Source organism: Gastrolobium bilobum, unplaced genomic scaffold, assembly GCF_033153095.1.
Source record: "Gastrolobium bilobum isolate Gb01-03AN ecotype WA unplaced genomic scaffold, APGP_CSIRO_Gbil_v1 utg18832, whole genome shotgun sequence".
Classification (NCBI taxonomy): domain Eukaryota; kingdom Viridiplantae; phylum Streptophyta; class Magnoliopsida; order Fabales; family Fabaceae; genus Gastrolobium; species Gastrolobium bilobum.
In genome coordinates this window covers 373,378-445,292 of record NW_026898189.1, presented here as the reverse complement: position 1 = coordinate 445,292, position 71,915 = coordinate 373,378, and the positions used below count along the sequence as shown (strand labels likewise).

Below are 71,915 nucleotides of genomic sequence, written 5' to 3'. Positions count from 1 at the left end.
AAAAAGCCTTGCAAAGATACCTTGAACTTGGTTGCATTGGTATTTTCCTTTCACAATTCATAGTCAAATTTAGTTATTATATATGCCTCTTAACTCCTTGTTGTGCAATGTATGCCATATGACATGTTTTATTGGATTAAGAGTACCTTTCTGGTTTATTTTTGTATCTGTCTGGATATATCCGAATATTTATTTTTGAATATCTGAATATCAATATCCGGATATGATATCCGGATACCATATCCTGATATCAATATCCGGATACAATATCTAGATATGGTGATACAAATATCCGGATATTTGTCGCGCTGGAGGCTTTAAAAGTCAGGTGGCCGTTCATTTGCCTTCATTTCTGTTTTATTTCTTCAACCCTAAACGATTCTCTCCCTCTACCACACCCATCTCTATCACTCCATTCCCTCTCCATACACCGTGACTCTCTCTCCTTTTCATTTTCTCATACCTATCACTATCATCTCTCATCTGCTGAAGTCTCTCATCTGCTATCTACTTGGGCAAAATTCTTTGCGGGTCACTCTTCAAAAAAATCCAGCACTCTCTTCCTCAGTGCTAAAGGTGAGTCTCTGTTCTCTCTTCCTCCGTTCATCCACATTAGAGTAGGTCCTAGCTTTGTTAAACCGAGACTGAATTTCTTTTTGGAAACAGAGAGTAAATTTTTTTTTATTTCATCCCATGTTCTAAGTCTCTCTTATTTCCCAGCCTCTTTCCCTCCATGCTATGGCTGATGGTGAACGTGAGCGCCGCTCCAAGAGGAGGGCTGACACCGCTGCCTCTTCCCATGCCGCTGCCAATGTTGACCGTTCCGATTTCGGTCGCCTCTTTGACGGGAATGCCGACGAGAACAGTACATTCGTTCAGAGGTTCTCTTCTCGTCCCATTTTGGAGCCGAAATATTTGGACGTTGCCTTCTTTGCCGCTCAGGGATTTGATATTTGCCAAATTCTTCACGATGTCAACCTGCGTCAGTTTGCTGCCCTTCAGTGTTCACACTCTGAGTTGCTTGTTAGAGCATTCTACAAGAACCTCGAGTACTCTCATGGCACTTTATGATCTCGCGTAAAGGGAGTCAAAATTGTTGTCACTCATGATGATTGGGAGGAGCTCATTGGTTACACCTTTCAGTTGGATGATGAGGATGATGATATTGTGACCGCTGATGAGTCACTTACATTTGATGGGATCCATTTCTCAGACTTTCAGTCCTACGACCGTGCGGCTTTTGTGACTTCCATCCTCCGTCCTAGGACTGCACGGACCAACTTGGTCCGACTCTCAGCCAAGAAGATGAGAATCTCCGCTCGCATCCTGTTGTATGAGATATCTCATATCATTCTCCCTAGGCATTCCAATCATGCCATTGTTCGAGAGAATGATCTATTCACCATGTGGACCATTCGTACTCAGCTCCCCATTGACTGGCGCCACACTTTCTGCTGTCAGATGCGAGATGCATCGTATGATTCCACTACTCATCTGCTATAGCCTATGCTCATTCAGCGTATTATGAAGCTTAAGGGTGTGTCCATGGATGGTGAAGTGAAGAAGAAGTTCATGACTAGTCATAACTGCTTTGGCGAGAAGTTGCTAATGAAGACGCACATTATTCGTGCACATGGTCAGTGGCAATGGGATGATGAGGCCCTGTATGGTGATGCCTCAGCTGACGATATGGATGAAGATTTGGACACTCTGCAGGCTGCTGATATGCCAGCAGATTCCTCTGCTGCTGTGGTTTTGCTTCCTCCGCTGCCTCCCCCACTCACTCCTCGAGACTACTCTTCTCATGACATCATGCTTTATCTTCAGCGGCAAGAAGCTGCTCATATTTCCTTCTGTCATGATATCTCCACTCGTCTCACTCGTATTGAGTCCTCTCTTGACCTCGCTTCTCCTGCCAGTGGCGATGGTGGTTCTCGTGATGATCATGATGAGGGAGATGAGGATGCTTCAGATGAGAACACTTCGAGTGATGAGCATGTTCTTTCAGCTTCTGACTCCAACGATGACTCTTAGTCTATAGGATTATTTGTTGTTATTCAGATAGACTATGCTTTTTGAGATGCTTGTACTCCTTTTTGGTTGATGTAATATTTGATTACTAAGCGTATCTTTTCATGTATGTGTCGTTTTTGCTTAATGTTATGCATCGTGTTTTCCTTGAGCTTTGATCGCACTATTATATTTATTGCATACTCCTTTATATTTTCTTTATTGGATTACTAGCTTCTTTTTTATGTTGCCAAAGGGGGAGAAAGATATACTAAATTGAGAAACATTCAATTAGTCAAGTTGCAAGGTAAATAGGAGGAGATATTAAAAATTAATCATTGAAATAACCTATACCATGATCTAAGGGGGAGTACTGTATTTCAAATGAATAAATTTATGCAACATTAACCCTCTTTCTCAATTTAAAGTTTGTCATCATCAAAAAGGGGGAGATTGATGAATCAAAGTGATGATGTGGTTGCCACGTACTCAAAGTTAATATCTTGATGATTCCACGTCAACATAGTTTTAACGATAACAAACAAACTCAAAGAGAAATGCTCAAAGACGAAGCAACATCCAAAAGAAATCAAGCAAATGTGAAAGCAAGTAAATCAAGCATCAAGCCAAGTCCAAGATCTCAATGGTATATTCATTTAGGACTTAGAATAAATATGTAAAGGTGTATAGATTCTAGCATTGCATGAGCTTAAGTCATACATCTAATTACCTAATCATAAAGTGCTTAAAGAACCTTGATCTAACAAGTCAAATATGCATTACAAGGTCTTTGATATAACTTAAGCACGAAGCAGCCTTTACACAGTTCAATCACACTTATTCATGATCCTAATTTGCTCCTTTACTTTTAAAAGAATGCATTTTCAAAGAAATGACAAAATAAATGGTTTGATATGCCCAAAATTGGTTTGGAAAGAACCTACATGATATAAACACTTCTAGACATATTCCATAACCAATTACATGCTTTCCATGTTGTAAAAACCATTTTTGAATGAAAAGAAACTCAGAATTCGTGCAAAAAGTGAGCTGCCATGAAATATCCGGATATTGTACTGAGAATATCCGGATATCAATATCCGAATATCCATATCCGAATACCATATCGGATATCCATATCCGGATATGAGCCCAATAAATATCTGGATATGTACAGATCACAACGGCTATAAACGGCTAGCTTTCAAATGAGGTGTCATTATAAATACCCACATCAACAGTAATGAATAGTGGACGACCATAAACCATTTATTGAACCTTTATTACTCATTCTAGCCTATTATTGCTTATTGATTACTTACTTTACTCATTGCATACACTTGAGCTCATCTTTCCTTTGAAGCTATACATCTATTAGTTCCTCAATTTGTGTAATCTGTACTTTGAGAGTACTTAGCCATTTTCAATCACCTCAATCTTACTTCTTGAATTGAGAGGGGAGTGAACCCTATACTAGAGAGGTCACCAAATTCCTAAGAAAATTTGGAGTGAAAAATTGTGAGGCATTAAGAGCCCGAAGTCTTGAAAGGTTGTAGAGGTTTGTCAAGCACCCTCAAGCTTGATAGTTAGTGAAAAGAATTGATCGAGCGGCTTCAGTCTGGACGTAGGTCACGGTGGTAGTGACCGAACCAGGATACATCTAGTTTGCAATTTCCCTAACCTTTATCTCTTTACTTAAGTATTGAAATTGCATTTTTAGATTGTCTTTATCTATTCGCTTGCTTACTTTGTTGTTCTCTACACTTGCTCTCACACTTAGATTTTTCCTTATTAAATCACTTTATTGAAGAAATACTCTTTAAAATATCAAAGGAGGCACTTTGCGAAAATAATTTGTAAAACTCAATTCACCCCCCTCTTGAGTATTAAAGCCACTTGTCCAACAGACATAGATCCTACGGGAAATAGAGGCTATGAATGAGATTTCTAACATTGAGGGAACAAGTTTCAATGATGATAACTTATCAAGGTTATATGATGAAGGTGCAACTGAAATGACAGCATACAGTAATCATATATCAAATTGGATGTGAGCGCAACATAACAACTCTGCAGTTTAGATTATCTGATTCGATGTCAAAAATATATCTAAATTTTTACTTATAATTAAAGAAATTATTTTAAAGTAAGTTAAAAAAAATAATCAATCAAACAACTTTTTATTTATTTATTTTGTTTTAAAAACATGTTCTTAGAACAAATTTACCAAACAGGTTTTTCTTTAATTTTTAAAATTATTTTCAAAACAAGTTTACCAAACAGATTTTTTTCTTCTTTTATTCTGAAAATCAGTTGTTAAAAATTATTTTACAAAACAGTTTTAAGAATAAAAAAAAAAACATTCAAACAGGCCCTAAATTATCCTCGGTTTTGATGCAATTTATTAACTTGTGGAAATTGATCGAACATATATATGTAAGGGGGTGGTCCAACTATATCCAAATAAGCTATGATAAACAATTACAAAAGTAAAAGTTGTTCAATACTAGCACAAATAGAAAACCTAAGTGCTAACTTTGAACAAAATTAAGTCACTTATATCCAAGCAAAGTTTTGTCTGGTTCAAAAAGTGATACAACTAAGGTGGGGGAAAATAAACCTAGTATGAATTTGTTAGAAAAGATGTCTCTTCCTCACTAGATGCAGTTCTTTGGTAACATCCACCATATTCCTTCTTTCAATAGACTATTCGACTGAACAAACAAGTACAATCTTTAAGCAACTTGGGAAAGCGGTTAGAATATGCCAAATGGATCAATATTTTGTGAGGTTAGTTGGCTATTGATTATCTAATTATATTTGACTTGAGCAACTCCAAACAAGCACGTGGACAAAATTTTCATACATGACAGCTAAAGGTTTCATTTTCTTTGAAGAAGAGAAAACAAGAGTGTATATGCTTTCCTAATCGAGATTCTAAAATGATGATGCCGATATGAGAACCCAATGTTGAATTAATATTCTGCATTTGAACCACTATGCCCTGTGATTGAAAATTCTTCAATTAAAGTAAAAGGCAACAAATTAAGAAAACGTACATTCAAACAATGATAGGTGGCTTGAAAGTGGATTTGATCTCTACACTTTCAAATAGTTCAACATTTTTAGCCTACTCTTAATTAAATTGTCTGATGCTTGTATAATTCTTATAATAGTTGTTATTGAATTCATTTATTGCTTTTACAAGTTCTTGCCCATTGGGTGTGCATGATAACCATTTTGTTCCTTGGCACTGTTTCTGAAAAGAAACAGTTATTTTCTATTTATGTGTCTCGGGAACAGTTTCTGGAAAAAAAATTGTGTTTGATAACATATTCTATTTTTATTCCGAGTGTGTTTAATAATACAACAAATAATAGAATAAAAAATATTCCTATTAAGTACACAAAAACTTGGATCACCACTTTCCTTTTCATATGGTGTGGTGGTGGTAGTAATGGTGGTGAAGGTGATGACATGGTGATAGTAGTGGTGGTGGTGGCAATGACATGGTAATGGTAATGGTGGCGATGGCGGTGGTGACGGCAATGGCTGCGGCGGCGGTGGTGGTAATGGTGGCGATAGTAGTGGTAGTGGTGGCGATGGTTGTGGCGGTGGCGATGACGTGGAGATGGTAATGGTGATGATGATGATGATGATGACGGAAGTGGCTGCGACGATGATAGTGATAATGGTGGCGATGGTGGTGGCGGTGGCGATGGTGGTGATGATGGTGGTGGCATCATGGTGATGGCGGTGGTGATGGTGACGACAAAGATGGTAGCAGTGGTTGTGTCGGGACGGTGGTGGTGGTGATAATGATGGTAGTGGTGGAGAGTGGTTGAGAAAGACACGTGTTTCTCATTTTGTGCTCTGAAAGATATAAATTTTTTGATTTTCTTTTTCCCGCATATAAATTGAACCGGTTCATTCTTGAGAACAAAAAAATAAACCGATTTTGTCAAACATCGTTTCTATCCATTTCTGTTAACAAAAATTGAAAAAAAAAAATGAATTTTGGGAAGGTTAGTAGACTTAATCAAGGGTCCACGTTTGATTACGGCCTATGTATTATGGATTAGTTTGAGAGCTCTTTAACGGCTTTGGTGTAAAATTTTGATAACCGAACATGAGAGATAACTCCACTCCTTAGATGGAGCATATGAGAGATGTTACATGAAGTAAGGATCAATGGATTCAGATGTGTAAAAAGCTGGAAGGAAATATACACGATGCTTCCGAGTTTTTGATTAACCTGAGGTTTATCTCCTTTTTGTATTTGATAAAATGTGATTTAAATTAAAATTTTCATGTATCAGATATATTTATAAATTATAAATTATTTTCTTATTTTGTAAGGATTTTTGGATAATTTACTCGTATTTCATTTTATTTTCATATCAAGAATTTTTTTGGGATAATGAACGTTGAATCGTAAGGAGAAGGGAGTGTTCTTATTAGGATAACAAAGAAAATATATTACAATAACACAGAGATTGTAGAGATTTGACGCTGAGTTAGTGGGGTTGGACATGCGTTCTATTCCTGCTGAATGCATTCTTGGGGAGGGGGCTGAACCTTTAGCCATCACTGCTCCCCGCACTCCGGATTAGTCCCATAGCCGGCTCAAAGAGTCGAAGTTCGTGGGGATACCGGAGGGAGCCAACTCGCCTCAAAGAGGTAATTAGGGTTGGGTAACTCCAAAAAAAAAAAAAAAAGATTGTAGAGATAAAACGGGAGCATTTTGAAATTTAAAGAAAAGATTTCATGATTAACAAAGAGAATATTTTGAGGAGATAACATCCCCTAATTTGTTGAGAGTACATAATACGAATAAGATTAGATAATCAATTTAAATTAGGAATTCAAATACTAATTGAATAGGGATTTCATAATAATCATAATAACCTGTGGATGATGAAATTAATATATGATTAAGAGTTTAATCATGATTTAAATAGATTAATTAGATTGTAATCTAATTAAATGAAATAAAGTTGCTTTTGAAAAAAAAATGTAAATAGTATAAGTTTTGTGATATTACCGGAAATTTTGATGTAAATTAATAAAAATCTAAATTATGAGATTTAAGAATTAATCACACTAGTTAAGTACTAATCATTAGGGGTGAAACTGGGCCGGGCCGGCCTACAGGGGCCCACGGCTCAGCCTATATTAGGCCATACTTGACCTAGTATAATTTGTATAATAAGCCGGGCTTGGACCATAGAAAAGCCTGTTTAATAAAAAGGTCGTAGGCCCACTTTCAAAAGGTCAGGCCTATAAGCCTACAAGTCGGCCTATATTGTACTATTTATTTTAAATAAAATAAAATAGAATAAGTATGCTTTGAAGAAAAAATATAAAATATAAAATTTAATCAATTGCAATTATTTATAACTTAGTTATATTCGATTATATTTTAATAGAAATCTTACTTTATTTCTTATATAGGAGGAATCAACATCTCAACATGTTTGATTGTGTATATGAATATATTAAAAGATTATTTAGAAATGTTATACTTACTACAAGCATCATGATGTGTTTGTTGAATTCATGTAGTTATTTTAATTTACATAGTATGGATTTGTTTGTTGGATCTGATGAAATATATATTATTTAGTTTGAGCATTTTGTTTTTGAAAATGAATTAAATGCATATTGTATGAGTTTTGTTATGATTCATGATTTTGTTTGGACGTTGAAATTAGGATTTTTGGTGTAGCAACAGAATTTGAGTACTTTGTAAAGTTGATTCATGGTTCTGCATGGAAGTTAAAAATTAACAGGCTAACGGGCCAAGCCAGGCCATTTATTTTTTTATAAACGGGTCAAGCCAGGCTAACAGTTAGACTCATACTAAGCTTGGGCCAAGTCAAATTGAAATTTTTTGACGTAGGCTTGGGCTTTTCGGGACAAAGCTTGGCCCAGCCCAGCCCACTTTCACCCCTACTAGTCATGGCTATTGGAACAATTTATAAGAAGAAAGTACCTAGAAGGAATTAAGAAGAATTGTTGATCAAAGGTTAATAAAGCATAAAGCAACTTTAATTAGTTGAAATTAATCATAAAGCTTACGTTACAATCCTTCTTCTTCGTTATTTTCAGCCTCTAAACCGCAACTCCATAGAAGTGACTAAGAAAACCTGAAGTGACTAAGAAAACCTAACTTCTTCATTTGTCCATGAAACATGTTAAAATATATTGTATTTCATTTTTTTATTTCTAGTAGATAATATTTTAGTGCTAGGTCATTTTTAGTTTGTTGCAACTGTTTTCTGTTTTAGCCTTGTTGTATCCATTTTTCTGTTTTGGCCTTACTGCATCATGTGGTTAGTCTGGCATTTTTTTATTTAGGCTCTGTATATAAGTCAGCACTATTCATTGCTGATGCCACTCAGAAATGAATGAATATTTTCCATCCTTAGATTCTCTGTATCAGTTCTAATATGGTATCAGATGAATTTTGATTTTTTCCATGGCTCGAGGCTCCACCACAAATTCTTCTTCTTCTAATTCCTCACCTTCTCCCATGGATGACTCAGCAAGCCCTTATTTTCTACGTATCGGTGATCATCCTAGACTTGTTCTAGTTACTTATACCCTTACTGGAGCAAATTTTAACTCATGGAGCCGAGCCATGACCATTGCCCTCACTGCTAAAAAAAACTTTGTTTTGTTGATTCCTCCATTCTTCATCCTAATTCCTCTACTCTTCTTTTTTCTTCCTAGACTCGCTGTAATTCCATGGTAATTTCATGGCTGTTAAACTCGGTACGCAAGTCTTGCATATATCATAAGTATTGGAAAGTATCCAAAGATATAGCAAATAGTCTCATGTATTTTTCCAATACTTATGATATATGCAAGACTTGCGTACCCGTTTTTTGGAAGCCAATGGTCCTCGTCTTTTTCAATTGAAGCTTCAAATTTCCTCTCTGAATCAGGGTTCCATGGACATCAATGCTTATTATACCAAATTAAAGATTCTCTGGGATGAACTCAGTGACTATTCCCCGCCAGCTGCTTGCACCTGTGGTGCCTTATGCACACTACTTGATTAGATTCAACAGGATAAGACCATGAAATTCTTGATGGGACTCAATGACTCCTTCGCCTCTATCCATGCTCAGATCTTTCTAATGACCCCTCTTCCGACACTTTTGCGGGTATTCTCTTTGGTTCTCCAAGAAGAACGTCAACGTCAAATCTCAACTTCATTACCTATTGCACCTGATACTCCATTGTTGGGCTTCGTTGCTGTTTATCCCGATTCTATTTCCATGCCATCACCACTAGCTTCTGTGGTTGCCGTCTCCACCATCCCTCGTTGTGCACGTCCCTTTTTGCACCTATTGCCAAATCCTTGGCCACACTAAGGAAAAATGTTTTAAGCTACATGGCTTCCCCCTTGCTATAAACCCAAGACCCTCAGGCCCCACCCTACTTATTCGGCCTAAACCCATGCGGCCCATTTTCACATACCAAACAATGAACCCAACCTCACCTCTATCTCACCTACCCAATATTCTTAGTTACTCAATCTCCTGAAGAACACTCCTTCTTCTTCATCTCCTACGCCATCTCTTCCTCCTCCGTCTACAGATCCAACTTCGCCGACTATTGCGAGCTTCAGTGGTGAGTCACATTCATCTCTCTCTTCATCGTGTTGGGTCCTTGATACAGGTGCCACGCACCATGTATCTTACTTCTCCAATCTTTTTTCTTCTAAATCTACCTCTCTTTCTTCTTTTGTAAATCTTTCCAATGGTTATTCTGTTCCCGTTTCTTTTATGGGTTTCGTGTCCCTTTTTCCTTCTATTGTCCTAATGCATGTATTATTTGTTTCTTCCTTCTCTTTTAATCTTCCTTCTGTTGGTGCCCTAACTCGCGATTCTCCCATTGTTGCTCACTTTTCTCAATTTTTTTGTCATCATCAGGATCGTATCACGGGTAAGATGATTGGGATTGCTAGTCGATCCGAGAATCTCTATATTTTCAATACTGCTGTCCCATTCTCCTCAAAATATGTTCCCCCACCCCATTTACTTGTTGCTTCTGTTGTTAATTGTGAACTTTGGCATTCCCGTTTGAGGCACTTGTCTCCTTCTATTTTAAATTCAATGAAAAACACTTTACATTTTACTGATTGTTCTTTTGTTAATTCTCCTTGTGTTATCTGTCCTGTAGCTAAACAAAGACGTTTACCTTTTATTTTGAACCCGAAAATGTCTCCTCATGCTTTTGATTTGATACATTATGACATTTAGGGACCATTCCTCCCTGCATCTGTTACTGGTGCCAAATATTTATTGACCCTTGTTGATGACACAACTCGATTCGGTATATCTTCTTCAACAGAAATCAGATTTTTCCACTTTGTTTTCCTAATTTTTCACACTCATGCTCAACCAATACCAGTCTTCCATTAAAGCCATTCGCTGCGATAATGCTCCAGGGCTGAATCTTACATCTTTTTTTCTCTTCCAAAGGTATTCAGGTTTCTCATTCCTATGTTGATCGCCCACAACAGAACTCTGTTCTTGAGCAAAATCATCAACATATTTTAAATGTTGCTCATGCTTTGCATTTCCAGTCCAATATCCCCATTGTTTACTGGTCTGAATGTGTTCTTACTGCAATTTATTTAATCAACAGAACCTATTCTCCTCTTTATGTGGTAAGACTCCTTTTGAGCTTCTCTCTCACAAATCTCCTAACTACTCTCATTTACGTCTATTTCAGTTCTACTCTTCCTAAGCAGCATCATAAATTTTCCCCCCGTGCTATTCCTTGTGTATTCCTTGGCTATCCTCTTAGTTATAAGGCCTACAAGCTTCTTGACATTGAGTCCAATCAAATTTTTAATTCTCGTCATGTTATTTTTCATGAAACAATGTTTCCTTTTACTAAATCCCCCGTGCATTATCTCCTCTGAATTCTATTCCAAATAAGTCACTCACCACTGCTGCTCCCTCGTTACCAACTCAATCTTCCCGCATCAGATAACCCCCTCCTCACTTAAAGGATTATGTTTGCCAAACCTCTACAAAACACCCAATCTCCTCTCATATTTCTTCTGACAGACTTTCCCCAACCCACAAAGCCTTCATTAATACCATATCCACACATTATCAACCTTCTTCATTCTCTGATGCTTCCTAACTTCCTGAATGGCATGCTGCCATGGCTACTGAAATTGATGCTTTGGAACAGAACTGCACTTGGAGAGTTGTTTCCCTACCCACCGGTAAGCACCTTGTTGGCTGTAAATGGGTCTACCACATTAAACTTTGTTCAGATGGTTCCCTTCAACGATACAAGGCACGCTTAGTTGCCCAAGGCTATACACAGCAAGAAGGTATCGATTTTAATGAAACATTTTCTCCTGTAGCCAAAATAACCATTGTCCGTACATTGCTTGCTTTTGCTGCAATCTCCAACTGGCATTTGATCTAATTGGATGTCAATAACGCATTTCTACATGGCGATTTGAATGAAGATGTATACATGCATCTTCCTTCCGGATATACTCCACAGGGGGAGTCTTTACCTCTCAATGTTGTATGTCACTTAACAAAGTCCATTTATTGATTGAAACAAGCTTCACGTCAATGGCTTTCCAAGTTCTCTTCAACTTTTCTTTCTCTTGGATTTTCTCAATCCCATGTTGATCGCTCTTTGTTTATCCGAAGCTCACCTGATTGCTTTATGGCTATTTTATTCTATGGTGACGATATTATTGTGGCTTCTAACAATTTTGCTCATGTGCAGCATCTGACTGATTCATTAAATAACACTTTTAAGCTAAAGAATCTTGGTTCTTCGAAATATTTTTTGGGTATTGAAGTTGCAAGATCATCTGCTGGTATTTCCTTATACCAACGCCAGTATACTCTTTCTCTCCTTCAAGATTCTGGCTATCTTGGCAGTAAGCCTCGTTCCAGACCTATGGAACCCAATCTCTATCTATCTGCTTCTGAAGGCCCTCTCTTGGACGATCCCACTTCCTGCCGTAGGTTAATTGGTCGCCTTCTTTAATTGACCATAACCAGACCTGACATCTGTTTTGCATTCAACCATTTAAGTCAATTTATGTCTGCTCCTCGCCAGCCACATCTCCAGGCTGCTCAGCGCATTCTTGGGTATCTAAAGTCCATTGTTGGACAGGGTATATTTTTTTCTTCAAAGTCTTCCCTTAGGCTGCATCCTTTTTGTGACTCAGATTGGGCTTCTTGCCCGAACAGCCGCAGATCTGTTTCTGGCTTCTGTGTGTTTCTTGGACAATCTCTCATTTCCTGGAAGTCCAAGAAACAAAGTACTATTGCTCGCTCCTTGTAACGCCTGGCAACTTGCAAGGATCAACGACTGTCCCCACACACTAACATGAGACTTTTCAGCGTGTTTTGTCCTCACTCGCACACTTCCCGGAAAAATTTCTCAGGAGGTCACCCATCCCAGAATTGCCCCAAGTCAAGCACGCTTAACTATGAAGTTCTTCCGTTCCAGGCTACCGAAAAAAAGATGCATCTCATACCAGCACAGTCTCTGGAATCCCTCTCTTTCGGGTGTTGATTCGATTCATTCATGTACCCCCGTCGCTGGAAGCCTGCCAGGAGCCGCTCCTTGTCCATGCCCTTTCGCACCGGCGATCACTCCTCGCTCTCGTCAGCGCCCAGGATGTTACACTCCTCAGTTGAGGCTGAGTATCGTTCCATGGCAAATGTCACATGTGAATTGTTATGGCTTTTCTCTCTGCTCACTGATTTGCAGGTTCCTAATTCAACTCTGGCACACCTTTTTTGTGACAACCAAGCTGCTCTTCATATTGTAGCCAATCCTGTTTTTCATGAACATACAAAGCGCATAGAAATTGATTGCCACATTGTTCGTGATCAGCTCACTCAAGGACGTTTACTTGTTTTCCCAGTACCTAGCTCTCAACAACTTGCAGATTTGATGACCAAGGCTCTTCACCCTGCTCCATTGGCTCATCTGTTGTTCAAGATGGGTGTTCTCAACATTCACTCTCCATCTTGAGGGGAGGTGTTAAAATATATTGTATTTAATTTTTTTTTATTTCTAGTAGATAATATTTTAGTGCCATGTCATTTTTACTTTGTTGCAACTGTTTTCTGTTTTAGCCTTGTTGTATCAATTTTTCTGTTTTGGCCTTACTGCATCAGGTGGTTAGTCTAGCACCTTGCATTTTTCGTTTTAGGCTCTGTATATAAGTCAGCACTATTCATTGCTGATGACACTCAGAAATGAATGAATATTTTCCATCCATAGATTCTCTGTATCATTTCTAATAAAACACTTGGTGGTTGGAAAGGAAAATGCTTAGAATCTTCATGTGTAAAACCCTCTTGTCATTTTGAGTTGGGGAGCCTTGGTGTTAGAGATATCTCCATGGAAAGTTTTGATTGATTTTGTGTTTTGGTGAAATAGAGGTGTTCTAACACCATAGCAGCTTGGAAAAGCATCACCACTCCACTCTAGGTTGATATATGGTGAGTTTGCACAACTTATTTCATGTTTTTGTGAAGATTCTTCAGAGTTGGGTTTTCATTAATAGTGCTAGGCAAAAATCATGAGTTGATGGTGTTTGAGTGTGGTTTAGACTTGGTTTATGTTGGAAAGTATGCTTGGGAACATAAATGAACGGTGAAAATGTGTAGAAATAGTCATTTGGACCATCTTCATTATTTTCGAAAATTTCATGTATCAAGTGTTGGATTACTTGTGTTTCAAGTAATGTGGCATGGATTAATGATGGGAATTGTGTTCATTTGTAATCTGGGATTGAATCAAGTTGACAAATGATGAGAAATCACTCATTGGATGAGCCAATGAATATTGACATTGAATCTTGAAGTATTCAAAAATTGGTGAGTATCAAACTTTGGTTTGATGAGATTGAATTCTTATATTGTTGACTTTACTTGATAAAGCAAGATTCATCATATGTTATAAAGCTGGGGCTACACATATATACGTGCTTTAAAGAAGATATAGCTGAATAGATTGTTATTTGATGTTGTTCTTCCTTTTTAACTTGTTCAATTGAGTTCACTTATTGTTGATACTCTTTGCTAGGTATTTGATCTCTTTGATGAAAAAAAAATGGTGTTGTAGAATTTGAGGAGTTTGTGCGTGCGGTAGGTGTCTTTCATTCTTGTGCTCCTCTGGAAACGGAAATTGATTGTAAGACGTCATTAAGTTTTTTGCAGTTGTACTTATTTTATCCATTTTAATGCTATTTATAGTAATAAAATATATATTGTCTTTCTTTTTTGGTTTGCTTGCAGATGCTTTTTGATTGTATGACTTGAGACAGAAAGGATATATTGAGCGGGAAGAGGTGAGTATCTTGGCATGTCCAGGTTTTGAAGATCTTATTGGCTTAACTTTTTTCTTTATCATAGAACAATAATGCATGATGACAATGTTGCCGAATATATAGAATTCTATCATTCAGTAACAGTTTGATTTGACAATTTCAAAAAGTAATGTGGTGGTGTTGATTTCTGTTTGTCAAATCCATGAAAGATCATATGCCATTGAATGATATATTAAACTCATAAAATAACCATGGGGCTGTCTGATATTTTATATAATTTATTTGCTTGCACACTTTTCGATTTATTAATGTTTGCAACTGTTTTGTCAACCTGCAAATTTTTCCAGGTTAGCCAAATGGTGGTTGCGATTTTGTCAGAGTCCGGCATTCATCTGGAAGATGAAGTTCTCAAAACCATTATTGATAAGGCAAATTTTTGCAGTAACATTTTTTTTTTTGGCTTCTGCTTTTATTTGATCTTGGATTCATACTTTTATCACAAATATAATTTTTGTTAGAGAAGACAAGGATGGCAAGATAAGTAAAGAAGAATTGAGGGCATGAAACTGGGTGATTTAAATGTGAATCGCTGTTTTTTCAGCTAGCCATATCTTTCTCTTTGTTTGGATCTTCATTCATTACCTCAATAACAATGAATGAAATCATCTTTTTACATTTCTTATCTTCATTAACATCTCTGTTGTGCATGAAATTTTATGAAGGGTCTTCGTCACTCAAGTTCAATTCATTAGGTTGTTATACAGAATTACTGTCTAGCAGTTTATATCCTCCTCCACCTTTCTTCTAACATGATATATAGTTAAAGATTACATCAACATATGCATATTTTGTTTGAACATGCAATTCAAACAGAAAAAAATTTTGTAAGCCAAGATTGAATCTTTGAACATGCAATTCCTCAACTTCTCCCAACGTATATGCCACTAAGTCTATGTTGCTGTCATTATAAAATAGCGCGTAGGTGCAGGATAATTGAATGCTTCAACGCGGGCATTTAACGTATTTATTTCTGTATTGCTATCTGTCTAATAATATAATGATTTAAGTGAAAAAAAATTGACATTTATCAATGGACTGAATGGAGAAAGTTGCCAAGACGGACCTGCTCTAAAAGAAAAGAAAAAACGGTGACATTAAATTTGGTAACCAGTTCATGCTAAACTGAAATTCCTTTGATGTATCAATATACTTCAATACTTCCATCAAAGCATTACTTGTGTACGGCTTTGGCTTAGTTTCAGACTGGCTTTGAATCTCAACATGAACATCCTTCAAGTAATGTCTCCAGCATCTGAAACCAGTTTCATCTTCACAGCAGGCAGGGTTTTCTTCTCTTTCAAGTAATTCATGACAAAGGAACTGCAAGTTCATAAAAATTAAACACAGTTACATCAGAAGCTACCGAAAACTGATGTATTTAATTGATTTCCCCTCTAGTATAATAAATTATTGTAACCTTCCTTTTAAAAAATCCTTCTGCACAATTCTATACATGCGAAAAACATATATATATATATATATATATATATATACATATATACATATATATATAGGGATAGATTATTCTATCTATCATTTTTTCTGCCTACCATTGTCTACCACCCTCCAACATCGTTAGATCAGAATCTCAAGAAGAGAGAGAAAGATAAATGTTAGTTAACTTTATCAATATACTCTTTCTTCTTCACATTTATCGCCACCCCATAACATAATGGAGAATAGCTAATAATAAGGACTCCCCTAAAAAAAATGGGTAATAAAAAACCGAACATTGTGGGGTTTTATCATGAATCCACTTGTTTTATATGACTTATTACTACCCCTTTCTTTCTTTGGTATTTGGGGGCATGGATCAAGTGTTCATTCGAATTGGCAGTGGATTCTTTCGCTTTCTTATTTTATTAGGTTTCTGTTTTCTTTCTAAATTAAAGATTATTATCATAAAGATTATTATCATATAGGGTTTGACGAAACGAATGATAATGAGGTGAAGCTGAGTTCAAACTTGGTAGTTAAACTCTACTGCGGTGACGATACTGTAGGGGTGGTCCTTTCTTATTCGTTTTTCAATATGAAAAACAAATAAGAATGAAAAAATTTATATATATATATATATATATATATATATATATATATATATATTATATATATATACACATGCAGAATGAGGTAACTAAATTTTCTTACAACTTCAAATCAAGCCAACGTAATTTTAAGTTTTAACAGATTTCAATTGAGGTCAACATATTTTGTTCAATATTTTAGTCTGTGTTTACTCTAAAAAATGAAATTGGTTTTCATATTACCTTTATGAATTCCCTGTTTCTGGGAAGTGTTTCTACACGTAGAATAGCTGGATGACAACTGCAAAGTGATCCATCTAAAAGGTATGGATAAGCATATGCAGGAGTTAATGAGCCAAGAGACCACTTCAGGAATTTAACTTTGGGAGGTGGAGAATCAAATTGTACTTGTTGTACTTGCCCTGGCCAGAGAATCTCCTGTGCTTTGAAACACTAGTTGAAAAACCAAAAAATTAAGAACACTCGAATATTCACAAACTTCAAATAAGACATCAACATAAATACATAATATATAATTTTGTGAAAGTATACCTGTCCATAAAGATAACTTAAATGCACCATTGGTTGGTTGAACATCTCAATACAACTCCTCACAGCAACATCAAGACCAGGGCGACCTCCAAGAAGTAGTTTGAGTGTGACAGATGGTTTTACAAGAGATTCCATACCATTAAAAGTTGGAATAACATAACCTTCATAATTGAGCTGCTCAAGTTTTTGGGCATCAACCTCAATCTCCAGTGGTCTTTCATGACCCTTGTTTGACAAGGACATATTTCTAAGATGAGAACACGCAACCTTTATCCTAGTACATATGTAGAAGCACAGGTCCAAAATCTCCAAACGGGGATGTTCAAAAACAAATTTTGATCCGTATTTACTAGACCATGTGACACAATCAGAAACATACACATTAACTGACCCATTTAATCGTAAGATGAGGGTACGAAGATTTGGTGCTTCAATCACAAGCCTTTCATCAAGTTTTTGTTCAACTTCAACATAAATAAGCCGGGGAAGGTTGCAAATTCTAAGGGATCCCATCCTACCAATTTCTTTGAAAACAACTTTCTCAAGTAACGGGGAGAAAGATAGGATCTTCTCAACAATATAACTACTTGCTTCAACCCTCAACAAAGCTAGCTCTTTAAGGCAATTAAATGGTGCATGATCAATAGGAAATGATGATTCTCTACGGATAGAACAGCCCTCTATATGTAATGTGAGTAAGTATTTTGAAGAAAAAATTACCAGAGGCAGAGTGTACATTATGTTTGAAAGAACTAGTTTCAAATGTTTGACACAGTTTTTCAGAACCAAATTGATCCAATCATTGATGAAATCAATAATAGTCATGCAGTGCATACCATTGTTGTAAAAGGGGTGTCTTACTTCAACCAAGTTCAAGTCCAATATGAAGCTATGAATGATTGCCTTTTCCTCTAGGGATCGTAGTGTGGACAATGAATCATCAACCCAAGACATGAACTCTTCGAGACTCTGACTCTGAGTATTCTCATTGAAGGAGAATTGCAACACAGAGAGTGAATTCCAAAGGTTACGCCAATTCTTTGAGACAGTGCTCATGCGGGCAGCATCAGCTGTTGGTAAGAATAGAAGGATGTGCTGCAAAATGGGGTCTGGCAACTTTGTTATCATATCACCATCACTCTCATTGATATCTTCATCATCCTTTTGACACCCCAATGACCCTTCCACCATTCTTTTCATTGGAATCACAATGTTGAGATCACAAGAAAAGGGTTCTCTCCCTTTATATCTTTGGTTGTTCCCACTAATTGGCAAGTTGGTTTCAATTAAGTAGATAAAGCTCACAAGAAAACGGAAAAAGGGGAAGACGAAACAAAAAAGTAAAATCGATCCTCAACACCCAAAACCATTATGGTGGTTATATTATAAGCAAGAAGAATACGAGAAATTAGAACAAGAGGACACACACACGGAGAAAACCGGCGGCGGAAGGAAATATATATTTTAATGGTTCAGTGTTTGTCAAGGAAGTAAGTTATGTCATTTTAAGAGAGAGATAGACACAAAAAAAGTGAGTAGTTTTTTTTAATTTAAAATTCAAATTTTTTGTATCTGTATCTGTATCTCTCTCAAAATAATATATTTTTCTGTTATTTAAAATGACAAACATTTTTCTCATATTTTAAACAAATAATGTTTATCTTTGTGCATTAGGGAAAATTATTTATGCTGTCAAATAGATATAAAATTGTCTATAATGAGTTTAAAATGAGTAGTTTTGGGTTATAAAATTATGAAATTATAATGATAAAGATTAATATAACTGTAATATATTAAAATTATAAAAATATTTTACTTTATATTCAAAATAATGTAATTTTGAATTTAAGCAAGATAAGTTGATAACTTATCTTTATCCTTAGTATTACTAGCAATTGCTATTAAATTAGAATCGCACCGCCCCAGCAACCGATTTAATTGGAAACTGTTGGGATATATACTTTAAAACTTTTATCTGCGGTTTTAAGTTTCAAATATTTACTCTGAAGCACAAATCTCATATTTAAATGCTTGATTTTTTTTTTCCGTTTCAAATTATTGTAAACTAAATTCTCCAGAACTGTTACGATTTTTTTAATGATTATTATCTTTTCTCTAATATAACTAATTTATCTCCACACTTAATTGGTACTGTTGGATTGGGAATTAATCTTATAAAAGTCTACTTAATGGCGAGTGTGACACTATGAAGAAATTTAGGTGGTACGAATATTGCATTTAATCCGGCCCCTTATGAATATAATTAACTGAAATAATAATTTACATATTAAAATAATTAAAATAATGAAGGATAGCTAACAAAGTTTAATTCTAATACATATTAATACAAAATTTGTTTATATTGTCATTCCTTCTTGTGTTAACATCTTATTTATGATTTTAACTAGGTTAACAAAACTAAATATTAACTTTATCAAATGATATGGCAACACATTATGCATAACACTTCATCTTTGATCTCAGAAAAGTCTCAGTGTTTTAATTATAAAAACCATAAAAAGGAAGAGCAAAGGAAGGACGATGGTTCATAATTTAGACACCTGGGCCAAAACCGACATGAATAGACAAAATAAATACGGTGTTATTTAATAAAATATAATTTTAACTGAGACAAACAAGTAATTTCAAATGGTATTACTATTTAAAAAAAGGCTTAGGAGTATTTCTTATTATAAAACAAATCTTAAAGTTTTTCCTATAGTTTCATGATTTAGATATTTACTAAAAGCTCAAGTCTCACCTTTAAATGCTTGAAAGGTTTTTTTTAAGATAAGATATTGAAAAAAATATTTCTGCAGTTACTGCATTTATTCCCAAAACGACATTTTGTTATTGAAATCTTAAAAAATTATAAATATAAAGACTATTATAACCCTGAAATAAATTAAAATTACAAAAATACCATGATTTTTACCCAAAACGATGTCGTATTAGGCTTATTGCATATAACTTATCTATAATAACTGCAGGAAAAACAAACCCATTAAAAAAATCCTCAAGTTGTTGCGAGACTAAATTCTCAAGAACTGTTACCATTAAAAAAATCCCTTTAATAATTTTTTTAATATTTGAACTTTAATCTTATTTTTTAAAAAAATTCATCCTAGATTAATTTGATTTGAATTAGGCACTACAAGAAGACTAACAAAACTCTCGCGATCAAATATTTAATACAACTATGTACCAAGACTCAAATTCGATACTACTACAACAAACTCCAGTTTATCACCACACTTGATTGTTTATGCCTGGGCTAGTTAATTCGCTGAATGGGGATTAATCTTACAAAAGTCTACTTCATAGCGCGCGTATGTACGTACATTTGACAAAATTTGGGTGGTACGAAGATTACATTTCATTCGGACCATTATGAATATAATTAATTGAAATAATAATTTATATAGTAAAATAATTAAAACGATGAAAGATAAGCTAACTAAGTTTAACACTAATACAATATTAATATAAAATTTGTTTATATTATCAGCCCATCTAGTCTAATAAATCTAACTATGTTAACAAATGTATAAATATTAACTTTATCGAATGATGTGACAACACATAATTATATATACGAATTTTATTTTATTTTTAACATTGATAAGCAACAAAATTAAATTATAGTAAAAATATGATTTCTTTTGGGAATAGGTTATTCTACCTATTATTTTTTCTGCCTACCTTTACCTACCGCCTTTTAATACCGTTAGATCATAATCTCAATAAGAAAGAGAAATGAAAAATGTAATTGAAATTCTAATCTAACGGTGTTATAAGATGATAGGCAAAAGTAGGCAGAAAAAATGATAAGTAAAATAACCTATCTCTTCTTTTTTGTATAATAAACGAATATCTAGCCCAATCACAACTAAATCACAATCACAAGATCAAAAGCAACACCAGTACAATCAATCATAAAGGAATCGGAAAATGTAAACATAAAGGGGAAGTGAATCTAAAATTAGAAACCAGTAGCAGAACCATGACCAACCCAGCTAAACCCTAAAAGTATGCTGGTAAATAGCCTCTCAACTCCTGCTGAGAAGCTCTTTGATCATAACCAAGATACGCCAAGGAGGACCACTCGAATGATGACCTCGAGTCCTTTGCCATATTAATTAAGGGAAATATTTTTCTCATGTTGCAACACATAAAAAAGTGAGTGAGACCCACTAAAATGAAGAGAGAGAAAAGAAAAAAGTGAGTCCTACTCACTTTTTGTATGTTGCATGAGACAAATGTTGCATGAGACAATTTGTTTCATGCAACATAAAAAAAACATATCCCATTAATTAATCGGTTATTTGAGTACTGTTGGATACATTCATTCCCAATTCAATGTGATGTGTATAGGGTTCACATCGATTTTATTCTACACATCTAAATATAATTTAATAACATCACAGACAATTAGAAGAAATAAAAGGCGTGCAAACAATTGTTAACACAACTATTTACAGGTTTAAAGCCAAAACCTGATGGTAAAAAAACGAGGGTAGAAGAGGCTTTGCCTGGCTCGGCTTTGAAAATTTGTAGTGTGTGCGAAGAAACAATATTAAGTTTGAGGACTGAACTGAACAATTCGTCAAGATATCTTACCGAGGCATCCCTTATTTCACAAAACGGCATGCAACATTTCAAGCAGGGATTCACGATCCATCTAGCAAACTAAAATTGTAGCCATTTGTAAGTCCGTAACAATCCATGCGTACCAACAATGCTTTCATTCCCGGTCTCTCAATAATATGATCCAACACAACAAAGGCAGACTAACATGTTTTCTTGATCCATCACAGCTAGGTAAAATTTATCCGTTCACATGCGATCAACCATTCTTAAGCCCACAATAAGCATCATTCCATTTTGCATTTTGAAATAACAAGGAACCTACTCGTGTTCCTCAAAATCTCACAACACTATGATCAAAAGACATATACGGGAATTTTTCCTTACTTTTCAGACCCGAACAAGATTCCCAGTCTTTCATCTGCAACCATAATAAATATAACGTTAGGTAGAAATATAAATATGTATACAAAGTTCAGCGGGAAAGAAATCCATGAAAAAAAATCATAATAAAAGACAAATGCAAGAACATTCTTCTAAATGCTATATTCTATAGAAATAGCAGTATCAAAACAAAATAAAATGACCGTTTGTATGATAAGTGAACAAATCTTGTTCAAAATTATGAGTACTAAGTATGCAACACACAAGACTGCTAGCATCCATCACCCTGATAGAGTATTACCAGAAACCTCAAGATTCATAAGGTTAATTGCTTATGTTCTTGTAAAAAAGAAATGAATTCTGGTATTTTTCTATCTAGGTGGAAACCAAATTATTATAGGTAACCCTAAGACCTTTATCTCACCAGGGAAACTAACCATTCATCTTTTCCACTTAATACTATTACAATCAAGCTTATTCCAGAGAGAGTTATGATTCCAAGTCATAAAATTCATGTTCAAATCAGCAATAATAACTAAAACACAACCTAAATAATCTAAACCCAGCTTAATGTCCTTCAGTAAGAACTCAACTTTAGCTACATATGCATCCAAGTTAACTAGGTGATCAGGCAAATCCAGAAGCAATTAACAATATGGGATGATTTAATTGTTATCCAGATTTTTTATGTATACAAATCAAGATCTCAATTTTCCTTTGCCATATTAGAAGTCTAATAACAATAGAAACCTATAGAAATAGCATGTACAGAAGGATTTCCACCCTACAACTTCAGACAGCTCCAAGTACTTGACGAATCATTTGGCCCATAGAAGATATTGGTTATTGTTAGAGATGAATATAAAATCATTCATGTATCCTCACCTAAGAGCTTAAGCTTTTGGGAAAGTTGGTTCATGACATGGTATCCAAATCCTGACGAGAGAAAACCCTATTTCGTGCCAACCAAGGGCACCCGTTGCCCACAGGTGACAAATTTTCCAAAACCCATGTCTTCACTTCAGTTTCTCATCGTTGTCCTTCCGGCAGTCAGCACGTAGTTTTCTAACCACCGTCCATCCATTTTCCAACCACTATATGTCACCGACAACAACTATTCCAGCCGGCAACCCCTGAATTTGATGTGCGTCCTCCAACCTCCGATCACACCCACGCGTGCATTTTCTTGTCTATGGCCCCCCGTCCCTTCACTTATTCCGCCACATGTGGCAGCACGTGGAGTCCTATTTCAAGCCGTGTTTGGTATACGTGAGTTCATCCAAATATATTCCCGGATCCGCCCTATTTTGTACTCGCCGCCCCCTTCAAAGTCCATTTGGAAGGGTCCCAGTCTTTGTCTCGCATTGTTTATTGCATGTCCAGCATGCACAGACCCTTCTCTTATCTAATCTGGTCCCGTCCAGCCTTCTTCTCCACTGCCTCATGTGACCCATATCTGAATCTTCTCCCCTTGTCTCTTCTATGGATGTTTTGAATACTAAGGCTCCTCTCTACTGACAAGTTGGATGGTACTATTTATGACACCTAGGCTTCCGACATTAAACTTTAGCTTATTGGACAAAACTACATAGATCACCTCACCACCAATGTTGGCTTTGTGCCTGCCACTGAGCGTCCTAGATGGACTAAGATTGATGCAAAAATGTGCATCATCATCAAACCCACTATTCACATATCTTCGAAGTAGATCTTTCGAGCTAATGCCACTTGCGAGTCTATTTGACAATAGGCCAAGGTCTTTTACACTAGTGATACTTAGCACCTTTATGGGGTTTGTCATAACCTTACGATGTCATAGCGGCAGTTTGATGGCCATATGTCTACTTATTCGGGGAAGATTCATGAGACTTTCATGACTTCAATAAGCTCCTACCCCAGAGATACCTAGACAGGTACTTTAGCAGTGAAGTATGTTTTTCATGTGATTGGCCCTTTATGGTTTGCTTCCGGAGTATCCTGTCAATCGCGATTTGATTTTGAGCTCACCCATTATCCTAGCTTTGAACACTACTTGGTACTCCTTCTCTGAATCCCGTCCAAGCATCCTCTAAGCCTGACTTGCCTCTTTTTCCTTTAAGCTTTTGTCCATGAGTTCTCGTCGTGGCCATATGTCCAGCAAACCTTGTCCTCAATGCAACCACCCCGTTGATAATTGTTGGGATCTTCATGGCCACCCTCCTTGCATTGCCAACCTTGCCTAGGCATGTTTGTCACAACCTCCTATAATTGTTGATGCCTTCCTAAAATGGTTTAAGGTCCAAAAAGCCTACAATTCCACAGCCCTTTTCGTTGGTATGTCTCAGTGGCAATCCCTTGGTCCTTGGGTTCTTAAATCTAGTTCCATTAATCATATCTCTCATAATATGTCACTATTCACCTCCTTCTCTACATCTGGCTATTTGCTCACTATCACCTTAGCTAATGGCTCCCATATACAATCCGAAGGGATTGGCACCGTCCATCTCATTCCCTCCTTCTCTATTGAGAATGTGCTTTATGTTTGTGGTTCTCCCCTTTAATCTCCCTTTATTTCCATGGTTTTCATCTAAGTCTCACGCAAGTGGTCTAGAGTTTTCATCCTTCTACCCCCGTTCATATAATAAAAAATTGAATTTAGTACAAGGTAGGTGAACTAATCATTGTTCATACTTCAAACCCAAAAGACTATTGCGTGAAAGGGATTATCGGAGATATAATATAAAACCATTCATGTGTCTTCACCTAAAAGCTTAAGCTTTTTGGAGAGTTTGTTCATGACAGTTCTATAGATATTAAATAAAATGCATTGAAAGCTAACATTAAACGTACTACTAATGATTGAATTCAGATTTTAAATACAGACCATTATATTAAATTTTCTGTTTAGATGACATCAGTAGAAACAAAATCTGAAGATGATCTAACCCTATAACCTGATTCAGGTCTGCAACAATTAAGTTTCATATTAAGTAGCATACTAAACCTTATATGATTGTAATCAGCAGGGTAACATATAGAAAGTTCTATATTTGTTACATCATTCAGACCAAGAAAGAGAAGCAGAATACTTGCCTATGGGGCTTCAGATCAACAGCTGGCCTTCAGACATAATGCAGGTCGAAAGCTTTCTCTTCCACAGTGATACTAGCAACATACGAGAATCTTGAGCATCATGGAGGATCTTGATCCATGAGATTTCCGCACCTCGACCGATATAAAGAACGATAAACTTTGTGATGGTATGAGATACAATCATACAACACTACCAGACAGTTATTTCTCTCTTTCAAGATTAAAAAGGATATACAACTGATAATATCCCCCTTAAATCCTAGAGCCAGGCAGATACCTAAATCTCATCCTATCTTCATTCAATTTCCGGTCCACTTCAAATATTTAGTTTGTAAGAGCAATAGAAGACCTATGACACTACCATCTTGCCAAGCAAATACAACACTTTCATGAACTCAGCTTCATGAAAAATGATACTTTGTAATTGATATCAATCTCAGAATAGCATTTACCAATTTAGATCACCCAGGGTCTAGCTAAACAATTTTTTTTAGAGCAAGACTAAACAGTGAACTGAAATACTTCTAAATCTGTATCCACTCCATCCACATTCGTTGTACTTGTGGTTCTCCTCAATCAACAGTAACATGACAGAATGCAAGATTATCTCAATAGGGAAATACAAGTCCCTACACATTGTTACAAATTACAATGCAAATGCGCAATAAATAACGCCACTTCAAGATAAAGGCAACAACACACTTAAACCAGCCACCCTCCATGACAGCAAAAAGCAGTTTTTACCACCAGAAACTTAGCAATAAGGAACAAAGAATGCCTGAATATTCCCAAACTCGAATATCTTGTGCAGCGTGCAGGTATGTATATTGACTCCAAAAGTCAACCTTCAATGCATGCATCTTTTCCGGCGAATGAAACAAAATAAAGTCCACTCATCACTGAGATCTTGCAACTTAATCTCCAACAAATGGGCATCCTATATATTCATACACCCCAGAAGTTAAGAGCAACATAAGTCATTCACAAATTTGTATTCCCAATAATTTGTGCAGGATGCCTCCTTTACCAGTTGCAGGACTAAACTGGCCATTGCCAAATGAAACCCACCAGGCCACCAACATCACCAGCACTCCTGGTCTAAGTTTATCCAATCTTATGAATAGTTACAAACTTAAATCTATCATTCTAACCCTAAAGAAACAAAATGCAACTTCACATTCTGTTCACTTAAGTAAATCAGAAAGTATAACCTAAAATAAATTATGCTCCTCATTCCTCTGCGTGCGATGACTGCTCTGATAGCGTAATAACTATCCACTAGATAAGACTAATTCCAAAATCACACATTTATAACCTTGACATAAAATGCATTGAACAACACCACTCATTTACCATGTTGCTAGGACTTCAACCAGAAGCACAGACAGCAACAATTGAAACGAAATAACTATATGGAGTCTTCTAATAATGCTAGCCTGACCAACCCATAATATAGGAACTTCAGCCCACATGATTCAGCACATGGGAGTTACAAAATCTCAACTCGTAATGCTGCTTTCCAGCTCATAACCAATAGAGCAGTGTCTTAACCAGGAGAAAAACTTAAAGCAATAACCAACCAAGAAAAACAACAATAACAATATGAAACATGAAATGTATCAACAGAACATAGATAAATTGAAGAAATCTGTCATAATAAGTTTTAAACTTAGAGATACTGCAGCAATGTTTTCTCTGTGAAAACAGCAAAGCAACACTAAAACATATATATGCCAGTTTAGGGCTAACAACATACTAAACTTAGAGATAAAATGACCATTGATGCGGCATGCATACACAGAAGGAAATCAAACTCAATCTCAGCTATTCTGATAACAGAAAGCCTAAAGATGGCAAGCCTCATCACCAACAGCAATCACTTGAATGTCAACGACGATTTGGGCGAAGCTTCTCATGCCCTTTCCTTGAAGCAGCGCCTGCCCCATACAGAGGACCTTTCTCTGCCCCACCCTAAACAGAAGCATTTCAAAAGTAAATGAAAGCTTCAAAAATTGAGTGCAAAATCATAAATTTGTAAATTAAGGAAAGCACATACCAGGTGAACACCATATCCATCAGAATATGGAGCTGGAAAGCCTCCCTCTGGGCTACCAAACTTTGTTCCATAAGGCCCACCTACATAAATAAAGCAAACATGAAAAAAAAAATTGAACATGAGAACAAGAACAACATCTCTGTAAACTGGAATTATATGGGCCAGGCTGGCTTTCCAACAACGATTAATGATTTCAGTTTTTAGGCTCTGATGCAAGGATACTCCAAGATTGGTGGCGTATCCATATCATATCCGTATCCAATATCGATACTCATATGATACTGCTGCAACCATCATATTTGCATATCATGTCATATCGGATGCTCCGTACCTGCACCCATAATTCTTCTAACAACACATATTGCTATACATACACAGGGATGTATCTATTGAAAGATAACAAATTATGCTACTGACAACAAAACAAACAAGTCATACCAGCACCCCAATGTCTGCCATCAGCACTAGCAAGCTCAGCACGTAATTTCTCAACTTCCCGAGCCATGGAAACCAAGTTTTTCTCCATCGACTGCCTCTGTTCCATGAACTCTATGTTTGCCTTCTTTTCATAATCCACCATGGTTCTAGGAAAGAAAAATGTAATTATCATCAGCTTAAGCGAACAAATGCATAAATGCCTATCACAAAAGGGATTGAAAATATAAAATAGAAACCCCATTAGCAATTGAGCCACACACCTAGCACGCATTAGCTCTTGGTGCATGCCATCAATCTCACCCCTCAACAGAGGAATTTGTTGATTATCAGATTGTAACCTTGCAACATCTTGCGTGAGTGTCTGAACCTTCCCTGTAAGATCTTGTTTGAGATTATTCAGTTTCTGAACTTCAGCTCGCAGTTGTATAACCTCATTCTTTAAGGGCTCAGTTGCCCTGAGGTCAGACTCCAACTTCATGCCTTTCTCAATAAGCTCCCTTGAATGCAGCTCCTGTTCGGCACGAATATCACCTATGGCCAGATTCATGCGATGAAGCTCCTCCTTTGCAGCTGCAAGGTCTCGCTGCAATGCCATTCTGTCGTCAAGCAGCCTCCTGTTATCTTCCACTAGCCTCCGCAATTCCGCATGCTGTAATTCAAGTTCTTCTTCCAACAGAGCCGGATGAGGAGGAATCGGCGGGCGTGGCATGGGAGGCACGCGAGCATAAGGCCCTTCCGGTGGGTAACCCCTTCGGCCATTCATATGTTCTCTGTGAACACGGTGTCTTGCTGCCATTTCAAGTGACCTAAAAGGAAAAACACAGACACAGTTACAATTACAATCATGTTGATATTCTCACAAAGTGAGCATTAGCAATGAAACCATCACTGAGAATTTCGAAAGACCCAAATTGTTAGCATCATTAGCATACGAGGTTCCCGAAGCATGTATGACTGCCGAGTAACGAACACGAAATTTAGAATCGAAAACATCAAAGTTATTGTGTTGGTGACCTAACGTGATCACAAGACAAGACAGGTACACAAACACAATAAGAAAAAACTCAAAAAAAAAAAAAAATACAGAATAAAAAATGCAACAAAAATAAAAATAAAAAATCCATAAACAGATAATCTAAAATAAATATATGCTTGAGAACGAAACCGAAATCTACCACGATTTCATTGATAAAGGGGAAGAAAAAGGAATCAAAGTGAAGAGAAAAGCGAACCTTGAGAGAACCGAGAAATTGGTCTTCGAACAAACTCAACGCACAACGCAGAGAATAAAAGGATCGATGGAAGCCAATATCCCACTAACCCTCCCCAGTCCCCACAATTTGTTTACTCAAACGGCGTCGTAAAAGGATTATATATTCTTTTTTGTTATTGGGTCGTATAATGTTCACTCCATTTGGTTTTGAGTCCTGTACAACCTTTGCGGCCCAGGTTCATCCCAAATCAACATTTACCCAATTTATATACGGAGAGAGGTTATACTTACTACTTATTTTTTTTACTACTTGTTATTATCAAATATTAACCGTTGATTTCCGTCAATCTAACGGTTATAATTTATGGGGTCATATTTATTAATTAATTATTAATTTGTAATAAATTATAACCGTTAGATTGACAGAAATCAACGGTTAATATTTGGTAATAACAGGTAGTAAAAAAAAAATGTAGTAAGTATATCATTTCTCATTTATATAAGAGTTTTAAAATTTTCATGTTTTATGATATTAAATTGTTTCTTATATGGAAAAAGTATTTCTCCAGTCACCAGAGATAAAATTATCTCCAGTGAGCTCAAAACGAAGTCGTTTTGAGTTATAAAATTAAAAAATTATAATAATAAAGACTAATATAACCCTGCAATATATTAAAATTACAAAAATATCTTGATTTCCGCCTCAAAACGACGTCGTTTTGGGTTCACCGGAGATAACTTATCTCCATTGACTGGAGAAATCATTTACCCTTCATATATATATATATATATATATATATATATATATAGGGAATAACATCTATCATTTTAAAGGATATAAACTTATATCCTTTCAAATCATAACCGTTGATTTCCGTTCATCAACGGTTATAATTTATTGGATTAAAATTATTAATTAATTAATAATAAATTTGACTCATTAAGTTTGGCCCAATAGATTATAACCGTTGATGGACGGAAATCAATGGTTAGGATCTAAAAGGATATAAACATCTATCCTTTAAAAGGATAGATGTTTTTTCCATAAATATATATATATATATATATATATATATATATATATATATATATATATATATATATATATATAAGGGAAGGTTATACTTAAACCTATTTTCATTTACAACTTCTTACAATCATATCTTAACCGTTGATTTCCGTCAATCAACGGTTAAGATTTTCGTAAATCAAATTTATTAATTAATTATTTATTCACAATAAATGACAACCGTTGATTGGCGGAAATCAACGGTTAAGATATGGTTGTAAAAGGTTGTAAACGAAAATAGGTTGTAAGTATAACTTTCCTCATATATATATATAGAGGTTTGATTTTCTCATGTTGAATGAGAATTCAATTCTCATGTTGTAGAGATAAAAAACATGTGGAACCCGTGTGTTAGAAAAAATTATATGTAGGACCCATGTCAGCACGAAAATCGAAGGGTGTGTAGAAAAATTTGAATTCTCATGTTGAATGAGAATTATAAAACCCATATATATATATATATAAAGGAAAATAATTATCTCATGCAACAGAGACAAAGTAGTGGGGTTCACTATTTTTTTTATTTTTTTCTTTTTTTGAAAAAGTAACGGATCCCACTATCTTGTCTCTGTTGCATGAGATAAATAGATCCCATATAAAAATACGTGGAACCTAGTTTTTCTCCTTCTCTCTTATTCTAATATGGATTCATATGATTTTATATATTTTTATGTGTGTACGAGATAATTTTATCTCCTATAATATGATAAACTTTAAACAATTTATATAAACTATAATTTTATTCAAACTTTTCTTTATGCATGATTGAAAGGTGATTAGTTTAAGAAGCAAGATTTTGTATTTTGTTTTCCATTTATCTTTACACTGATCTCCTAATATGCTGTCAAGTATTTGAAAGTAGAAATTCATTACAAACAGAATTTTTTTTATTTAAGAAGCAAGTTGAGTTATGTTTGATTGGACCTGATCTTTTAGCCCAAATCCAATCATAGAACAAAGCCATCACACTTAAGTCTATCATTAAATATAGTAATTTTGGACGAGAACTGCTAGGGAAATTGTTTCGTTTATGGGATGAAGTACCTGTATGTGAGAACATCCCAGATTTTAACAGTAGTATCCAGTGAAGCTGTTATTATTATAGGAAGCTCAGGATGACCACACACGGCTGTAACACTTTTTCCATGTCCTTCAAGTGTTTGTACATAGTTTCTAGAATGATAATCCCATACCTGTTGAAATGTGGATTTAGGCCTTGATGGAAAATATCTCAAAGACCAAAGAGAAAGAAGACTGAGGAGTTATTGATATGCAAACCTTTGCAGTGTAATCATCAGAACCACTTAAAAGATATAGTTTGTCATTGCTAATAAAGTAATCAACACAACTGACTCCTTGCAAGTGTCCATACAAGGTAAATTTTGGAGTTGAATTATAGACATCCCAAATCTATAAAAAGGAGACAATTGAAGCAAAAGCTAGTTAATGAATTTAAGATGTGTAGTCATGAAGTTTGTAGCTAAGGGGCACTCATGATACATTCAAGGTGCCATCGTAGGATGCACTGGCAAATGTAGTAGCTCGATCCTTCGGGTTAAATGCCACTTGCATCACATAATGTGAGTGCCCTTCAACGGTCTTACACCAAGCCCAACAGTCCCTCCAAGTCCACAACTTTAGAGCTTTATCATCAGAAGCTGACACCACATATGGCAGAGAAGGATGCACAGCCAAACTCCTGATAAAATCATTATGTTCCTTAAATGCTCCCATCTTTCTCGCTTCGTCATAACTGTAGATGCGAATATATTTGTCATCACTTGCGGCGACAACCCAATTTTCGCGAGCAATGAACTTTGCCGATCTGACTGCAAGCATTGTCACCCAACAAACATAAGATAACTGAGTTAGGAAATAAGACACGAAGAAAAGTATAATTATACCAAAGAAGAAGGCAGAAATTTATAGTTAACACGAAGTGCTTCGTTGTGAAATTTACCTGGATAATCAGTGAATGTGAAAGACTTCTCTTCAGTCTGTAATAGTATCAAAACAAAGGTTAACAATAAACTCTGAAGTATTATCTCAAAATTCTACTACTAACCTCAAGAAAAGAGAGACATATACAGATGTTGAAAGATACAGAACAACTAACAGTTCTGTTGTTTCATAGATATGGTTTTCTTTCTTTCATTTTTTCTTTAATTGACTATGAATAACGCCAGTTTCTTCATACAAATTAATAGACATGGACATCGGGTGTCAGAAGGATATAGTTTATTTGTATGAGAAATTGTCCTTAAGTGCAGACTTCACATATGATTTTTTACCTTTGTCTGATAATTCCAAATAGAAACAGCTCCTGAATACAAACCCAGTAGAATCTTGCATGAGAAAAACACTAAATCTAAGTACTTGCACTACCAGCCAGTTGTAGAAAACATTCGTTTATGCAGGTGCATGAAGTCGGCTACAAAAGAAAAGCAGTGAGAGAATAAATGAGCTGTGCCACCAAAATTTTTCCAAATCCCATCCCACCATTACAATTTAAAATTCAAAATTGAAATCCAAAATTTGAAATCAATTCATAATTCGAATTTTTAAAAAGCTGAGCAATTCCAATGTATAAAGCATTTAAAAGAGCTTAGCAATTCCAATGTGAAAAGAAGTGTGACATTGAATGAGTTGTCTGCCACCACAAATGGTTAACTTAATTTTCTTTTAATTTTTATTTCGAAATTTAAACAAAATAATTATTTATTTAATTTAAAGATTTACCAAAAAAGGAAAGTTTTCATATCTCATATAGTGTGAACACAAATCTCTGACTTGAGGAGGGAGTGACACGTAAGCGGACTTTCCAATAAATGGGTTTCCTTTATATATATATATATATATATATATATATATATATATATATATATATAGATGAGAAAACAAACTCTTCCTATACACACCATAAAAAAGTGTGCCGCTTTTCTTCTTTTTTTAATAAGTGGGTCTCACACTTGATGTATATATGACATGAGATTAAGATTCTCCTATAACATAAGATTTATTTTTTCCATAAAATATTTGAGTTTGACCTAATATGTTAGTTTAGTGTAAGTTAAATTATAAATTTGATCTAACTTATATTAAAAAAATCAAAAGGTCTGTTAACTTATTTAAATCTATCAATTCTTTAATAGTTATTTAAGAATTAGGAAAAATAAATAAAATATTATTATTTTATTAATTAAAAATATTAAATATTTATTTTATTTTAATTAAAATACATTATATGATATAGATCAACATATGAGTTGGTAGGTCAAGCCTTATAAAAATAGGCTTATATCTGATTTTCTAATTTTTTTTTAAGGTTTAGGTATATTTTATTTTACCGAATACATTACGTGAAATCTAACCTAACATTATAGGACACGTGATTCATTACCCCCCCCCCCCCCCTCCCCCTAAGGTTATGTTTGGGAATTGGTTTTTGGAGGAGAAGGAAGGGAAGGGAAGGGTTTTATTAATCCCTTCCCTTGTTTGTGAATTTAAAAAATGGAGGAAGGGAACCGAGGATTTTTGCCAAATTCTCCAAAACCCATCTTATCCTTAAAATTAAAGTTCCTCCAATATGGGGGTTTACGGGAAAAAATATTTAAAATTACATATTTATCCTTAGCATTAAAATATAAAAATTACATAAATACGAATCATTTTTAAATGTGACATTATTACAAAAGTCTCAAATACTGACATAATTTATCAAAGAAAAATACTTCGTCGAAAATATTGACGAAATTTTTAACAAAAATCACATTACGTCGAAAATAGAGACGAAACAAGATTTGGCCATAATCACTAACATAAATTTTTTCGGAAAAAAATTCGGTTAAAATTCTTGATAGAATCTAAATTCCGTTGAAACTTTCAACATAAATATTTCCGTCAAACTTTTCAACGAAATATATTTTCGTCGAAAATTTTGGACAGAAAAAAATTCCGTCAAATTATTTTACAGGAAACATTTCCATCAAAATTTTCAACGGAACATAATTCCAGTGAAAATTTTTGACGAAAAATATTTACGCAAAAATATGTGACGAAAAATATTTTTGTAAAAAATTCTGATAGAAATTGTTTTTCCTTTATGGAATCTCAATTCCGTCAAAATATTTTCCTTAAATTATTTGACAAAAAAACATATTCGTTGAAATTTTCGACGAAGAATATTTCCCTCTAAATTTTTAACGAAACACATTACCTTTGAAAAAATTTCGTGAAAAATTATGGCGGAAAAAATTTTGTAAACAATTTTTAACGAAAAAAAAAAATTCGACTAAATTCTTTATAGAATCTAAATTCCGTCAAAAGTTTTCGACGAAAATATTTTTGTCATACTTTTTGACGAAATTTTTTTCTGTTTGACGAAACACATTTCCATCGAAAATATTTTCGATAAAAAAAATTTCTATCAAAATTTTCAACGAAATACATTTTTGACTGAAATTATTTCTATAAAAAAATTAGACGAAAAACAATTTTTATAAAAAAAATTGACGAAAAAATAATTTCGTCAAAATTCTTTACGGAATCTAAATTCCGTCGAAAGTTTCACGGAAACGTTTCCCTCTAAATTTCGATGAAAAGTATTCCAATGGAAAAATATTTTTTTGACGGAATTTTTGTCGTTTGCAACGTAGAATTTTCGTTGAAAATATTATCTTTTTTAGTAGTGTGAAAAATACATAAATAATTTTGTTTAGCAATTTTAAATTTAATTTAATCTTTAAAATATAATAATTACATTAATTTTAAAAAAGGGTAAAATTATAAAATATCTCATTGACCCTCCAATTTCTCCCTTACCTTTTTTTTAACTCCCAAACAAGGGAAGGGAATACCCTTCAATTATCTTCCCTTCCTTCCCTTCCCTTTCCCCTGAAACCCATTACTTTCCTTCCCCTCCAAACTTCGAAACAAAGCCTAAGACAATAATTAGGGGTGTGAAAAATAACCAAAAAATTGAATCAAACCATGAACCAAACCGAACCGCCCTTAAAATAATCGGTTTTTAAAAACCAGTTCATGAGAACCGATTTTTAAAGAACCAGTTCATGAACTGAACCGGTTTTAGAACCAGTTTAAGAACCGAACCATTTTGAACCGAACCAAACTGTTTCTGAACCGAACCGAACCGTTTTCAAACCGAACCAAATAGATTTTTTTAACTTCATTTTTTAAATTTTAAATTTTTTTCTTTTCAAAAGAGGTTCGACCCGAATCGGTTCCTAATCGGTTCCGAACCAAACCGAATCGTTTCCAACTGAACCTAACCACTTTTGAACCGAACCGAACCACTTCCAAACAGAACCATTTAAACCAATTCGGTTCGGTTTTTCAAAAAAACTGGTTCGATTCGACCCATGCACATCCCTAACAATAATCTTGTTGTATGTATATTATGACGTATTATGCTCAACTACATTTGAAGGGTCTCGTTACAAGAAAAATTGTTTACATTTATATGACTATTGAACCCATATTAAAGATAATTGTACATGAAAAACTGTTAGGTAGTCATCTTTTTAACCAAAATCTTTTATAGAATGATGTGTCATTTTCATTAACTATTAAATAGATGAGCATTTCCTACCTCTTTATTTCACCAAATAACTAAAATTGAATTAATTTGACTTTTATTAAATTTCAGACTTTTTTCTTTTTCTGTAGAATAATAAGTCTTACATCAAATTTTAACCGTTGATTTTTGTGTATCTAATGATTATGACTATTGGAAATTAATAACTAATTAAATAGTGTAACTCAATAAATTAAAATCGGTACATATATAGGGGTAAGATTAATTTATGCTAGTGTAAAAATCATAAGTCTTACACCAAATTTTAATTGTTAATTTCTGTATATCTAACAATTTTAATTTATTAAAAATTAATAAGTGTGACATAATAAATTACAACCGTAAAAATACAAAAATCAACAGTTAAAATTTAGTATAAAACTTATTATTCTTATGTCGCCATAAGTTAATCGTATATATATATATATATATATATATATATATATATATATATATATATATATATATATATAGGGGGGATAGATTATTTGACAATAGTGTCAAATTTAAAATTTGACACCTCATCTGCGAGCTGTTAGATTAAAAAAGATCAATAACTCTGATTTGTAAGCATGTGACACCATTGATCTTTTTAGATCTAACGACTCTCATATGAAGTGTTAAATTTTAAATTTGATACTGGTGTCAAAGGATCCTACCTTATATATATATATAATGTGAGTCGTTACCTTTTATAATTGAACTGGAAAAGATAAACTCGGTACTTCTTTTTCCTTTCTTTGTGTATTTTGTTATGTAAACCTCAATTAGATGTTGGTCGTGGCCTACAAACAAAAAAACTTTTTGTCTTTTATTCTTTATAACAAAAGCCTCATGCTTTTGTTGGGCTTCCTCCTTCAATGCTAAGCCCAAGCCCATTGAGGGATTTCCTAAAAACCCTAAACCCTAGATTTTATCTCCTCTATATATTCATTAGTTGTAGGTGGAATCAAGGTTAGAGAAAAATATTTGAGAGAAAATTATTTGAGAAATTTGTGTGCAAAGTTTTAAGCTTTGTATTTGAGATATCTCTAGAGAGAGTTTGAGTGAAACTTCTCTAGGGTAGTTTGATTATCACCATTGTTGGAGAGGTTGTGTTAACCACCACATTGGTGTATTTTGATTCTTTGTATCCATTATTTTCATAGTGGACGTTTGATTTGGACTAGGTCCCATGGGTTTTTACTTCTTTATTAGAGAAGGTTTTTCCACGTTAAAACTTTTTATGTTCTCCTTCTCTCTTTCTCTCCTGTTTGAGTTTTTTCGTTTTTTCACTGCTCTGCCCGACCTGGTGAAGTTCAGGCCGAGGTAATATTTCCGAGATCCAGATCTTGTTGACTGACTTTGGCAAAAGGCTTCTTAGTCGAGTTGAGGGAACCGAGTTCCAACAGTTGTATCAGAGCCCGGGTTCGACGGGTTCTGAGGGTGACGAGATGGAGACCAATGGCATAATCCATGATGGAGATATCTTCAAGCTGACCACAGATAATTTCACCTATTGGAGACCGATGATGGAAGATCATCTCTACTGCAAAGATTTACATGAGCCCATTGTCTTTGATATAAGACCGGCAGGAAAAATTGATAAGGAGTGGGAGATCCTGAGTCGTAAGGCAGTAGCTACAATCAGAAAATATATAGACAAAAGTCTCTTTGAGCACATGTCCGAGTTCACGAACGCATACAAGTTATGGACGAAGCTGGAGTCCATGATTCAGAAGAAGACTCCCAGGAACAAAGCATACCTGGTTCGCCGACTTGTGAAGCTGGAATACAAAGACGACATGAGTATGATTGAACACCTCAACACCTACAAAGGTATTGTTAATCAGCTGTCTAAAGCTGAGATGAAAATTGATGATGAGATGCAGGCTTTGCTGCTGTTGAGCTCGCTGCCAGAAAGTTGGGATACTCTGGTGGTGACTTTGAGTAATTCGGCTCCTGAAGGAAAATTAAAGATGGATGTCGTAACAAATAGTCTCCTGAATGAAGAATCCAGGAGAAGAGAACGAGGTGTTACGAGCACGTCTGAAGCCAACATTGCTGAGAACAGAGGAAAATTCGATTCCCGGGGTAGAAGCAAAAATCGGGGTCGAGGTCGTGACAGACGAGAAAAGTCCAGAGGTCAGTCAAAGCCGAAATATGAGTTGAAGTGCTTCTATTGTGGTAAGACAGGACATAAGAAGCCAGACTGCTGGACTTTGCAGAATGACGAGAAGAACGACTCTTTTAAGACAGATCAAATTATTCCCAAGAAGAGGGAAGACAAGAGCACCACTACGGTGGCTGCCAACTTGGATGCCGAGATATTCCTCCTAGGTGAGGATAATTATTTGAATGTTGCATATGATGACTGCACCTGGATTGTTGACTCTGGTGCCTCCTTCCACGTTACTTCTCTCAAAGATTTTTTCTCCTCTTATCGAGGTGGTGATTTTGGAGTCATGAAGATGGAAAATCAAGTGACCAGCAAAATTGTTGGTGTCAGTGATGTGACCCTGATTACGGATGTTGGGTGCCGACTTGTGTTGAAAGATGTAAGGTATGTTCCTGACATGCGATTAAACCTAATCTCGGTAGGCAAGCTTGATGATGCCGGGTTAGTGAACTATTTTGGTAGTGTTAGATGGAAACTGGCCAAGGGAAACTTGGTTGTTGCCCGAGGTAATAAGGAAGGCTCCTTGTACGTGATGCAAGGAAAGATCAATGGCAGAGAAGCCAATTCTGTCCGAGGTGGACCTAACTTGGAGCTATGGCACAAGCGATTCGGCCACATGAGCGTGAAAGGGATCCAAATTCTAAACAAGAAAGGATTACTGACCGGGTTGAAAGGCCAAGTGTTGGAAAGTTGCACGCACTGCCTAGCTGGAAAGTAGCACCGGGTTTCTTTTGTGAAACCGGATCAACCCAAAAGACGCAGGTATATTCTTGACCTCGTCCATACTAATGTTTGCTCCATGTTGGAGAGATCTCTTGGAGGAGCTCAGTATTTTGTTTCATTCATTGATGACCACTCTCGCAAAGTGTGGGTTTATTTGTTCAATTCTAAAGACCAGGTACTCCAATTCTTTAAAGAATTCCATGCTATGGTTGAAAGGGAGACTGACAAGAAATTGAAGGTGGTCCGATCTGACAATGGTGGTGAGTATTGCGGGCCTTTTGATGCATACTGCAGAGCGGCCAGGATCCAACTTGAGAAGACGCCTCCCAAGACTCCACAGTTGAATGGACTTGCTGAGAGGATGAACATGACTATTGAAGAGAATGTCAGAAGTATGTTATCCAATGCCGGATTGCCAAAATCATTCTGGCGAGAAGCCGTCAGAACTGTTATTGACTTAATCAACCTCTCAACGTCACGGCCACTATAAGGAGAAATTTCAGAAGAAGGTTGGACAGGTTGGAAAGCAGCCTATAATTAACTGAAGGTGTTTGGATGCCGAGCTTTCGTGCATATCCCTAAAGATGAAAGGGTAAAACTTGATGCGAAGACAAAAGAGTGCATCTATCTTGGTTCGCCGAGATGTGAGTTAGGGTTCTGACTTTGGGATCCAATCAATAAGAAGATAGTGAGAAGCCAATATGTGATCTTTCATGAAGATGAGACCATTAATGACATCTCGAAGCCCAAAGTCTGGGTTACTATCAGACGTGAAGAACCCATCCCTCCTGTCCGAGCTGAAGCAAGGGGAGAAAATCAAGAGAATGAAGAAAATGATGACCAGCAACAAGCTGATGATGACCAAGATACTGAGGTCTGAGTTGATGATGAGATTCGGGATGCGAATGATGAACCGGGTTCTCAAACTGAAGAATAACCGAGATATCCAACTCGAGAAAGAAGACCCTCTAAAAGATATCCATTTGATGAATAAACCGTTGTTGTTGAAGACGGTGAGCCTCAGAGTTATGATGAGACTGTGACGAGCTCGGAGAAAGAAGAATGGGAAAAGGCAATGTAAAATGAGATAAAGTCTCTGCACGAGAATCAGACTCATGAGCTGCTGACCGAGATGCCAGAAGGAAGACGAGCTCTGAAAAATAAATGGGTCTACAAGATTAAGAATGAAGAGAACAGACAGAAGCCGAGATACAAAGCCCGGATTATAGTGAAAGGCTGCAATCAAAAGAAAGGAGAAGACTTTGAGGAGATTTTTTTCTCTTGTGGTGAAAATGACCTCAGTCTGAACCGTGTTAGCCATGGCAGCTTCAATGGACCTCGAGGTAAAACAAATGGACGTGAAGACGACATTTCTTCACGGTGACTTAGAAGAAGAAATATATATGGAGCAACCTGAGGGATTCTGTGCTCCAGACCAAGAAGACTTGGTATGTCGGTTGAAGAAGAGCCTCTATGGCTTGAAGCAAGCACCTCGACAGTGGTACAAGAAATTTGAATCATTCATGACTGATCACAAGTTTGAGAAGACAGAAGCCGACCACTGCGTATTTGTGAAGAGGTATGAGGCCGGAGATTTTCTGATTTTGTTGTTATAAGTTGACGATATGCTTATTGTAAGGAAAAACAAATCGAGGATAGCCGCCCTGAAGAAGGCATTGAGCTCGTCCTTCGCAATGAAGGACCTCATCCCTTCAAAGCAGATACTCAGAATCAAGATTATCCGAGATAGACAAAAGAAGCTACTGTGGCTGAGTCAAGAGAAGTATATTGAGAAGATACTAAAGAGATTCAGCATGGACAAAGCCAAAACAGTGAGCACCCCCTAGCAGGACACATAAAGTTGAACCAGAAGCAACGTACGAGGTCAGATGAAGACAAAGACGAGATGCTGAAGATCCCATACCAATCCGTTGTCGGAAGCTTGATGTATGCAATGGTTTGCACTAGACCCGACTTGACATATGCTGTTGGAATGGTAAGTGTGTATCTATCCAACCCCAGCAAAGAGCATTGGGAAGAAGTGAAGCGGATCTTCAAGTACCTCCGAGGTACGACCAACTTATGCCTCCGATTTGAAGAAGGCACAACCGAGTTGCAAGGCTACTCGAATTTTGATTTAGAGGGAGATTCCGACTCGAGGAAGTCGACAACGGGATACATGATGAGATTTATTGGAGGAGCTGTCTCCTGGAAATCAAGACTTCAGAAGTGTGTTGCACTATCAACAACCAAGGCTAAGTACATTGCTGCTACTGAGGCACGCAAAGAGATTATGTGGATGAAGAAGTTCCTCATAGAACTCGGCCATGATCAAGACAAGTACGAGCTAGGTTGTGACAATCAAAGCACAATCCATCTTGCAAAGAATTCGACCTATCACTCCCGCTCTAAGCACATTGATGTGAGGTATCACTGGATCAGGGATATGGTGGAAAGTGGAGAGCTCGAACTCGTCAAAGTGCACACTGACCAAAATTGGTCCGACATGATGACAAAGCCGGTTCCAGCAAGGAAATTTGAAGACTGCTGTGAAGGAGCCGGGTTGATGCTGAAGCTGACGCATTGAAGTTGGAGGGGGAGATTTGTTGGGCTTCCTCCTTCAATGCTAAGCCCAAGCCCATTGAGGGATTTCCTAAAAACCCTAAACCCTAGATTCCACCTCCTCTATATATTCATTAGTTGTGGGTGGAGGCTAGGTTAGAGAAAGAGATTTGAGAGAAAATTATTTGAGAAATTTGTGTGCAAAGCTTTAAGCTTTGTATTTGAGAGATCTCTAGAGAGAGTTTGAGTGAAACATCTCTAGGGTAGTTTGATTATCACCATTATTGGAGAGGTTGTGTTAACCACCATATTGGTGTATTTTGATTCTTTGTATCCATTATTTTCATAGTAGACGTTTGATCTGGACTAGGTCCCGTGAGTTTTTACTTCTTCATTGGAGAAGGTTTTCTCATGTTAAAACTGTTTATTCATGTATTCAGGCCGAGGTAATATTGTCGAGATCCAGGATCTTATTGACTGACTTCCGCAAAAGGCTTCTTAGCCGAGTTGAGGGAACCGAGTTCCAATAGCTTTTAATACTATTAATGCACTAATAATATAGTAAATGTAATTATTAATTGAGAGTGAAAGAGAGATTATTTGTACGACGTCAATGTAGCCCAATTCCAAGATATATTTTGTAGCCCAGAAAAAAAAAAATTTGGGTTATTCAAAATAAGTATAACTTTTATAGGATTTAATGTCTTTTTAGGAGATAAAATTATTTTCTCTCTCTCTCTCTCTCTCTCTCTCTATATATATATATATATATATATATATATATATATATATATATAAGTTTGTAGGGATTATATTTCCTTTTTCTCTCTTTTCTCTTCACATTGGTTCACATGAGCTTTACATACTTCTATGTATGTATAAGAGATAATTTTATCTATTATAAAATGAGAAAGTTTAAACCCATTTTTATATGAATTGATAGGAAGTAGTTAGAGCATAGAATTAAAGGTAGCAAAATGAGTTGGCTCGCCCCCACCCTGTCGTCAATCCGCCAAAAACGAGTTGCCCTACCCCACCCCTTATTGAATGTGGGTTGAAAATCCTAACACATCCCATTTTATGGTGGGGTTGGCTAGTCAATTCGCCTAAAAAATAAAAAATAAATTATATTTTATGTATTTTATAATATTATTTATTTTTATTTCCCATTCCTCTTATTTTTTTCCAATCTCAAACCTAAATATATGTGAATATTCATTTAGATGTTCTTTAGCAAGATATTTTTGTTTAACTTTTGTTATAAATAAAGTTTTTCTTCTTTATTTTTTTAAGAGAAATAATAAGATAAAAAAAATTGAATATCATAAATATTTAATAACAAATAAAATATTATCTAATAATAAAAAAAAAACTGACCATCGGACCAACTCATCCCACCACCAACCTATTTTGACCCGTAAGTCCATAGGTTGATAGATTGAGATGTATAATTTAACTTGTCCATAGGTTGATAGATTGAGATGTATAATTTAACCTATCCCGTTTTTACCCGTAGAATAAACCTGCTGCCTTTAGGTAAAACTATTTCTGGTCTCCAGTCATCTCTATCCACAAGATGAGCAATGCATATTTTGAATAGAGTTCCATCTAGTTGTCCTATGAATGTCATTATTCATTGGGACCCTTAAAACAATTATTGTCCATTCCCACTTACTCATTCAATCTTCCTCCTTCCGCTTCTCTCTCCAATAGAAGTAAAGGAAACGGTAAAAAAGAAAAAGAACAAAAAAGTGTGAAGGGAAAGGAAAAAGGAAACTCGGATTCAAAACATGATGAAAGTGCTTTCCCTTGCAACCAAACATTTTATAGGAAAATTATATTTTCCTAATTTTTTTCTACTAGATGAAAAAATTGAACCTTTTTATTTATTTATTGCATACTAGGTAAAATGGGAAAGTAAGAATTGATTAAAAGTTAAATGCCTAATTTATTGTTCCTCAAAAGATGGAAATATTTGTCTTTATGTGCAAGGGGACAAATTCAGTAATCTTATTAAGTTCCCCCCACGTGTGTTGACATTAGCCAACCTCGCTTTTTCTACTATGCATTCTGTATTTTTTATACGCTGGTTGTACTGTGCCAGTGTGTAGAAGTTGTTCCATACTTTTTTGTAGCCAAGGAAGCTCAAGATTCCACTCTCCTCACTAAGATTGGCATCCTCCTTTTCATTCTTACAGTGGGGAAGTTCACAATTGTATCTTCTTCAGCTTGCCACCTGAACGTGTGAAACACTAATTTTTAAGATGTCTAATAGTCATATAATGGCAATTACTTGTTGAAGATAAAAAAGATAATACACTATAAGGTTGCATATTATGCAGACCTAGCAAACCTCAACTTCGATAGGATGGTAAGTTATATTTTACGTGTACTAAAAAGTTCGTAGACTTTCAAGACGCATCACAGGTTCCTCACAATTAGGATTTTGTTACACGAAGTCTGATAACACACTATACAGCACAAAAGATTATAATCAGATGCCTTTTAGAACCCTGATGAAGAATGTAAGGCTTTCTGGCCCCATGAACTATACAACTTTGATTCCACCTCTGTCCATATGCAAAAAAAGTGACATTTCTATCATTGACCCACTTGCATATGTACACGTGCGTGTGTGTGTATGGAATCTATGATTTTCAGCTGTCAAATTTAGTTTGAAAATAAGAAAAGAAAAGCCTATCTAAACGCCACTTGGTTGCCATAATGGCCTAAACCCACTTGCTGTTATGATTTTGCCCTTGCTCCTATAAAGCTACAACCTATGTCATGAGGAGAAATTTAATGAAGGGTCCTTAATATGGCCATGATAACATTTAATGAAGGGAATTTGGATACTCTTAGGTTAAAAAGTAATTATATAATTATATTATTTGATCATAACTGTAATATTTCAGACGCTAACAAGGGTGGGGAGTAAACGCCGGTGAAAGGGCATGGACAAGGAGCGGCTCCTGACAGGCTTCCAACAGGGTTACATGAATGAATCAAATCGATACCCGAAAGAGAGGGATTCCAAAGACTGTGCAGGTATGAGATTACACAGTTTGTGATAGCTTATAAGAATTAATTGGTACTACCTATACTAACAAGATGCATCTATTTTTCGGTTGCCCATAATAGAAGAACTCCATAGTTAAACGTGCTTGACTTAGAACAATTCTGGAATAGGTGATCTCCTGGAAAGTTTTTCCAAGAAGTGTGAGAGTGAGGATAAAGCACGCTGGAAAGTCCAGTGTTAATGTGTGGGAATAGTTATTGATTCTTGAAGTGACTGGACGTTACAACAAACATTGATTAATAATGAATAAGAGAAAGAAAAGTGTGTGATTCTTAAATGAGTGATTATGATCAAATAACATGACGATTTATACAAATCCTAAATTTGGGCATGATGACATTCAATAATATTAAATGACTCAATGTGTTAACTCATTAGAACGAAGTGCATAATTATTACCTGAATTGAGTAACGAAGTGGTGTAGGAATATAGAAGCCTCCAGCCTGGCCAAGTCAAGGCCAGGGCACAGCCTTTGTCCCCCTCCAAACGGAGTGAAATTGAAACTGCTCATGTCTTTGTCCTGTGAGTCCCACATTTTATCACCTTAAAAAGTTGAATAAATAGACATAAATTAAACATGAAACTAACAATAACCAATAAGAGGTTTCTCTTACTTGCCACCTCCATGGATTGAATTGGTAAGGCCAGTCAAAGTTTTTGTTATCTAGATGAACTGATCTAAAATATGCAAAAACACACCACCCTTTTGGTATTAAATACCCTTTTATTTCAACATCTTTCATGGCCTTTCGCATAACACCAATTATTATATTTCCCATCCTCAAAGTTTCTGTGATAACCTGTATATAAATTAAACACACAATAAGTTGGTTTAAAACTATGGGTTATTTTCATTTTAGTCTTGAATGAGGAGCCATGTTCGACTTACCATTTGAGTATATGGCAATGATAAGTAATCACTCCAGCACAAAGACTCCCCAAGCTGATCTTTGAGCTTCTTAAGCTTCACATTTTCCTCCTAAGGAACATAGAAATCATTTACCAAAAAGTAATCGGTGAACGTAAAATAGTTACAAGACGTTAAAAAAAAAAAAAAAAAAACGTGTGTTATGACTTATGTGATGCATGGAGCAAAAAATAGTGATGGGTGACATGTATCACAAACAATGGAGCAAATGGGAAGAAAATATTCATACACATCTATGTGGATGAGATTTTCCACGAGTGTGATGTTGGCTCCTCTTTTGAGGGTTCATTGTCATATTGCTAGTATAGGAAGGACTAAACCCTACTCTAGTCACTTTGTCTATTTGACCAAGAAAAATTCAAAATCTATAGTAACCATTAAGTGGAAAAAAGCATCTGTGTATCAACAAATAATAGAAATGACATAATGGTTACAAAATACGATTTTCATAATAAAATAAAAGAAAGTTATTCAACTTTTAGACTAGTCCAATAAGATCCTTGTGCAAAACCAGTAATTAAATCATTAAAAATGAGACAAGTTTGAAATTGTACTAAACTATGAAGGCTACATCAATCATAACAACTAAATCCGATATTATGTCTCAACTTAAAATTTTAAGAAATTGAATTTATCGTCCTTTAATTTATATAGACTTCACATAACTCATTATCAATCAATGTGGCATTTTATCACACTTGAATATCCAAACAAATAAGATATTGTTGACGTTATGAGTTTGAGAGAGAAAGGTGTAGAGATGCTTGAAATATTATACCAAGAGGCATCAGATTTGACATGCTCAACCGTGATATTTTCAACTTAAAAAAAACCTTAAAGATAATGCAAGCTATTAGACTCCGGCCATATAAATCCAAATGAGCATATTTTTAACATATTATTATTAGACTATATTATTAATGAGTTCGCTTTTTCTGAAGTTACTGCAGATAAGTTATCTGCAGTAAGCCCAATACGACATCGCTTTGGGACGAAAATCATGGTGTTTTTGTAATTTTAATTTATTTTAGGGTTATAATAGTTTTTATATTTATAATTTTTTAAGATTTTAATACTAAAACGACGTCGTTTTGGGAATAAATACAGATAACTTATCTGCAAGTAAATGTAAAAATATTTTTTCCATTATTAATATATCGAACAGATATATACCATCAATTGTTGCAAAGCAGCAGGGCATTCTGATAGATACTTTATAGCTAGAGTCATAAGAACTGGCACCGAGTCTTCTCCTGGAATCATCATATCGATCATATTATCTGCTATTAAATCATCAGTTAATTGCTCATTTGCATCATTCAGAAGCACATCCACTGCATCTTTAGGAACTTTGGAGATGCCACTATTTCTTTTAGTTTGAATAGTTTTCTGCACTAATTTGACCATTTTCTTTTTTGCCTGAAACCAATAGTTAAGTTATTACAAACAGGCTTAGCATATAATATATATGGTTAAAGAAAGCAATATCTAATTAATGGTCTTGCCTGTAAAGATTGATAAAGTTTAGTTCCTGGCAGTTTAATAGGTAAAGACATGAGACCAGAGATGAATTCCTGAAATTGTTTCTTCAGAAGCTCCATTTCTTCACCTGGATCCAAACTAATCAATGCCTTGACTAGTACTTGAAAGGCAATCTGAGGGACAAAAAAGAAGTACTTGGTAGTAGTATCTTAGAAAGTAGCATAATATCATAATTGTGAATCTCATTTTTCAAGGCAGCATGATTTATGCAAAATGATTATGAACCCCATAAAGACAACTGGATTTTTTACTTCATAGCTATATCATTTTGAAACTTAAGTATGAGCTGGAGAGAGAACTCAATCGCCAATTATAACTTTACAACTCATGAAAACATAATGAGAGAGAGAGAGAGAGAGAGGGTGGTTTGTCATACAATTTTGGAGTGGTTACTTTCATAAAAGCCGAAAATATTTGAGAGAAGTCACCCTAAGATTGGAGTCAAAGATTAAAATTCAAACTTTTTTGGAAAACAAAAACACACACACTCCTGCAGAGACAGAGAGAAGAAAAGGAAACAGATCTAACATTTTTGGTTTCATCTTGAACGTATATGAGGTGGTCCTCCCTCCAATTTGCCATTGATTCTTGTACATACTTCTGCATGTCCCTTGTGATCTGAGCCTTAAGCTGTTGAGACTTGAAGAAAGCTCCAATAAGTCCATGTATTCTCTTCTGTAGGCTTCCATTGATGAGCAAAATAGAAGACTCCCCCATCAACTCAGTCAGAGACTTGGGATAAGAAGGAACAAAAACCTTTGCATCACTTTGCAATATGAATTTATTAACATCTGCATCTGTGGAAACAATAGTGGGGCTTCCAAATATGTGTGACTTAAACACCTTGCCATACCTGCAAGTTACAACACACCCAAATCCTTGTAAAAAAAACGATATAAATATGTAGATTCAGTTCTGTCTGCAAAATCAAGAGATGATGAAACTTTGAGCATCATAGGACACTATGAAATCCAACATACATACATGGTAGCAGAACCTCAAGCTAACATGTTGAGTGAAAATGATATCAAAATAGGTTCAAACATTGTTACTGATGATGAACTTACATGCGGCATCGCTTGTCCATGAAGCTCTCAGGACGATCAGAGTAAGCACAAGAAACAAACTCAATGGTTTCACCGATAAAAGGCCATCCAAGAGTGCCTAATGGAAGTTTATTTATGTGTTTCGGTTTGAGTCTAATCCTTCTGTTCCTGTACACGACCATGATCACAGTGAACAAGAGAAATGTTGTCACAAACACAATCCATATGTTGTCCATAATTTTCCGCACGCAGACTCACTATAATAGGATTAGCTTTGGCTTAAATATTGGGAATCATATGGTAGCTATTACAATATATATATATAACAAAGTTTTTTGTGAAAGAATTGAGTGTGCATGTGTGTGTACGCGTGCAAGAAAGGGAGAGAAAGAGAAAGGTTTTATGAAGTCTGAGCTAAACTTCTGTGGTAGTGAGAATATTAATATTAATATATGCATTCATTGCATTGAGAAAAGCATAGATACGAGATTGCCCTTTTATTTTTGTACACATGAGTTTGCTTTGGAGCAGTCTGTTTGATATATTTTTTTAAGGTAAAGCTAAATTTTATTTTTTTTAAATAAAGTTAAAAGTTATTTCATAATTATATAAAAATTTTAGTTTAATAGTTATTAAAACTGTTCATTTAAAAAACTATTCATTTTAAAAAAAATTAATATAATTTAAAAACAGTTCCTATTATGAGTTTTTAACTTTTTTCTTTATTATAAACAAATATTATGTAAATTTTTTTATAAATATCTGTTTGGCCTAACTTTTATTTATAAGAAGATAAAATAAAATAAAAAATACCCCCAAACCCACCCCCCCCCCCCCCCCAACATGCACTTAAAGGGCCATTTGGATGGACTTGTAAAAAAAAGACTTTTATACCTTGTTTATTTTAGAAGTGTTTTTTACAAAAGTTAAAATTAATTTGATTTAAAAAAAAAAAGTTAGCTTTTTAAAAAAATATTTGACTTTTGACTTCTGTTGTTTTTAGAAGCTAAAATTTTTAGCTTCCAAATAAAGCAGGATTCAATATTTTTTATTTTTTCTAGAGCAGACATCCAAATAAATTTTATAATATAAGTACTTTTTTCTTAAAAAAAGCTTTTGGCTAAAAATAACTCATCGAAACGGCCCTTAGTCACTGTTGAGATATATAGTCCCACATTGGTTGTATGAGCAACTAATGTGGCCTTTATAAGGCTTTGGGCAATCCCACCCTTTGAGCTAGCTTTTGGGGTGGTGTATCCCAAGGTTCTTTACATGGTATCAGAGCCTCATCGTCCCCCGCTTTAAAAAGTGGAATTAAAATAAAAAAAAGCACAAAAAGGTAAACCAAAGATGGGCCTGTGCAATTTCCACGCTTCTAGCCTAAAGGGCTCTTGCGTGAGGGGGCGTGTTGAGATATATAGTCTCACATTGATTGAATGAGCAACTAATATGACCTTTATAAGGTCTTAGGCATTCCCACCCCTTGAGCTAGCTTTTGGGGTGGTGTATCCCAAGGTTCTTTACATGAGCATGTAGCTGATAACTTCCTTTAGTTAGTTACAATTCTGTTTTGGCTTACTGTATATATATATTAGGATGCCTTGTATCATATACACGATAATAATATACAATCTCAGATATTCATTCTTCTCTCTCTCTCTCTCTTTCCTTCTCTTCTTCTCTCATCTATGGCTTCTGCACTGTATTCGAATATGGTATCAGAGCTCTCATCTTGAGGGCCTGATCCATTTTTCGAGCTACGAACAAGCCAAAAGAGTTTTTATTGTTATCGTTGGACTTAATGTTGAGATATTCAAGTGTGATGAGTTTCACATTGGTTGGTAATGAGTTAAGTGAAAAGTATATAAGTGGAAGGACCCATGCACCCAAAGCCTTAATGTTTTGGGTTGAGAAGTGGTGTCGGTCGTGTCGGACTCACTTGGTGTATTTGGAGTAGCTTAGCCCATTGGTGGTGGTCCACGGGACAGGCTTTCCCTGGACCCGCATGATGGTGGTATCAGAGTTGGGTTGTGTTCGAGCTAGCCTGGTGATTGGCTAGGAGGCGAGTTAAGTGCTAGGGCCCTAGGGTACTCGGTTGAGGGGGGAGCATATCAATATTGGGTTTCACACTTGAGGGGAGATTGTTGAGATATTTAAGTGTGATGAATCTCACATTGGTTGGTAATGGGTTAAGTGAAGAGTATATAAGTGGAAGGACCCATGAACCCAAGCCTTAAGAATTTAGGTTGAGAAGTGGGTTGTGTTCGAGCTAGCCTGGTGATTGGCTAGGAGGCGAGTTGAGTGCTTGGGCTCTGGGGTACTCGGTTGAGGAGGAGCATATCAATGTTGGGTTTCACACTTGAGGGGAGATTGTTGAGATATTTAAGTGTGATGAATCTCACATTGGTTGGTAATGGGTTAAGTGAAGAGTATATAAGTGGAAAGACCCATGAACCCAAGCCTTAAAAATTTAGGTTGAGAAGCTGTGTCGGACTCACTTGATATATTTGGCTAGCTTACCCCGTTGATAGTGATCCCCCTTACGGACTTTCCCTAAACTCGCCTGACACTTAACAGTGTCAATAGTTTCACTCTCGATCGGGTTGGAAATATCCGGTTTTGAGAAATACTTGTATGGATGATTCTATCTAATACAAATTGGGTAAATACAATCTTACGTGGTTATTTAAATAAAATTATATTTTATGGTTGTTGATTGGTTTAGTCTAAGAGTGGTCTCATCAGTACTTTCATCTCAGTAAATAAATTATTATCTATATCATCACTACTTCCAAAATGGTTTGAGTCACTGCAAAGACCCACCATAGCCAGAGTTCATAAATAGGTACTAAGAAAAATGAAGCCAAAGCAATTCGCTGAATCAGGAGGGAAAGTCAATTTTGTTTTCTGCTCAGTCGCGAATCATTCACATTTGAGGCGGATTATATTTTGAAAATTAAGCTCGAATCGCATTATTAAAATGAAATGTGAGTAATTTATATATATATATATATATATATATATATATATATATAATGAGTTTTATAAGAGTTATGTTGTAGGAAAAACATTTGTGTAATGTTATAGAGATTCGTTTTGTGTTTCGTAATTTTCTTTTTTATCAAAAAGTGTGGGGCCCCGAAATGTTGTATGCGTAGGAAAGTTTGTTGTGTCATGTTAAATGACAAATGCAAACTCCGTATATGTATATAATATAGGTACTGTATGTTTCCAATTTTTTTTTTTTTTTTTTTGATAACAGTATGTTTCCAATTTAAACTGACGAACGATAGTGTTGCACCTTCAAACTGATACGAAAAGACACTATGTTTTTCATCATGATTAAGAGACGTAATATATTCGAGTAATATTACTTACACGTAATCTTACCGTTCCTATTTGTGTCGAGATGTTGGATTTCTATTCGTGTAGAGTTAGTAAACACCAATAAAAATTTGCGGTTCTGCACAGATGAATAACATTATTCAAATTTTAAAGCTAGTTAAGAGTACTATCTATATTTTGGGTCCCATCTCTTAACTTTTTTCTCTTCACTCTTCTTTCTCCTCTCTCCTCTTCATTGTAAAAATAGGAATTGTTATGTTATATCATGTAACATAATAATCCATTTACCGTATTTATATATATCTATACGAAGTCCCTCAGTTTTCACCCCGGTTTTGGCCGAGTAAGTTAATTTGCAGTGTTGGGTCAAATACTGGTTTCATTGGTTAAAGAATGTCAAATATAAGTCGAAGTAAGAGAACAAGCTTTTCAAATCTTGAGATAGTGAAATATGAAATGTTAGTATATGATTTTGTTTCATACAAATTAATAGGGAGAAGTACCCACTAGGGCATGATTATTCTTGATGCTCTGTGGATTAAGGCGTCCCCTCTTCCTTCTTTTGGCAGTGGGCTCGTGCCTTCATGTGAGACTCAATAAGTCCAATCACATTGCTCCATCATCATCATCATCCTCCCCCGTCTCAAAACTTTTGTCGTCCCCCCTCCTCTCTCTCTCTCTCCCCCTTCAAATTATGTCCCAATCCAATCTTCCTTCTAGCTCTCATGTTACCATCATTTCATCCTCACACTAACCCGTCAATTTCGGGATTTTATTTTCCTTGGGAGGTATCGGGAAGGAATTGGAATGTAAGAATCTCGATTCATACAGATACAGAAGAAAGGGTTCTCTATTGATTCAAACGCTATACCTACGAGATAGGGATAGAGAAAGAGGAAAAAACCGAAGATTTCACATAGTACTTTTGATCGAAAAATCCATCTGATTTATTTCGTACCGTTCGCTCAATGAGAAAATGGATAGCACATGTACCGTTCCTTCTCTTAACTAAAATTACTTGTCATTGATTATAGGAAAATATTATTCTTATGCAACATAAGATAATATCTCTTTTGGCCCCACTCATAATTGTTTCTATAGTAAGAGAGAACTACTCTCATATAACATGAGATTAATAAAGTCCTTGATTATATTAGAGAAATATAATATATAAAATTATTAATTTGCCATAACTTAGTAACTTAAGTTTTTAGATTAAATTAATTCTTTATATCTTATTTTGATGAGTGCCAAATATGTAAGAAAGCAGGTATTTAAGAGTCAACCATCCCTTTTCCAATGAGAAGATTCCGAATGCATACCCAACTTTGATTAAGCTTTTATAAACCTATGACTGTTGTCAATAGTTCCTATTTTTTCTTTTAATATCAATTTCACATTGGCCCATTTCTTGATCACCTATGTTTTTCTAATGCTAAACTCATCATCAGCTAGCTTTTACATCTTAATTTAAACTATCTAACCTTGATTCAAGCGTCTTATACTTTATTGTCATCACAACAACTGAGATTATTCATCACAGCTGGAAAATTACAAAATTGTTAGTCGTTTATTTTATTTTTTTTGTCACTTTTCTTTTATGCACGCTCCGCGAGCCATAAGAATGAAAAATAATGCGGTGATATAATTAAAACAAATGCATCTTCGCATCCTGCGAAATGAATTAGTGTGGTATGAACTATAAAGTATAAACAATTGTTTGACTGTAGATACAAGGCTTCTTCATGTTCTGTGGACATTTCAACCAAATAAATACGAAAAAAAAAAAGTCTAACAAAGAAGAAAACCAAATTCCTACCACTATTCTTACAAAAAGCTAATTTGACAATACAATGCGTCAGGTTGCAACATCAAGGACACCCATGATTTTTGGAATTCCATCAATCAGCTCCATGCGCGAGCACTGCCATAACCCTTCCCACGGTCTCGGAAGCCTCCTGAGTGATCGTTGAAGAAATATAAAGGAAAACTTCATAAATCAAAAGTGCATAGCAAATAAGGCAAGAATTCTACAAATGCAGCATTTATAAATTTGAACAAGCCTTCCATTAGAAACTATTTACATTCCAAGCATTCCGGATAGCTCCCTCTAAAGGCTGCCATTGGGTAAGTCGTAAAATAAAATTTTAGCCAGCAAGCCAGGTCAAAAGACCAATGACACAATAACTCCCTCTGGATTCAAGACATCCAAGCAAACTTAAGGTATACCCTTAAACCAAGAACCGATGGAAGGGGCAGGGGAACCAATGTATGTATTTGTATATGTATATACTAACCCAAGTTATATGCGGGTCCAGTTAAGTAACTAACCTGAAGGCGGAGGAGGTGCACCGCGCCCCATTGCTGCCAATTCAGGACTCACTCTCTGTCCAGCTTCCTCCAGTATGGTTATAAGTTCCTTTGCAAATCTGGCATTAGCAGCTGTGAAGAATGTGTATGCAGTTCCTTTAGCACCAGCTCTCCCAGTCCGACCAATGCGATGAACATAATCCTCAAGTGATCCCGGGAAGTCATAATTTATCACATACTTCACATCCTTTACATCTGTCAGTAACCAAATAATAGATCAAGACACACTGGCACAACTATTGGAGCAAGTTAAAAACAAGCACAAAAGACACCTTTGATGAAAAAAAAAAAATTCCCGCACACAGCATCATATTCTTTTTGGATATAAACTTTATATTGATATGTACAAAGGATCGAATTCAATGGTTTTAACCCATTAAAAATAGAACTTGAAGTCATCAGTTGTTAGGAACCCCTAATGGAAATGGAGAAAAGAAAAGGATGATTTTCTTGTTTGACTGAAATTTGAAGGAAAAAGGAGAGAAACCCTTAACAAAGGGCTTTCCGTTGCACAATAGAGCACTTGCTCGGTTCTCTCAAAATACAATTCCCTAAATGATCCCCCTACCTTACTTTCTCTTGTTTATTCATCTAAGTAAACCTCTCTAACTAACTACTGTCTCTTCCCTTTATTCTCCCAAGCAAATACCCTTCTCCTAAAACCGACTAGGATAAGGCTCCTCTAAAGTGAGCTTCCCTGTTAAGTGCACAAGAGTGTATCTATTCTTGATTTAATTTAAAGTATACTGTGATCTTAATTCACTAAAATCCAAGGGTGGCTACACCTTTACTTGTACACTTTGCAGAAAATCTTACCTTAGAGGAACTTTTTCTGACTGACTAATACATGATATAAGTAAGATTGAGTGGCAGAAGGCCTAACTTAAGAAGGAAAACAATTCATGTAGAGATTTATCCATCACAGAGAACACTGCCAATATGAACTGGGGCTGCATACATAAGAAAATTTAGGAAACAATCTCTTCACAAATATACAAGGGTAAGATTGTGTACAAGAATTATCCTCATCCCAATCCTCCCTGGTTGAGGTTTAACGGGGAGCTCTTTTTTTTTGCTTACAATGGCAAGGTCACCTAAGATTGCTTGGTAAGGAAAGAATAAATAAACACCAAATCTAGTAATCAAAAGTGGCTTGAAAAGTGTACAAAAGAGAAAAATTAGGAAGTAAAAAGTATTTAAAATATAAGATGGAAGGCACCTAGCCTAACACCATTTTAATACAGAAATATCCTCCTCAACTTAGTGAACTTACTATTTCCAAAACTAGAATCATAGCTCTACTTCAATTTCCTATACTGAATAAGAATATCATCAAAACATTAAGCAAAAATTTTTGTACCTAAACCGCGAGCTGCAACATCTGTTGCAGTCATTATAGGACTCTTTCCAGATTTAAACTCTGAGAGCACCCAATCTCTTTCTGCTTGACTTTTATCTCCATGAATTGAAAGTGCAGGCCAACCATCCATGCGGAGCTGCCTAGTAATGTGATCACATCCTTTCTTAGTATCCATGAATATCAGTATTCGGCTGCCATCCATGATGTCCTCCAGTAACTTCACCAATCTGACAAATAAGATAAATCCATTAGATGGTCCTATATGATTAGGAATTGAAGTTAGGGAGTGAAAAAAATGTATTAACATATCCTACTTATCATATTTCTGCTTTTCACTAACTATGTCCACATATTGCCGTATAGCATGGTTAGCTTTTAAATCAGGAGATCCTATAATTACCTGCACAATGATTACAAAAATTGTTAATTCAATCTTCAACATATACATAAGATTCTCACACATAAACCTTCCTTACAAGATTATAAATTTCAGAAAAAACCATTTTAACAAGGGAAAAGTGTGTATCATTTTAAAGGATGTAAAGTTGTGTCATTTTAAGTGAGAGAAAGAGATAGATAAAAGGGGAGAGAGAGTAGACAAAAATAAATAAAGGTGTGTGTCTCACATCTTTGTGAGAGTGAAACGACATAAGTTGTGTCATTTAAAATGACAAACACTTTTCCCTTTTAACAAACAGAGGAATGATATTTAAAAAGACAACCCCAACATGAAGAGTTCTTACTTTGTATGGGTTATAAAGGAACTGCCTTGCCAATTGTTCAACCTCCTTTGGCCAGGTAGCACTCCAGTACAATGTTTGACGGTCAGGACGAATCTATATAAAGAAATAAAGCAAACAATAATCAGATAACCAGGAGAATAAACAAAATTTAATCTGCAGCTTCAGCAATCTGTCATTACTAATCAAACTTAGATTAATAATGTTAAGACTCCAGTTACTAGGAATGAGCCCAGATCAGCAGAGTGGAAGATATACATTGGAAAGAAATTCCATGGCACACAAGGCAGATAGAGGAGAGAGAATTTGTTATGGGGAGGCAGCCGTAGTGGGCATAGCATTTAGTGCCTATTTGGATCCTCTCTTTTTTAAGCTAGAAGCTACTTATAAGTATAAGCTGGGCCAACCAGGTTTTGGGAAAAGTTCTTATAATGAAAAACTCTTTTCTTTGCAATGAAGAAAAAAGCTAAAAGCTAAAAGCTCCTATGAGGAGCTTTTTTTTAAGCTCTTATCTGTTTTTCTTGAATTATGTGCTTTTTTTATAATGAAGAATTATAAAGATAGAGAGAGATATAATTTTCTTGAAATATGTGCTTATAAGCAAAAAAAATTATGTGATTACCAAATAGCTTTTAGCTTTTTTTTTTTAAGCGCTTTTTTTTAGCTTTAGCTTATAAGTAGCTTCTAGCTTAAAAAAAGCGAAGATCCAAACAGGCTCTTAGTGGGAGTGCGTGGGCTCAGGTAGGCATTCTGCTTTGTATTGTTGAGGATTATAAGGGCTTGGGGCCGGAGGATAGTTTTTTCTCTTGGCAAGGGGAAATAGTCCTAGCCTACGCCAGACCTTCTGGTTCTCTTTGTCCTGATGTAATTACCTATTTTCAACAATAATAATCCCTTTGGCATCTATTTTCTTTTCACTCATTCTCTACCAGATTGGCATCGACTTCTACGATAAGCTAATCTAAATCATAAGGTTCTTTTATTCAGATAGAAGTGGTGTAGAGTAATGTCTCATTATTTAATACAATTTGTGCTCCTGTCTGAAAGCCACCAGTTGGCATCTATTTGGTGCATTGGGTTTGACCTCAATCCTGTACTTCTTCAACAAAAAATTCAGATCATTTCAGTTATGTGGGATGTAATATAGTTTTCTTTTTGGCTTTTCCATGGTTTTCAGAACAACCAGTGGGCTTTGTCTAACATCTTACTGGATTGGCATTCACTCTTGTACTGATGTCATTCAATGTTTTTCATTGTTGCTTTGCTTTTCTCGGAGGATATCTTATCCTTCCTTAGTTGTGACCCTTCTATCAAATAAAATTCTTTTATTCACCCAAAGATAAGAACAAAAACAGGTTACTTCCATGACTGCAAGCCTTGGAAATTTGAGCCACTGGAAATGAAAGCAAATAAATCCCCCCACGAATTATGTTCCAGGTGTCTACATGTTCAGAAATAGGAATAAAATTAGAGGTGACAAGATCACGCACTGTACCTATCTCTTTCTCCCTCTCATGAAATATACACAACAATGCCAAATGAAGCTTAAGATAGAGTAGCAATATTAATGAACTGTGTGGATGAAGCATCAAGGAGAGCAACCTGACTATGCCAAACAATACTACCATATACCATTTTTAGAGATTTTACTATTTTAAAATTGGGTTTGGTGTTTTTCATTTTAAATGACATAAGTTATGTCATTTTAGGAGAGAGATAGACACAGAAAAACGGAAATCATAGGAGAGAGAAAGTGGGTGGTTTTTTTTAATTTAAAATTCAAATTTCTGTGTCTGTATCTCTCTTAAAATGAGATAACTTTCTGTCATTTAAAATGACAAACACTTTTCCCTTTAAAATATTAATAAGATAATAAAATAAAGTCACCTGAGAGACAATTTTCCGTATCTGAGGATCAAACCCCATGTCCAACATCCTATCAGCTTCATCCAATACCAGGTATGTGACTCTCCGCAAGTTAGTATGATTTGACTCCATCATATCAATTAACCTTCCCGGAGTGGCAATTACAATTTCAACACCTAACTCCAAAAATTAACAGAAGCATCATCAAATTCAAAATCCTGACAAAATAAAAGCTGTACCATGAAGTTACAACAGAAAAGTAAGACATTTAATCCAAGTCATGGCTTTGTAATACTTACATCACCACGTACCTTTCTGGAGATCGCGCACCTGAGGCCCCTTGGGAACCCCACCATATATGCATGTACTCTTAATCCTTGACGATGCACCAAATTTAGTACACTCTTGTTGTATTTGGACAGCAAGTTCCCGTGTTGGGGCCAAAACTAACACAATAGGTCCATCCCCAGGATCTGAAAATATAGTTAATTAATTATTACACAGGAAAAAAGAAAAGAAAAAAAGGTCAGAGGCAAAAAGAAAAGGCACCTTTACATCTCAGTCACATTGCTTCCTTATCTGCTTACCTAGAATTGGCTGGGCATTAACATGCACTATGGCGGGTAACAAGTAAGCAAGCGTCTTCCCTGATCCTGTTTCTGCAATTCCTATCAGATCACGTCCCTTCAAAGCCATTGGCCAACCTTGAGACTGAATGGGTGTAGGTTCCACAAAGCCAGCTTTCTTAATTTCTTGCAATACATATTCTGAATAAAGATAAATTGTAAAATTAGTAAAATGTTGGACACAAAGCATCCCATACACAATAATCTCACAGAAACTCTTCTCAAGATGATAAATACACTTGAATCCAATAAAACAAAATCAGACAGTGTCTTTCCTTCTGAATAAGATAAGTTAACTCATTTCCTAAGCCATTAGGGGGAAAGAAAAAAAAAAACTATTTTGCACATTGATACACAATCCCAGTACCTGGAAAACCAACATCGTGAAAGGACTTGACAGGTTTTGGAACATCTCGGCCTTCAACAGTGATTTCCCTCCGCTGGCGATACTCATTAACATCTTCCTCCGTCATTTCCCTTACAGCGGGTGATTCATTGTAGAAGTTTTTCTCAAAATGAGGCAACCCATCCAAATTCAGTTTCCTTGGCGACCCTGACCCACCTTCATCGTACTCCTTTCTGCTTGAACCACCGTATCCTGTAGCCGTAGGTGCACCTAGCCCCGAATCACTAACAATTAACAAAAACAAACATAACATTTCAGAAAAATGCTTTCGCGAAATTGGAACATTAAACTAGCAGCAGTTCCGTTGGAGAAGAGAAACCCTAAAATTGGGAATTGGGATTTATTAATATGTGGATAAGTGAAGTTGTGAATTGGAAAGGAGGGGAGGGGGTTACCTTCTTCGGTCACGGTAGGAACCTGGATCGCCGGAGCGGCTGTCGTAGCGGCTCATGATGACGGTGACGGTGACGCACGGTTGAGAACGCAGAGAGTCGTAGTGGTAGTTGAAGTTGAGCAGCACCAGCACACAACAATGGCTCTCACCGGTGTAGCTAGGGTTTTGCTAAAGCTACCGCGTCTAGTCCACTCGTTTCAAGACACTCGCTCGCAGCTTCACCGCCGTGCTATCTCTCTCTCTCTAAGTTTAGTTCCTGTCCTGCTGTTACGATAAATAATTTTAGCATCAATTTCTATTTTCATAATATTTTTTTAGAGAAAGGCCGTTAAAGAATAAGGGATGCCACTAATAAGAAAAAAAAAGCATGCCATTAATAAATTACTCGACTCTTTATTTTAAATATTTTATCTATTCTTAAGTAAAAATTTAATATTAACATCACTAATAAATAGTAAACTCGTGTTATCATCATTATCATTATCATTATATATACTTAGTAAATAAATATCATTGGAAAGTTTGATGATGTGTCACTCTCTCATTCAATTTCACCAATGTGTTCACACTTGAGAAAGTTTGAAAAGTTTCTTCTTTTGAATTTTTTTTAATCAAAAATTAATTTAAAATCCAAAATTAATATCAGTTAGTGGGAAAAAAACAGAATCATTATCTTTCTGGGGTCAGGCTGAATTAAAGTTCCACTACTTTATGCATAGGTAATAGTTATGTGCATTTAATGTTTAAATGTAAATTTAAATGATAGTACGTTGGACGATAAAAGAAGTTCAAAGACTTTTCAAGTCCATTTTGAAAGGTGTGTATATATATCATATTATTATTATATATACTAAGGAAATAAACATCATTGGAAAGTTTGATAATGTATCACTCCCTCATTCAATTTCACCAATGTGTTTAGACTTGAGAAAATTTTATCATAATTAGCCTTAAAACCAACGTCATCTGAAAAAAGTGAATATTTAAGAAGCCAATATGATTTTTTTTAAGTTCCAAAACATTCATTTCGAAAATATAATAAAAAAGAGAAAAAAAAATTTGTACAAGTATTTTTAAAAAAATATTTAAATAAATGTTTTAAATGTATACGTATAGCCACTATAAATTCAAACAGAAATAAATTAATTTTTTAAAAAATATGTATAATTAATACAAAAGAATTTAAATTTAAATTTAAATTTAAATAAAAAATAAAAAATGACATCTATCATAATTAGCCTTGAAACCATCATCCTTAAAAAAAAAGAATATTCTAGAAGCCAACATGTTTTTTTCAAAAAATAATTCCAAAATATTAATTTTCAAAATATAATACAAAAAGAAATAAAAAGTTCGTACAAGCATGAATGTCATACTTCATTGTAGTTAGCGATTGGAAAGCTCTGCTTTGGATGCTCAAATTGAGAACATGAACCAGAAGATAAATTGGTGGCTCTTTAATTTCAAAATATAATACAATTAAATTTATCATAATTAACCTTAAAAAAAATGTCATCTAAAAAAATGAATATTTCAGAAGGCAATATGTTTTTTTTTAAAAAAATTCAAAAATATTCATTTTGAAAATATAATACAAAAAGAGAAAAAAACCCGTACAGGTATTTTTTAAAAAAGTATTTGACATAAACGTCTGAAATATATATGTATAATAAAAAATATAAAAATTCTAAATTCTAAAAGAAATAAATTAATTTTTTTTAAAATATTTATAATTAATATATAAAAAATGCCGTCTATCAATCCGTAAAAAAATAAATTATAAAAAATTAATCACTATAAAAATGTAAATTTTAATTTAATATATAAGAAAAATTAAACTTTCATTCTTTTGATGTAAGAGTGTAATTTACACAATTTCCTATGTCGTGAATAAATAATTAGAAGCTATTACTCGAAGAATGTGCACAACCTTCTATGCATGTTTCATACTACTTTTTTTTTTTTTTTGTAAATTGTTTCATACTACTTTCCTGTGTGAAAATTTGTTAAACTTATTAATTATATTTATTATTATATCTATTGGATGAGAAAATATTTAATATTAAAAATTCAAATTTTTTAAATTTTGAATTTTGAACTTCACTATCAATTAATTGTTGTTATTGTTATGATTCATGGAGAATTGGACAGGTCCATTATTACATGTGCACATCCTATAATTGCAATTTATATAAATATCCTCTTAAAATCATTAAAAAGAGATAATGGTCGAAATGAAGTTACAATATAATCCAATAAATTCCACGATTTCTCAATATAAAAACTGCAATGTAGAAATAAAAGTTACAATCCAACGTTGAATATCCTTGTCATTCCTATCATGGCATTAAAGGAGGGCAACACGTTCCCATTAATTTTTTGCAAACGAAATTGAACAATCAAAGTGAAAATGAAACGTTAAAGTAAATTCAAAAGCTATAATGAATACTGAGATGCAGTAACACGCAATGCGAATTTGTGCATAGTTGCATACGACAGCATCAGGCTTCACGCAATGGGCTTATTACAAACTCTCCCATTTTGATAAAAAAATATTTTATATTTTTTGAAAAATAATTATTTTATATGAAAACTTTTTTTTCCAAAAAATTGTTGACAAAGGAAACAACCTAAATTATGTTTTAATGCTATTTATAATTACATGTTTCCAACCCATTATGTAGTTGGCTTTAAACAATGTGTTTTTCAATTAAAAATTATGTTTAGAAGCTTATAACAATAAAATAAATTTTTCATAAAGCCTAAAACCTAAAAAATGTAGCTTTAATATTTTATAAAAAAAAATTAAAATATAACTTCTAATCGTTTGGAAAAACGAATAATATTTGATTTTTAAAAACATAAATAATTTAGATTGTTGAAAAAAGAAACAAACTTTTGTAACAAATAATTATTTATTATTATTAATAGATCAATTAAAATGAATGATCATTCAATAACCAGTGACCATCCAATACATGCATCATAAAAATGTGTTTGTCATTAAGTATTTTATAGACTATTTTAATATTTTTCACTACTTTCTGCATGGTAAATTGTTAAGCCTATTAATAATATTTATTATTACGTCTATTAGGTGAAAAAATAAATATTTAAAATTCAAACTTTTTAAATTTGAATTTTGAACATAATAGGTGGGAAAAAGTATAAAGTAAAAATTGAAATTATCAAAAATTAGAACTTGATTAAACAGAGTATACAGAAAATAAATGATTATACACATGTAAAATAATTAATTTATAAAAAAAATTTAAGGTGCTAAATTTAAAATTTAATAAACCTAGATATAAAAAAATAAATTTTGGATGTACTATTGATTAAATGTTACGTTATAATATATATATATATATATATATATACATAGGTACATTTAATAATTTATAATATTATATATGAAATTCCAAATAATTTGTTAAAATAATTAAAAAAGTAAAAAATTACTTATTTTTTTTAAAAGTTATAATTATATATTTTTTTAATTATATGTGACTTTAAAATATAAATCACGAATAGCTTCTTATTTTAAACTTCTTTAATATTTTAATTAAGTTTAATAAAAGAATATTACTGAATTAAACACAATATTACTATTGATTTTTTTGAAAATTAAAAATATTTAATGATTATTTTAATTTTTGTCCAAAATAAATAGAAGAATTTTTTTTAATCGATGCTATTATTAAACTTACAATAAAAAAAATAGTCATGATATCAAATTATGGAGTAATATTAGCCAACTTTTTGGAAAGTAAAACCAAAGAATTGAATATATATACTTGAAACCAAAGTAAAATTACACTTATAGTTATATTTAATTTTTTTAAAATTATATTTGACTTTAAAATATAAATCAGGCACAACTTATTATATTTAAATATAATAATTTATTACACACTGATATAAAATATTGACAATTAGAGGCAGTGTTTTAAAACTCGGACCGGTCATTGAACCGGTCGAGGTACTGGGTCACTGAGTCACAGGTTCAACCGGGTTGAACCGGTTTTACTGTTCACATATTAAAAATATAAAAATATTACTTATATTAATATAAATTCACATAAGAAAACTATCAATGAGCTTCAAAAAATAAATTGGTTTTCAATGATAGCAAATATTATATACTTCTAAGCTTTCAGCTCTAGACCATATCCTAATATTGGATTAAACCATGCAATATAAGTTAAATGCACCTTTTGTGCTTGACATGATACGGATAAATTAAATCATGATAACAAATAATATGCATGAAATATACACTATAAGAAAAAAGTATCTGTTATCAAAAAAAAAAAAAAAAAAAAAAGTATCACTGTTGTCATGATAACAAATAGTATGCATAAAATATATATTAAGAAAAAAGTGTCCACCGTTGAGATGAGATCATGAGACCATCAGTGTTTATCACCACTTAACTTCATGAGATCATTATAAGATGCAACTAAATTACATAAACGAACTACACTAATCTAAAATACCTTATTATTTTCACCTTACTTTTAATCATATTCATCATAAAATATGAATATGATTTAATTCAAGAGTTCTTATCAACAACAAAAAACTTTTACCAAAAAAAGAAGAAGGAAAAACCAATTTAACCCGAGTCAATCAGGTCGCCAGGTTTCGGCCGGGTCAACCGGTCCAATCCGGGCTGACTGTATAACTGGTCCAACTACCCGCTCGGACTGAGGAACCCACCGGGTCACCGAGTCCCGGGTCGACCCGGCCGGTCCGAGCCGAATTTTAAAACACTGATTAGAGGTGATAAAATGGGCTCGGCCCGGAGGGCCGGCCCACCTTGCCCGCCAAATAGGAGAGTTCGCCCGTTAACACGTTTTTTTTTATATTTACTGTCTAACAAACCTGTCTTTGTGTGGCTGATCATTGGATTTACTGTTGTAAATATTTCTTAAACAAGCATCTAAAGATTAAATACGATCATTAAATATATCTTTATATATAGATATATTGTTAATAATTATTTATACTTATGCAATTAAACTAATAAATGGTCTTTTGATATTACCAAATTCAACTTCAACTATGAAATGTTTGTTATAATATTAAACGTACTAAATTGAAATATTTATAAACTCTTTCTCTAATATATATGTTACAACTACAGAAAACATAGATACATAGTAATATAGACGCAAGTATAAGAACCCTTTTTTTTATGGATAAATACGAAAACCTATTATATGACGATATAAAATGTTGATAATTAGATGTGGCAAAATGGGCTCGGCCCGGAGGGCCGGCCTACCCCGCCTGCGAACACATTTCCCCCCTTATATCTATTGTCTAACAAACTCGTCTTTGTATGGTTAAGATAATTAGATTTATTGTTATAAATATTTCAGAAATAAACATTTAAATAAAATGAACAATCATACTCTGATAAATAAAAGTTCATCTAAACAAAATGAACAATCAACACAACATTTAATTTTTTTCATGTATATTAATTGATTTTATTTTAGCAAATTTCGTGTACGGTTGAATCAATAAGACGGGATCATATTGAATAATAACGCAGAGGAGAAGGTTCATTGGTAGTTATATTTGAAGACTGAATTATTGAGTACATAACTATATTTAATTTGCATAATAATCAATGCCTCTGAATTGCAAAATTTTGTTTGTGGTTGATATTTACAAAATTATGTGTGAATGTTGTAGCCTTTTAAAGTTCAAAATAAGCAACACAATTCTTTTTTATTTCATATAATTCTCAAACAATAGGTTTGCTTTTTCATTTTTTGTTCTTTCATGTTTATACCTCTACCATAGTACCGTTCAGAGCTTGATAGCAAGAATAAAGAGTTGATTTACCGGTGCGACGATTAACCAACGACGGCGACAACGATTTTTTTCTTTTTTCCCGGGCATCGCACGGATAATTTACTAGCTTAATGGCAATCAAACATAAAATTGTACAATAAAAACATTAAAATGAAAATATCAAAAAATTAAATTATTAATGTCTTTTATATATACATCTCTACAATCATGGTATACATTAATAAAAAAAAAATTAAATATTTATGTTTTAATATATAATTTTTTAATTTTTATATATGTTTTAACTCCTTTTTTTAAACCATTATAGTTTATAAAATATAATATTTTAATATATAATTTTTTAATTTTTATATATGTTTTAACTCATTTTTTATAAAGTACTATTAGAATGTTTTATAATATTATTTTATAAAAAAGTGAGTTAAAATTTTTATAAAAATTATATAAAAATTATTAAATTATATAATAAAACATTATATTTTATAAACTATAATGTTTTACAAAAAAATGAGTTAAGACATATATAAAAGTTAGAAAATGATATATTAAAAATTATTATTTTATAAAATATTATTAATCTATTAAAATGTTCATAAATATTTATTTATTTTTCATTAATGTACACCATGATCGTAGAGGTGTGTTATTACTTATATAAAAATGTTATCGATTTATTTTATTGATATTTGTATTTTAACATTCTTATTGTAAAATTTTATGTTTGATTTCTATTAAATAACACGAGTTTACTGTCCATTAGTGATGTTAATATTAAATTTTTATTTAAGAATAGGTAAAATATTTAAAATAGGGGATCTAGTAATTTATTAACGGCATCCCTCTTTTTTATTTGTGGATTATTAAACTTCGTTAGACTTTATCAAAGTAGTTAGAAATAGGTAGCGTCTACGGTAGAATTATCCAAAAGAAAACGAAATAAGCTTTCACAAGGCCAAAGTAGCGACATAGGTATTGTCAACTACTATGGAAAATCGCTACATAAGATAGCGACTTTGGTATACTCAGACCAAACCAGGCTTCTTACGCATATGCATGGCTAACACATGGCCTTTCATAGTCGCTACATAACTCAGCGACTATGGTATCGTGGCAATTTGGTGTATTTTTTCAAACGTGTGGCATTATGCTATATTATAAATATATATATATATATATATATATATATATGGGGCAGGATATTCTTACACCGGTGTAAGAGTTAGAAGTCTTACACTCAATCTTGACCACTGATCCACTTGTATATAATGGCTCACATTACTAAAAAATTAGAGCCCTTAGATATAAGTGGGATCAAGGGACAAGATTGAGAGTGTAGCTTACACTGGTGTAAAATGATCTTGACCCTATATATATATATATATATATATATATATATATATATATATATGTATATATGTGAGGTAGGATCTTTTGACGTCGGTGTCAAATTTGAAATTTGACACCGGTTCTAAGAGTCGTTAGATCAAAAAAGATCAATGGTGTCACATGATTACAAATCATAATCATTCATCTTTTTTGATCTAATAGCTCTCAGATGAGGTATTAAATTTAAAATTTGACACCGGTATCAGAGGATCCTACCTATATATATATGTGTGTGTGAGTGTGGTAGTACGGTCAATGTCACGTCCTAGACTTGTTGTTCTTGTTCAGGAAACACGTTGCAAACTAGACTTGCTAGAACTGATAACGAGTCGTGAAATGTGACATTTTAATTTTGAAACATGACATTTTAATAATTAAAATGCAAAAATGTGGCATTTTAATCTCAGGGTATATTTTTCTCCTATTATACGAGAAAAATATACCTTATACACACTCATCAAAAAACGTGCCTTGAGTTTAAAAAAAAATAGGCTCCGCATATTTTGTGTCTACAACATGAGAGAAGTTATCTTATGTGACATGAGAATCATTTTCCCTTTAATCTTTGTCCCTTTTATTTATGGCTTTAATGTTTTTACACTAAATACCAATGTTATAAAAATCGGACCGACCCGGCCGGGTCAATCCAGAAATCGGTGAACCGGTCATGTAACCGGTCCGGTTTTCATATTGGACCGGCCATGTTACAGAACCGGTGTGACCCGGTGCAACCCGACCGATTTTTGTAAAAACCGGTGACCCGACCCGGTCTATAAAAAAAAAACTAATTTATTTTCATAAATTAATGTCTTTTTTTTGTACTCTCAAACACAAATGATTTGTTTTCTTTTGAAATATTTGAGTGATTTGTATCTTATTAACTTACATAGATTATGTACCTACAACACTCTAATATTATATTGATTATGCAATATACAGGAAATTTTGATTTGATTTATAGTTAAAGATGTCGTTTACTGAACCTGAAACACTAGTATCACAAATATTATATGTTTGATTGATCTTTTGTTGGATAATGATGTGTAATTTATTATTTTCATATTAAAATATTTGAAATTGGTATATTTTTTTACAAGTATTTAAGTATATTTATAGTTATTTTAATATAAATTATAGATTTACATATACTTACCGGGTCATGCGATTGAATCAGTGACCCACTGGTTGAACCAGTGACCCAGTACCTCGACTGAGTCAATAACCGGGCCGGGTTTAATAACATTGCTAAATACAGATAAGTTATCAATATTTATTCTCAAAATGATGTCATTTTGGTTTAAAAGATTAAAAAATATAATGATAAAGACTTATAACCTTGAAATAAATTATAATTACAAAAATATATTAATTTTCATTTCAAAACGATATATTTTAGACTTATTTCAGCTCAAAAATTTATCAATATTCAATGCAGAAATAATGAACCCAACAAAGCCCAGTTCGGCCCAAAAATATGAGAGCCCACCCAACTCAGCCCAAAAAAGCCCGTTTGAGCAATCAAATAATATCTTGGCCACTTTATCACACGTTCATTCACCGCCACTTCACCGTTTCACAATGCAAGCTCTATCTGAAATTGTAACTGTAACATCATCGTCTTCTCTGAAATTCAGAGTGAGAGCTTCATGGGACACACAACAGAGGCTCCCTTACAATCGCAATGCTCCTAGAAACCCTAAAAAGAACAACGTTCTCACTCACACACAATCTCCTTCTCTGGTTTCAACCGCACCACCTACGCGCAAGGACCAGTACGTTTCTGATCTACTCAAGCGCGCCACTCCTCTTCCTACCATAGGTATTCACTCACTAACTCACTTCTTTCTCATTTATGTTTATCTATTTCCTTCGAATTTTCCAATTTCTTATTTACAGCACCTATAGAAGAAGAAGAAGAAGAAGAAGAACAACAACAACAAGATGAAACCTACTTGGGATATGAGAGATGGCTCCCAAATCCACCTAAAGTGGTTAAGCCTCGATCCGTGTTTAATGCTGCTACCTTAGCATATATTGGTGATTGCATATATGAGGTCTTTTTCTTTCCCTTTACTTTTCTGCCATTCACTTCTATTCATAAATGAAATACTTGTCTTTAGTAGTTTATTTGATCCTTATTTAAAAACAAAAAAAAACTATATTTATGGATGGCCAAGAAAGAAATAAAATAAAATAATTTTTATTATTCACGTGTAGAAGAAGATAGAATAGACGAGATTTGCTTAACCACTTGAAGTCTATGCTTCGTATGTTTTAGCATCTGTATTTGGATTTTCCCTCTTTGATCAAACGAACAAATTCCCATAGTGAACGCTTCTTTGCAAATTAGCAACGAGCTCAAGTGCTCAAGTTATTCAGGCACCGTGTAACGTTGTTGATACACAAAGGTTACTTAGAAATATAGATTGGAGTAGGGGTGTAAATAGGCTAGGCTTTGACTTAAATAGGCCAGGCTTATCTAACAAATATTGGGTATGGCCTGACCTATTAGCCTGTGTAGTCCCCAAATTACAAGTCTGCTTTGACCTGTATTTAAAAAATAGTTAGCCTGTTTAAGCCTATTAAACATTCAACAATTAAAAGAATAACTAAAATAATATTATTTTATTATTCAAAATTATTAAAATAATAGTTTTATTTATTATATTTTAAATAAATAATATGATATAGGCCGGCCTGTAGGTTTATAGGCCCAACATGTGGCCTGTTTTCTAAATAGTTTTTTTAAAAAGCCTAGGCATGTTCTATTTTACTATTTATAATAGGCCAAGCCTGGCCTAATATGGGCTAGGCTGTAGGCCCCTGTAGGCCGGCCTAGCCCATTTACCCGCCTTGGAGGAACATGTTGTGGGTGTTTAAGTGGATATAACACAATAAATGCCTTAGAAGAGTTGGTTTTCATGACTAGTAGTGAGAACATGACAAATTTGAATTTGACAAGATGGAGACTGACTTTAAATGATGCATGAATAATAAGGTATCTATCTAGTCAAGTATAAATTTTTTACCCTCAAATTTTGATTTTGAAGTACAAGAGTTTTAATAACTATACAAATGTATACTAATTCTTATTTTTTTCATAAAAAAGTAACGCCTAACTTTTCATTACCTATGTCCATGAACATGCTTGCCTAGTTTGTATTGTAATTTCTATTCAGTAAAATTCAAACAATTCTTTTGATTTTTTGAATTTCTTAACATCTTATTCTCATATTTTCTGAAACGTGCAGCTATATGCTCGTAGGCACTTTTTATTTCCTCCCCTTAGTATTGAAGAATACAATGGTCGTGTGATGGCAGTTGTGCGTTGTGAGGCTCAAGTATGATTTATTTCCTTGCTTCTTTATTTTAACTTCATTTATCTTGTATGCAATGATTTTAGATAAGTAATATGCTAGTTCTTATATAGTTGTATTTTGATGGATATATATTTTTCCTTTTTCCTTTTAATTATTTTTTGTTGCTAATTTATATGTCTGTCCTTTATAGATGAGGTTTTTTATTTTTACGGGGTTCTCATGCCCAGCCCCAACGTAGTGGATTATTACAACCCACACTAGAACCATTACCAAGCACAACACCACATAGCAATGCCAGCTTAGCCTTCCCAATAATTAATGCCAATTAATTTTGTACTACAATTATAGTCGGAGAAAGTGAGACCTTTTCTGCTTTTGGGATACCCATGTCAGACTCATTTGTACCCTAAAAGGGAGTTGGGAAGTTATTTTTTGTGCTTTTCTTGCTTGATCTACTGTTATAGGTCTCTCTGTCTTGAGTGATGTCTATATTTTCTCCCTTTCTCATCTCTGGTACTATTCATGTGTTCTTCGTCCCAAATCCACTCATTTAGCTTTACATGCTTATGAGATTCCTTTCACAGTATGTTTGACAGTATTTCTTTCTCATGATTGGGCTGGAAATATGTTACGATCCCATTTGCAAGGTATGGGACTTGAAGTCCCACATTGGTTGTATGTGCAACTAATGCGAGGTTTATAAGGCTTTAGACACTCCCACCCTTTGAGCTAGTTTTTGGGGTGGTGCATCCCAAGGTTCTTATCAAAATATTTTCATCACCAGAAGTAAATCATGGACCATGGTAATGAGCTATGCTTTAAATGGTGGAAAAAGGCATTATTTAAGTTGGGAACAAGAGAAATTTACTAAGCATATTTCATATTGAATTTTAATAATCAAATGATATGCTTAACTTCTTTCCTCTTAATCTTGTTTGCAAACTTCAGAATTTTTCAACAAGGCTGAATTTGTTGAAATAGCTTTTTTCATTGTTTGAATTACATATTCTATCTATTCATTGTTAGTGTTTTTCTATCCTAATCCTAGTTTTGCTTTTTTGCGTTTCCTAAAATGATATTTTTGTGAGTAAAGCAAAACCATATGAATTTTGATTTTAGTTGGTCAGTGGTTGGTTTTTATTGAATATTTCAGTTATATCTCTTACTAGAGAAAACTCACACTTCATATACTCAGTCTTGCTCCGGCTTAACGTGAATCCTTTAGACTCCGATGTGCTTGTGGAGAAGGCGGAGAGATTGGTGAGGATGTAAGTCATAGAATCAGAGCAGGGTGGATGAAATAGCGTAGTGCTTCTGAGTTTTTGTGTGACCGCAAAATTCCCTTTAAGCTAAAAGGAAAATTCTATAGAACAATAGTAAGGCTTGCAATGTTATATGGAGTTGAATGTTGGTCAGCACATAGGCAGCATGAACTTAAAATGGGAATAGCAGAGATGAGGATGTTACGGTGGATGTGTGGTTATACGAGGATGGATAAGATAAGAAATGAAGATATTCGACGCAAGGTAGGAATACTACCGGTGGCTGAAAAGATGAGAGAACATAGATTGAGGTGGTTAGGGCACGTAATGAGAAGGCCCCTGGATGCTTCCGTAAGAACAAACGGTTGTTACCAAGAGCTCGACACAAAAAAAGATAGAGGTAGACCGAAACTTACTTGAGAGAAGGTAGTAAAATAAGACTTAATGGAGTGAGATATAGATTAGCGGACGGTGTGCCTTAGGATGGAATGGAGAAAAACTATTAGCATGGTGGAGGGTTAGACCCGTTGTTATTCCTATGTTCCAGATGGTCCCTTTTTAGTCCTTTTCCTCTTCATCTTCTCCCTCTTCTTATTTTCCCCTTCTTTTCTTTTGTCTCTTTTCTCCTTCTCCATCTTCTTCTTCCTTTTTTTTTTCCACCCCTTATATATATATATATATATATATATATATATATTCTTATTATTGTTATATTATTTATTTTTATTTTACCCCTTCGTACCTTTCATTTGGGTTCATCTACCACCGACCCTAATTAGTTTGAGATAAAGGTGTTGTCGATTACTAATTAATAAATAAGTGAGTTTATAATGTAATGATGAAATATATTGAATTGTTCATGTTTTCTGCTTTGCAGGATGCATTGCTCCAGAAACTTCTTAACAGTACCTTCTTATCAGATCAAGAGAGGTTAGAATATGTTACTCTCAGGGTCACACACACAGACGCATACCTATTTTCTATTATTATTATAATATTTTTGAACTTTCATCTTGTGAAGATTCTGCAATACGAGATCCTATTATCTGTCTATGATATATTCTTTGACTGAAATCTATATTTTAAATGTATCCTTGATTCCAATAGGAAATTTGGTGCATGAAAATGTTATTGACAAGTGAATCTTTAATCCTATATACAGATTTATCCTTGTTATGGGAAGATAAAAAGGAATGTTCTGTCTACTATTTTGAAGTTCTATGCTTTAGAAACAGTTGCCACTCTATATCTTGATTCTTGACTCTGTGCTTGTACATCCTGTCTAAGGGCTCGTATGGATGGGCTTTTTTACCCCAAAAGCTGCTTTTTTTTTTTAAAAGTATTCTCGCTACAAATTAGTATTTGGATGTCAGCTTTTAAAACAAGCAGAAGTCATAATAGAAGTCAATATTTTGCTTTTTTTTTTAAGCTAAAATTTATGTCTTTTAAAAAAAGCAGAAGTCAAAAGTCAAATATTTTTCTCATTATCCAAATTTGCTCCAACCCCAACCTTGCCGCCACCATCACAACCACCGCCCACCGCCACTGACATCGCCACCACCACCATC

The 71,915-nt window shown here is 34.5% G+C and overlaps 6 protein-coding genes across 10 annotated transcripts in view; 1 reads left to right on the top strand and 5 right to left on the bottom strand.

Moving 5' to 3' along the window:
* Positions 1–15,441: 15,441 nt before the first annotated feature.
* On the bottom strand, positions 15,442–18,183 carry LOC133313714 (putative F-box/FBD/LRR-repeat protein At2g05300). Its single transcript, XM_061515122.1, has 3 exons — positions 16,993–18,183; positions 16,684–16,893; positions 15,442–15,736 (listed from the first exon to the last, which is right to left on the bottom strand). The coding sequence occupies exons 1-3, from the start codon at positions 18,181–18,183 to the stop codon at positions 15,485–15,487; spliced, it is 1,653 nt and encodes a 550-aa protein (XP_061371106.1). The 3' UTR covers positions 15,442–15,484.
* A 2,754-nt stretch (positions 18,184–20,937) lies between these two features.
* Positions 20,938–28,866, bottom strand: LOC133313692 (protein FLX-like 3). Of its 4 annotated transcripts, none has more exons than XR_009751845.1 (6): positions 28,762–28,866; positions 27,790–28,335; positions 27,530–27,675; positions 27,092–27,171; positions 26,792–27,006; positions 20,938–22,000 (listed from the first exon to the last, which is right to left on the bottom strand). XR_009751845.1 is itself a non-coding variant. In XM_061515093.1 (6 exons), exons 2-5 carry the CDS (start codon positions 28,323–28,325, stop codon positions 26,923–26,925), a joined length of 846 nt encoding a protein of 281 aa, XP_061371077.1. In that variant the 5' UTR covers positions 28,326–28,335; positions 28,762–28,866; the 3' UTR covers positions 20,938–22,000; positions 26,903–26,922. The 4 variants fall into 4 exon arrangements, 2 of the variants coding, with proteins under 2 accessions (XP_061371077.1, XP_061371076.1); XR_009751846.1 differs by having other exon boundaries at positions 26,833–27,006; XM_061515093.1 differs by having other exon boundaries at positions 26,903–27,006.
* Positions 28,867–30,839: 1,973 nt separating this feature from the next.
* LOC133313713 (coatomer subunit beta'-3-like) lies at positions 30,840–33,167 on the bottom strand. Its single transcript, XM_061515121.1, has 6 exons — positions 33,159–33,167; positions 32,103–32,156; positions 31,772–31,808; positions 31,312–31,640; positions 31,090–31,221; positions 30,840–31,004 (listed from the first exon to the last, which is right to left on the bottom strand). Exons 1-6 carry the CDS (start codon positions 33,165–33,167, stop codon positions 30,840–30,842), a joined length of 726 nt encoding a protein of 241 aa, XP_061371105.1.
* Positions 33,168–36,702: 3,535 nt separating this feature from the next.
* On the bottom strand, positions 36,703–47,679 carry LOC133313712 (cytochrome P450 90D2-like). Its single transcript, XM_061515120.1, has 10 exons — positions 47,465–47,679; positions 46,926–47,250; positions 46,361–46,510; positions 46,029–46,274; positions 44,817–44,906; positions 44,542–44,727; positions 44,326–44,447; positions 43,005–43,083; positions 37,785–37,803; positions 36,703–36,899 (listed from the first exon to the last, which is right to left on the bottom strand). Exons 1-10 carry the CDS (start codon positions 47,677–47,679, stop codon positions 36,703–36,705), a joined length of 1,629 nt encoding a protein of 542 aa, XP_061371104.1.
* A 4,754-nt stretch (positions 47,680–52,433) lies between these two features.
* On the bottom strand, positions 52,434–58,808 carry LOC133313687 (DEAD-box ATP-dependent RNA helicase 20). Its single transcript, XM_061515086.1, has 10 exons — positions 58,552–58,808; positions 58,118–58,380; positions 57,712–57,891; positions 57,436–57,597; positions 57,146–57,300; positions 55,262–55,354; positions 54,833–54,918; positions 54,519–54,745; positions 53,120–53,353; positions 52,434–52,746 (listed from the first exon to the last, which is right to left on the bottom strand). Exons 1-10 carry the CDS (start codon positions 58,605–58,607, stop codon positions 52,694–52,696), a joined length of 1,509 nt encoding a protein of 502 aa, XP_061371070.1. The 5' UTR covers positions 58,608–58,808; the 3' UTR covers positions 52,434–52,693.
* Positions 58,809–67,334: 8,526 nt separating this feature from the next.
* The window catches only part of LOC133313697 (uncharacterized), an 8,546-nt gene continuing 3,965 nt past the window's right edge, over positions 67,335–71,915 (top strand). The window contains exons 1-4 of one of the 2 annotated variants that reach the window (XM_061515101.1): positions 67,335–67,584; positions 67,671–67,819; positions 69,017–69,106; positions 71,225–71,277. In XM_061515101.1, the coding sequence (XP_061371085.1) occupies positions 67,344–67,584; positions 67,671–67,819; positions 69,017–69,106; positions 71,225–71,277 (533 nt within the window). In that variant the 5' untranslated portion in view covers positions 67,335–67,343. Of the gene's footprint in view, positions 67,585–67,661; positions 67,820–69,016; positions 69,107–71,224; positions 71,278–71,915 lie in introns of both variants that reach the window. The other variant, XM_061515100.1, reaches the window with a different exon arrangement.

Bases quoted from the DNA above. Each gene is read 5' to 3' on its own strand.
- LOC133313687 (XM_061515086.1), bottom strand. From the start codon at position 58,607: ATGAGCCGCTACGACAGCCGCTCCGGCGATCCAGGTTCCTACCGTGAC. The intron at 58,381-58,551 runs GTAACCCCCTCC...GTTAATTGTTAG, and splicing joins TCCTACCGTGACCGAAGAAG to TGATTCGGGGCTAGGTGCAC. The intron at 55,355-57,145 runs GTGACTTTATTT...TTCTTTATATAG, and splicing joins TACGGAAAATTGTCTCTCAG to ATTCGTCCTGACCGTCAAAC.
- LOC133313713 (XM_061515121.1), bottom strand. The intron at 31,222-31,311 runs GTATCATGAGTG...TCCTTTTTATAG, and splicing joins CCTACGATGGCACCTTGAAT to ATTTGGGATGTCTATAATTC. The intron at 31,005-31,089 runs GTTTGCATATCA...ACATTTCAACAG, and splicing joins CTGATGATTACACTGCAAAG to GTATGGGATTATCATTCTAG.
- LOC133313712 (XM_061515120.1), bottom strand. From the start codon at position 47,679: ATGGACAACATATGGATTGTGTTTGTGACAACATTTCTCTTGTTCACT. The intron at 46,511-46,925 runs GTTAGATCTGTT...TTTGTCCCTCAG, and splicing joins TTCAAGATGAAACCAAAAAT to ATTGCCTTTCAAGTACTAGT. The intron at 44,907-46,028 runs GTATATATCTGT...TATGTTCCTTAG, and splicing joins CTGCTTTGCAACAATTGATG to GAGGAAAATGTGAAGCTTAA.
- LOC133313692 (XM_061515093.1), bottom strand. From the start codon at position 28,325: ATGGCAGCAAGACACCGTGTTCACAGAGAACATATGAATGGCCGAAGG. The intron at 27,172-27,529 runs GTATGACTTGTT...TTATTTATGTAG, and splicing joins TGGCAGACATTGGGGTGCTG to GTGGGCCTTATGGAACAAAG. The intron at 27,007-27,091 runs GTATGTGCTTTC...GCTTCTGTTTAG, and splicing joins ATGGATATGGTGTTCACCTG to GGTGGGGCAGAGAAAGGTCC.
- LOC133313714 (XM_061515122.1), bottom strand. From the start codon at position 18,183: ATGGTGGAAGGGTCATTGGGGTGTCAAAAGGATGATGAAGATATCAAT. The intron at 16,894-16,992 runs GTATACTTTCAC...TTTTTCAACTAG, and splicing joins TAAGTTATCTTTATGGACAG to TGTTTCAAAGCACAGGAGAT. The intron at 15,737-16,683 runs GTAATATGAAAA...ATGAACTTGCAG, and splicing joins GAAACAGGGAATTCATAAAG to TTCCTTTGTCATGAATTACT.